Here is a 72,089-nt window from a genome sequence, read left to right on the forward strand (position 1 = left end):
TTGTAAGGGCTTTGTCCAAGTGGATTGTGGGAATACTTTCAAGGAGCATCTTGGAGCTTCCAGACCCTTGAAGTAAGTTTTGGACACTTTGAAACCCTCAAAGGAACTTCATAAAGGTGTTTTGGAAGTCTCTAGAACTTTAGACCAACTGTGAAAGAAAGCTCCATAAGTGGACCTGAGGTTCCGTGATCATTTATGCTCGTGTTTGTAACATTGTAGTAAATACATAATTTTGGTATCGGTGAACCGCAAATGATCCATTTAGTATATCCTGGTGTTTTCGCTATGCTACGAGCAAGAGCACTCCTGTTACCAACACATTTTGTGATTTACCCATGGCATCCATCTTAGATCACGGAAGCCATTTTGTATTCCTTGCCCTCACATAGTCAATGGACACGCAATGACCTCTTTTTCATTAAGGACACGTAGGCCTTAACCGGCGATTCACCTTGCTAGTGACACGTGCACCTTAGGCCAGCAACGCTGTGGCAGCATGACTCGGCAAGAACTGCCTCCCCAGCCTGAGGCCAGTCCTGCTATACTGGTTCTTGTGTTCGTTGGCCTGATCATGATTAAGCGGCCGAAGCTGGTAACCGTGCCCATTTACGACCCACAAACATTTCTTATCCTGTCTTTCTATCTTCCACACCTGGCTCTACTCCTTTCCTTCTGGGCCATTATTAGGGGGAGGTAACGAAATTTACGATGAGGCGGTCCGGGTCTTGAATGAAGAATTGACATGGGAGTATGATGGACTAGTGGGAACCCCTCATTCGTAATGTTTTGACATCAGATACTGTCGACGATTCCTGTGCAACGCCAAATATTTATTGTTTAAGACACAAATGATTAGAACTGTGGTAACATGTAAAGAATTTGCCTGAAGCCCAATATTTAGTATATAAGGAGCAATCCTCTCTGTACAAATCGAACAGGCTCCTAGATACTGCCCATGTGTAGTTTCTGTGACTTCTGTGTCCCTGCAGTAATAAACCTTTGGTCTTTGACGCCACCATCGAGAAGCCCGTGTTTCTGTTTGTTTGTGTACCAAGACAGGTTGAACTCCGGAGTCTTCGGGTGTTGTCCCTGACACCTCTGGACGGAACCAAAAAGTCCAGAACTCCATTTGGCGCCCAACTCGGGGCGACGTCATTCGGTACCGGTCCAAAAGCCTGAAGAATTCGAGGAGCTTCGTGTGAAGATTTCAGAGGGAGGCGCCCCACTTCATCGATCCCGGCATATCGCAAAAGTGGCCCCGACGTCCTCTTCCACGAGGGTTCCCGTTCAGACGGCTGCAGTGCTCCGTTGCCTTGACCGTCGCCCTGTCTTGGACCCGAGGTACAGTCCTCAGTACGGCGAAACGTGACGGGTTTCTCCTTGGTGACGTCTTCAGTGCCTCAGTTAAGTATTCAGTGGTTGCTAGTTAAATATTTTGTGAGGATTGCTCCCGTTTGGATAATCCTTTTAGTTCTCAGTTCAGTTCAGTTCTGTAAGATTATCACTGGTTATTCTGGTTACGATAATCATTCTGTTCAGTTCAGGTATCGATACATTTGTCAGTTCTGGTAGGCCTAAGTTCGCGGTTCGAGTGCGCATCTTTTTTTGTTTGTGTCTTGTTTGTCTTGTGTTCCGGATTATAAAATGGTAAGTCAGAAAAATTGTATGTTGTCTTGTTTTAGTTGCAACAGTGATTCCCGGTTGGAGGACTCATGTTTGGTTCCTCCGATTGGAACTCCCCTTTATGATCTATATTGCAAATTTGGTGTGGGCCCTATCTCTTATAATGAGGTATGGATCCGCTACACAGAGAAAGACGGTGTCCTTAGTTGGCCACTACATGGTAGTTTCGAACCTGAAATCCTCGATAATCTAGAAAGAAGGTTGTTTAAGAAGAAAGCCCGGCCGGCAATGTTTGATTCTTTCCGTTATTGGCGAAAAGAATCTAAACAGAGAGAAATTAAAAAGCTGAAGAAAGAACAGAAAGAGCAAGAGTTGACTTTAGAACAGTCTGCTAGGCAGCTGCAACTCAACGAGTCTGAGAAAGCGATGGAGATGGCCGACAGAGAGCGTAATTTAGCGATAGACAAGTGCTATCCTGCTTTGCCATCGAGTACGGCTAAGATAGTAGAGGACCCTGAAAAGGATCCCCTGTTGTCTTACTTGTTACGATCACCCCCACCGTATGCACAAGGTGCTACGGCTCCACCTATACCGAATGTTCAATTACCGGTTGCTGGACAACCTGGTGTCCCTGTTCCCGCTCCCCTGAATCTAGCTCCTGTACCTCCTGTAGTCAATATTAATGTTCCTTCGACAACCCCTCTTCTAGGGTTACCGGCTTCTTTTCCTATGCCTGTGTCTTCACAAGCTATTTTGCCTGCTACTCCTACTGTTCCTGATCTATCTGTTCCAACTGCTACTCTATTCACTGCCTCTGCTAATATTATGACTCCGCTTTCTGTTCGTCGAAGAATCACTGATTCTGTCTCTAATATTCTATCTCCCTTCTATAAAACTCTGATTAAGACTCCTACCTCTGACTCTGTGCAGAGACGTAGTCAGCTTCCCAGTACTGAGGAAAGAGGAATACTAGATTCCACTGCTCTTAGATGGGTTTCGAAAGTTGGAAGATATAATGTACAAGATGTATTAGATACATTTATGCAATGGAATGAACCGACACAACGATATGTGTTCGATGAAATGTGTTTCCTTCTACGTGAGGAATTGGAAGAGGATGACCCTGAATCAAATCTAGGAGAATTAATTAATGTTCAGAAAGAGTTTGCTACAGGTATGATAGTTGGTCAAAATATAAAAGAAGCGATGGAACTAATTTTAAGTTATAGATCCGACGCATCCCTTCTTTCACCGAGAGAGTTAGAGAAACGTAGTACGAAACGAAATCGTCAATATCCAATGAGAGAGGTTCCACCAATTTGGCGCGAAGCTGTGCAAGCTAATGCACCGCTTGGTATTGCAGCCGCTCCGGCCCAATTCCAGAGAGTCTGGATACATATTCCATGGAAGCGAGCTGAAGTATTAGCAGTGAAACAGGCCTTGCCAGATCCGCGTAAAAATCCTGCAGGGTACTACAAAGAGTTGGCTCAGACAGTTGACGCTTGTGTATTGAATCTTGCTGACATAGATCTGCTATTTGGTAACGTAGTACCGCAACCAATTTGGGCTAAAATTCGTAAAGAGAATCATCCAGTTGCCCTAGGTGGTGACTGGGCAGCTATAATTGCAGCGGATGGTCAACAAGTAGGTGGTTCCAAACCTGAACCTTTAATTGCTAATTTGCCTGGTAGAATAATCGATTTAATGAAAACCTTAATGCCTGCATTACGCGTTAACTGGGATAAATTGTCCGCGTGCAAACAAAAGAAAGACGAAAGCGTCTCCGACTTTTTCACAAGATTCGAAGAGACTTTCGTAGATCATAGTGGTCAGGATATGAGCACAGAAGGAGGCCAGAGATTATTTGTCGATAAATTTGTGCACAATCTGTTGCCAGAACTTAGTAGTAAATTAAAGAATTCTGAAAGTGCGTGGGCTGTCTCTACGACTGCGCAAATACTTGCGACTGCTCAGTACTACGAAAATAGGGATAAAGAAGAGAAGGAAAAATCAGATAAAAAGACGAAAGATTTAAAAACTAAAGTACTTTTACAGCAAGCTTATCCGCCTCGCACGAATCAAACTAATATGCAGCAAGGGTCATATCAAAGAACGGATTATAATTTTCAAAGGCCACAATATCAATGGAATCAATGTGCTTATTGCAAAAAGGAAGGTCATTACAAGAGTGATTGTCCAGTTCGGGCGCAAAATAATGATGCGGCCGCTCAGAGAGGTCGTGGTAGTTCTATGCAAAACTCTAGAGGTCGAGGACGAGGTGCTATGCCTCCACAGACAAGTGATCGCCCCTCTAATTATTTCGATCAGCGAAATGGACAATCTGCCCAACAGAATAGGTCTCCACAGTATCATGTCGAAGACTATTATGAAACTAGTGAGGAAATTCAGCAAAGTGAATACTAGGACAGCCATGGACAAAAAGAGGGAGTAGTATCAGTACCAGTAGATCAGAGTGGACCTTATGTCGCAGTAGCAACATCAGGTATAGTCGAACCGTTTCTGTTGGATACTGGTGCAGCAAAAAGTTCTATCATACATGCTAAACTCCCTGGCGCACCTTTGTCTGGCTCAACAAACGTTTCAGTAGGTTTTTCGGGCGCCCCTGTTCACAACCCTGTTTCTGGTCCTTTGTCTATTTCTGTTGGACCCCGTCAATTGAAAGCACCCCTGATTTTGACGACAGGTTGTAACGAAAATCTGCTTGGTTTAGACTTGTTAAAACGCCTGTACGCGACATTGTACTGTTCTCCAGCAGGAGTACAGCTTACGTTGGGTAAAAGAATAATCTCTCCGATGTACTTATCGATGGATGCGCTCCCACCAGAGCTGCGTTCACTCCCTGATACTCTTTGGGCGACTGGTCCTAATGATGTAGGTCTATTGGAAATTCCACCCTATGTAGTAACTTTGAAAGCAAATGTCAAACTTCCACGAATTCCACAATACAGAATCTCTAGTGAAGGTGAGCGTGCGCTCCTACTAATAGTACAAGACCTGATCAAGAAAGACGTTATAGAAGAAACTAGAGGTAATGTCTGTAATAGTCCGGTACTGCCTATTTTGAAACGAACTGACCCTACAAAGCCTCCAGTATATAGGTTCGTAATTGATCTTAGAGAGGTTAATAAAATTGTGATCCCACAGTTTCCAGTGGTACCAGACATTACTGCATTGTTAACGTTGATTCCTGCTACAGCAGCATGGTTTTCGGTTGTCGACTTGAAAAATGCCTTTTTCAGCATTCCGATAGCCGAGGAAAGCAGAGATATTTTCGGTTTTTCTCTAGGAGGACGAAGTTTTAGATTTAAACGCGCTCCACAAGGTTATTGTGAAAGCCCATCCATTTACAGTCAAGCATTAAAAAGTCAGTTAGATTCCTTCGTACTTCCTCGTGGTTCTGCTCTAGTACAGTATGTCGATGATCTTCTAGTGGCTGCCGATGACAAGGAAACTTGCAAAACAGCTACGATTTCTTTATTGCATCACTTGTCAGATTTGAATCACAAGGTGTCACCTTCAAAAATGCAATACTGCTGCCAAGAAGTGACCTACCTAGGTCATCTCTTGTCAAAGGAGGGAAGGAAGCTGACCCCAGAGAGAATAAAAGCAATTACACAGATGAATGTTCCTAGCACACAGAGAGAAGTACGTGCCTTTTTGGGTATTACCTCCTATTGTAGGCAATGGATCCCAAATTTTTCTCTTCTAGCAAAACCATTGGTAGCCTTGACTGGGAAAGGTGTTCCAAGTCCGGTACCATGGTCTGCTGAATGTCAGCAGAGTTTTTCTGAGTTACGAAATGCACTGTGTTCAGCACCTGTATTGGGTACACCCGACTACAGTAAGCCATTTACGCTCTATGTCCACGAGAGAGAAGGTTGTGCATTGAGTGTTTTGACGCAGAAATTTGGTGATAAACAACGCCCTTGTGCGTATTTTTCATCAACATTAGATCCAGTAGCTAGAGCATTGCCTAGTTGCTTGAGAGCTACAGCCGCAGCTGCAGCTTCCATTCGACAATCTGCTGGTTTAGTAATGAACAACATGCTAGTAGTCATGGTTCCCCATGCGGTGGATACACTCATGAACCGAACCAAGACGCAACACCTTACCAGTGCTAGATTATCAGGTTATGAACTGACACTATTAGCTAGTCATATTCAGATCAAAAGATGCAATGTATTGAATCCAGCAACATTGTTGCCGACTAGTCAAGAGTCGAGTGATTCCGAACCACACGACTGTTGTTTCAGAACTGAGGAAGAAACAAAAGGACGAATCGACCTAAAAGACACTCCATTGTCAGAACCAGATGGCACGTTGTATGTTGACGGGTCTTGCTTCAAATTGGAGAATGGTGATGTGACTGCTGCTTATGCAGTAACGACTTTGAGTACGATTGTGGAGACTGCAAGAGTGAGTCAGAATTCTGCCCAGGCTGCAGAATTGATCGCGCTAACAAGAGCGTGCGTTTTAGCTAAGGGAAAGAGAGTGAATGTGTTCACAGATAGTCAGTACGCGTTCGGCGTGGCCCATAGTTTTGGCCGTTTGTGGAAAGAGAGAGGTTTCATTACGTCCCATGGGACTAAGATTCAACATGGTCAGCTAGTTAATGACTTGTTGGAATCTCTAACCTTACCGACTGAAGTTGCGATTGTGAAATGCAGTGCTCATAAAGCAATCACGGATGATGTTGGTCGTGGGAATGCTTTTGCTGATGAGATTGCAAAACAGACAGCTAGAAATATGATGAGTGGAATGTATGTTGCAACGTCTGCAAGATGGATTTCTGAGTCTGGAATGTGTGAAGACACAGTGGAAAGCGTGAAGGAAATTCAGAAAGAGGCGACTGAGGAGGAAAAACGTGCATGGAGAGAGAGCACGGGTAAACTGGACTCGAGTGGATGTTGGATTGAATTGTCGGAACAACAGCGTTGGATGTTGCCTGATGCGTATGTGCTTGCAGTAGTGACGATGGCGCATGGATCAGCGCACATCAGTTCAAAAGGGATTTGTAAGATGTTGGCTCCGGTCTGGAAGAATGACGGGATTAGTAGGTGTGCAGAGAGAGTGGTGAGGAATTGTATGGTATGCTTGATGCATAATCCTGGCAAGGGAATCCCCACACCTGCAGGTCATTTCGCTCCTCCTTCCTGCCCTTTTGAAGTGATCCAGCTAGACTTCATTCACATGGACCGTTGTAATAACCTGAAATACGTCCTAGTGGTAGTTTGTGCTTTTTCCAGATGGATCGAAGCATACCCACTCAAGGACAATACTGCCTTATCCACTGCCAAAATTCTTCTTAAAGAATACTTCCCCAGATACGGAATGCCACGGATTGTATGGTCAGATAACGGAAGTGAGTTCGTAGGGAAAGTTATGCAGAGTGTGTGTGCCGGCCTAGGGATTAGGCAAAAATTCCATAGTGCAAATCATCCCCAGTCCGCGGGTTTAGTCGAGGGTTACAATGGCACCCTTAAACTGAAACTCGCTAAGATACAAGCATCCACGGGTTTGTCCTGGCCAGACGCATTGCCTTTGGCTTTGCTATCAACAAGAGCAACTGTACATTCTAGAGTAGGGCTTAGTCCCTACGAAATAGTTTTCGGTCGTCCTGCAAATGTTTGGGGGGTACCTAGACCGAAAGAATATAAGCAGCTGGAATACCCAATGTTAATTGATTACCTTTTCGACTTGACTGCTAAATTAAGTCTTATTCACCAACAGGTTTTCGATGCATTACCAAAGCCATCGGAGAGTCCAGGCCATCAACTGAAACCGGGTGATCAGGTGGTCATCCGAAATTTTGCAAGAACGAAAAATCTTCAGCCCAGATTTATTGGCCCGTTCCAAGTCCTGCTAGCAACGAGAACTGCTATTCGTGTGGCCGGAAGAAGAAATTGGATCCATACAACACACGCTAAACGTGTGCCTCTGCCACTTCCTTACGACAACTGGGTAAAGAAAGGAATCGGTACCTCTGAAACGGAACAAGTCCCCAGGTTCATACCTTTCAGCGATGCAGAACTGATCACGGATTCACCAAATTCTGACTCTCCTCCTGAAACTGCTCTTTGGAACCCTGAACACTTGTCATCCACACCCAATGAACATTTGCCATCTGCACCAAAAGAACATTTGCCATCTGCGAACGTGAACATTGCAACGTCAGCTGAAAATACATTGTTTCCAGATCAATTAGCTCCTGCAAAACTGAGATACAACTTACGTTCTCGCAATATGGACAAATAAAGCAGGAAACTGCCTATTTTCAGATTTGAATTTGCTATAACATTGCCTCCAGCCAGGAAGTTTGCTAATACTTTGTATTGTTTCTTTTTGTTTTAAAATTGCCTTGCCGTCTGGGTAGCCGTAGGGTCGTGGCTGTGTGCCTAGTTGAATCTGCGGGGGTCCGACACAAGGTCGACCTTTCTGTTAGTTCTGGGAACTCCCAGGGCTGATAGAGGCATTTTCATCTACGTACACATCATCAGTGGTCGCGAACGGTCGTAGAAGATGGAGCTTCCTGAGCTACAACGAGAAAATGTAATTTATGTTCGCAGAAATAGACTGTACAGAATACTTCACAGCAAATGCTTTCTAATACAATGTGCAGTTACATTTTTAATTGTTTTAATAACGTTGGTGGGTGGAATCATCTTTTGCATACATTTGATTTTTATGCCAGTAACTACAGTGCCTCCCCTTAATCCTGTTACTTCTACAGTTTCTTCTATGCATTCTTTTCACTCATTTCCTGAACACGAACAAGCTCGACGCTCAGAATTTATGAACAATACATTTGTACAGCTCTTGCATCAACACCAACTGATAGTTAATACTACAGACTGCTGGGTGTGTGGGTTGATACCTCACACTATGGATAAAGGCATTCCCTATCTAGTCTTGCCTTTTAGCTATAATGGATCATTTCAGGCCTTTCAGACCATTTTCTCATACGCCCTTGAGACCTATCCTCCGCGTCCACCACGGTCCACTAAATACAACTCAGCCAACAAAGCTTTAGTCCAGGGAATTATTGATATGATTAAAGACGTCAATAATACTCCATCTTATCCTAAAGATGAATTGCTGGTGTATTTGACTTGGAACTCTACAGAGTACCGCCTTAGTTTGGGAGAAAGCAAGCGTAAAAGCTCCACTTCAGTTTGGGTCGTGCCTCACCGAGGTCAGGTCTGTTTGCAAGGAAATGGGAGCAATCCGAGAGCTCAGCTAGGGAGCAGCGAGTGCGTTGAGACTTACGTATTTCCGTCTGACTCCTCCCCTGCCTTTCTGACTGCTAGGGGTACCTACTTCATTTGTCAGGACAGAGCATATACATGGCTGCCTGCTGACTTTTCAGGTTCATGTTATATTGCTCGATTGTTACCTCCGACATACACTGCTTCTTCAGATTATCACAAATCCAGAGTAGCAAGAGGTGTCTTCAGCAAGGAAGATACCGCTGGTCAAGAAGCTGGAGACTTTTTCAAAGGTTTCCTTCCGTTTTGGGGGCCTATGGCCAACAGTAGAAATCTACGCCAACTAACACGGGTAGTTGAATCTACTATTACAGAAACTGCTGGTGCCCTTAGTAACTTAACAGCTGAGCTTCAGGCGGATCGTCTCATGACGTTGCAGAACCGTATGGTTCTAGACGTAATACTTGCAGATCGAGGTGGGGTATGCAGAGTGATCCAATCGAGCTGCTGTGTCTTTATTCCTAATAATGCTCCAACAGTCTATGAAGCAATCTCTAAGTTACATAAGATTTCCGACTCTATACACATAGATAAGGGAAACTGGTCCTTCATGGAGTGGTTTTGGACTCTGGTATCAGCGTGGGGATGGAAGGTTCTAATGGTTATTGGTGTCATCCTAGTATTTCTGTTCTCGTGCTGTCTTATTATCCAGTGTGGTCCCGCTCTGTGTAGTCTCTGCGCTGCAACCTGTTTCAGGAAACCACCTGCATTAGGAGAAAAGGCACGAGGCAGGATGATGACACAACGACATATCGCTGATCTAATGAGCATAGAAATGGACTCTGACTCTGATATAGACTGAGTAATTGCCTAAGTAAGGGCAAAAGGAGGGTCTGAGGTTCCGTGATCATTTATGCTCGTGTTTGTAACATTGTCGTAAATACATAATTTTGGTATCGGTGAACCGCAAATGATCCATTTAGTATATCCTGGTGTTTTCGCTATGCTACGAGCAAGAGCACTCCTGTTACCAACACATTTTGTGATTTACCCATGGCATCCATCTTAGATCACGGAAGCCATTTTGTATTCCTTGCCCTCACATAGTCAATGGACACGCAATGACCTCTTTTTCATTAAGGACACGTAGGCCTTAACCGGCGATTCACCTTGCTAGTGACACGTGCACCTTAGGCCAGCAACGCTGTGGCAGCATGACTCGGCAAGAACTGCCTCCCCAGCCTGAGGCCAGTCCTGCTATACTGGTTCTTGTGTTCGTTGGCCTGATCATGATTAAGCGGCCGAAGCTGGTAACCGTGCCCATTTACGACCCACAAACATTTCTTATCCTGTCTTTCTATCTTCCACACCTGGCTCTACTCCTTTCCTTCTGGGCCTTTATTAGGGGGAGGTAACGAAATTTACGATGAGGCGGTCCGGGTCTTGAATGAAGAATTGACATGGGAGTATGATGGACTAGTGGGAACCCCTCATTCGTAATGTTTTGACATCAGATACTGTCGACAATTCCTGTGCAACGCCAAATATTTATTGTTTAAGACACAAATGATTAGAACTGTGGTAACATGTAAAGAATTTGCCTGAAGCCCAATATTTAGTATATAAGGAGCAATCCTCTCTGTACAAATCGAACAGGCTCCTAGATACTGCCCATGTGTAGTTTCTGTGACTTCTGTGTCCCTGCAGTAATAAACCTTTGGTCTTTGACGCCACCATCGAGAAGCCCGTGTTTCTGTTTGTTTGTGTACCAAGACAGGTTGAACTCCGGAGTCTTCGGGTGTTGTCCCTGACACCTCTGGACGGAACCAAAAAGTCCAGAACTCCATTCCGACTTGACCTAGCCAGCCAAGTTGGCAACCTTCAACCGTGAGCTGGCTTGCACTCGAGGTTTGTCCCACTGAAAAGCATTGGTGGTCCGACTTCGAGAGTTTGACCGGGAGCTAGTCGAACCACAAGCCAGAGAACGCACATAGAATCCAGCCTGGTCAAGAGCATCGAGCGACCCTAAGATAAAAAGCTGCATAAAAGTTTCTAAATTTGAATGTAGAAAAGGTGACCTGGACCAATGAAAAGAGTCAAGCCACCCATCTTCAACCGTGAACCGGCCTGGATACCTGGTTTGTTCTGTTGGAAAGCTCCAGAGGTCTGACTTCAATAGACTTGACTGGGAGCTCATTACACTGCAAGCTGGCTGACCCTCCCTGAATCCGAAATGGCTGAGAGCTTCGAGGGACCTCAGGAATAAATGCTCCAGAAACGTTTCTAAGTCACAAGGTAATAACTTTGACAGAGGCCTTCCGTGTGGGGTAGCCGCGCAGACCTCCATCGTGGCCAGCCTGAAACTTTGACTTTGTCCTGGTCAAACGCGACTAGAGGTCCCAATAAGTGCTATAGGGTTCTAGGTGCTATATAGTGCCAAATCTTTAAAACTTCCTATCTCCGGTTCCCTGTATTGAATTGTTTTCATTTTTGTGTCATTTTAAAGATTAAAAAAATCCTATTTTTATAAATTAGTGTTAGATTTTTATTGTGTCTTGCGTCTTAATTATTTACTGAATTGTTATTTTTAACACCTTTGACGCTTATGACGAGCTCAACCTGTCATGAGGCACAGTGGAGCTGTGCTCATGACGAGCTGAGCTCGTCATAACTGCCGCGGAACGCCCACGCGAGGCTAATTCCCCTCCTGTGCGGGCGTTCTACAGGAGTGGGCGGAGTCGTGATGAGCTCAGCTCATCATGAGCACACTTCCACTGTGCAGCATGACGAGCTGGGCTCGTTACGAGCACCGCGGCGCTGCACGCAGCCCCTCCCCTGCACCGCGGGGGAATTCATCCCAAGTGGAAGGGGTTAAATCAAATGCTTACATACCTATTCTGAGCCCTAGACTGTGAAAGTGGCCTTATTTCCACTTTCCAACATATACCAATCAGGAACATTTCTCAACGTTTCGGTCCTTGACCTAATTTCGGCTTAGACCATCGTAAGGGCTGTAGTGCCTACTTGCATCAATGAAGTCTCATGGCTCTATAGGCTTTATGGGATTGAATGTACCATGTTCTCTCGCGACCCTTTGGCCATGCTGTTACTAGGAAATGAGAAAAAAAGGGTAGATGGGAGAAATGCAAGGTGATGGCTGGCGTAGAAAGGAAGAGTAAGGCACACTGTAAAGAGGGTGGGATAGAATGGAGCAAGTAACAGCAAACAGAGAGGTCTGTAGCTGTAAAGTAGTCACTTATACAGTACAATGCAAGCAGGGCTTTGATGGAGGAAAGATACATCCGATGAGCCATTGGCAGCATTTGAAAGGAAAATACTCTCGAGGACTTAATCAAGATGTGATTGACACATTCTCAAGCCACTGAATACAAGAGGCTGGCCAAAAAAGGCAATGATGAGAGTGCGATGCGTCACTTTTCATAAATGAGGCCCTAAGTATATTGTAAGCAAATGTTCCATTTGGCAGTTGTGCTGTGAACACTGACCAAAAAAGGTTAATTGTAGGTTCGAAGAATGCTGCTGGAAAGCTCCTTATTTGCCATCACTTTCTTTTTTTGACAGGTGGAGATGCAGTAGATGTCTTACCAAGTGGTGGCTGGTGACATTTGACATTGATGAGGCGCAAAAGTTGTGGATGAGTTACATTGCAAATAAAGCGAGAGAGCTTGACTATCATATGGGAGGTTCAGAGAACCTTTTTGAAAAAATGAGTGGGCAAATCATTGCTTTATAATTTTTTTAGTAGAACTGCATGAGTGTGGAAATGTAATGGCTATTTCAATGAAAATGTGGTATCTGTGAATGACAGTGCGCTACTGCAGCATCCTTTTGTAATATATTTGCGACGGTGTGCCCCAAAATGCACCACCAGTTACATACTACACCCTTGCCATGCTCCTGATGAACAGATGTAGCTCATTTAGGACACTTGTGCTACCTTTTGATTTTTCCCAATCCCTATGACTTCAGTTATGCAACATTGATGGCAGCACCCCCACTCTGACATTTGTTCCGGCACCGCTGCAGGGTTCAATTATGGCACTGTACTCAGTCTTCTATGTGTACTGATCAGCGGCCGGTCCACATTCAGGTTGGTTCCAGCTCACATCAGACCTCTGTGACCTGTTACATTTAAGATAGACCAGCAAAGAGGCCACCAGCACCAAACCCTCCTGGCCAGCACAGGGACCACTGATTGTGCCCACGTCACTATCTTCTCTTGGGACTGCAGACCGGAAATGCTTGAATTGATGGTAATTATTACTCTGGCCGCATTCCATACTCATCTTTTTTTACACCATCTGTCATATATTGCCCCTGTTAATTTTTTTGGCCACATGGGAGACATTTTTAGTGTTGAGAAATTCCTTAGACTCCTAAAAACTGTTTGTGTTGTGGTACCTTCCCACCCTATTTATGAATCTACTTTGACCTCTGTTGGAGTAGATCTATGTCTGCTAATACGGTGGAAAAGGAACTGGAATGTTTGGGAATACTCACAAAATGACGACTTTTCTGGGTGTTCAACCCTAAACTTAGGACTGAGGACAAACTGACCTGCATGCAGGTTTTCTTTGGCTGTAGGTTCCCTCAGACTGAAATGCAGTTTCAGGTTTGAACTATTATTACATTTTGGGCCTTTATTGCACACGATGCAGGAATGTCCCTGTCCGCAGCTATTGGGGGTCAACTGAATGGAATTCTGATTTGCGCACCCTCGAGCCAGTGGCAACAATGCGCAGTTTGCGTGTAATTCCTGATTGGGAGTCAGAATGTAGAATCGGGCCCTGATTGGTCACCCGTTGATGACGTCATCCAGCGGAACTGTAATTAACAGGGGCGCAACCTCCTTTGAATCAGGGCCGTATGGGCGCCCACATCCAGCGTTGGATTGGTAACAGGGGCATTTGGGTAATGCCCGAGGGGCCGGTGTCCGAGTTCCAGCTGTGGGCTTCTTTTTTGAGCAGTCTGGGGGACAGATTTGGGCGGTGTGGCTGTTTGGATTCAGCCAGCGACCCAGTGGGTGTCTGAGTGGCGTTTCTGGAGGGAGATGGGTGCTCGTTAACTCCCGTTTAGCAACGGGCAGAGGTGTCACTCCCTTTCTCTCACAGGGCCGGCCCCTTAATGTATGCATACCTAGCGGGGCAGGGGGCCTGAGCCGAGGTGGCCTCACTTGTTTTCAGCTGTGTTTCACCATGCATTTCTTTTTTATGCCCACCCCCCTTTTTTTTAAATAAAATTTCGCAGAAGCAGTGTTTTGAGGAAAGACAATATGCAAATTTGGGCCACTTTTTTTAGCGTGCCCGGGCCGATTTTGAAACCCAATCCAACCCTGCCCATATCCACATACTGCAATTAATCTGAATATTCTATCTGCGACAGCAAATATATTTTGTTGGAATAAGCTTCTAATTGACAGGTCATGATGGAAGTTTTCTGCGATTTCGATGAGGTGTCATACACGTGTATAACTTTAGCAAATCACACTTCTTTATTGAAAGAATGGGTTGCCAACTTTAAAGCGTGGTTAGATAAACATTGATTTTACATTTTTTTTTATATAAAGGTCACATTGAACTTCTGTTTCATTACTATTCTGAGCATGCCAGCACAATTCTGAATCTTAACAGATTTAATTTGTGCACCCTGGCATACCACCGATAGGTCATGGCCTCTTCAGGTGGCTCCTTTTACTTGTAGAAATGTATCAGACACATTAAAAGGAATTTATATCTGTTGGCTTACCGAGGTAATAATGGCTCAGCATTCATAGCTAACAAGAGGCAGCTGAGCACAATGAAAGCCACATTACCGTTTTACTTTTACGCACAATGTTGGGAGCTCTTACAGAGAAGTCACTGCAGAGCGGGCTGTAATTTGAGGTGAGAAACACCACACAAACATTTGCAAAGATAATTTTATCCCCACACATTATACACAAGAAATCAGTTCTACCAAGCAAAGTAGTTCACACAATTCTTTATTTTTTTGAATCTTTATTTTCTTCTCTTCACAGTAGCCAACGCGTTTTGTCCTGTTAAAGGACTTCTTCAGGGCTCATCAATTATCCGTTCTGTTGCATGAGTGTTCCCGCTTCTCAAATTGAGCAGACCTTGTAGTCCTTCTTCTGTATCCCTATGGTATTAGGATCCTCAGTTCAAAAGAAGCACTTGTCTTTTTGTACAACTATGGGATACTGTTGATGAAACAGCAGCTACAGGAGCTTTGCATCCTTTGTCTGGAGCATTTAGTCAGGATAATATTATAAGGTTAGTAGACAGTGTATGGTCAATGTTGACCCATGACTCTTTAAAGATGTGTCCCCGGCAAAGCGTCTCTCTCTCTGCGTCCAACACCGCAGTGCCGGGCTACATCTTTAAAGAGTCATGGGTCAACATTGACAATACACTGTCCAAGGAACTTACTGCATATAGGTATATATATACCTGAAATAGGTAACCTTAGCTGCTAGGAACGGAGGGGAAGTCTGAGACGCAAAAACATATGTCTCAGTGCAGATACTCTTCCCTAACTGAGCTCTGGGATTCTTGCCATTACCTTGCAGACATAAGTGACCCTGATGGGGTACTATCCAAATCGGGGAAGATCTCTTAGCTTGCTGTTTCTCACTCAGAGTAACTCCATATCCGGTCATGTTCCATCCTATGTATACTAGTGTCTCATCTCTCGGGATAGTCTCATAGGAGATATCTTCCTTAATCATATCTACTATACCCTTAACTAGAGCACTATTCTTAGGATTATCTTCCACAGAACATAGGGGGTAGGTCTCATGTGCGTAGATGAACATTGTTCTGTATGCCCACACAGAACCATTGTGGCTGAAAGGCAGGACCAGATAAGGGATTCCTTTATCCGTTGTGTGAGGCATAAGACCGCACACCCAACAGTTAGTCGTGTTCATTACTAGTTGGTGTTGGTGTAAAAGCTGAACGAAGGAGTTATTAATAAACTCTAATCTCCTAGCGGATTCATGTTCAGGAAGAGGTTGAAAAGAATGTGAGGAAATAGTAGTAGGAGGAGGTATGGGCGATGAAGTGGGTGCAAATGTCACTCGAAAAGAGAATAAAACATATCCTATGAAAAACATCATTACACTGAACAACATGAAAATACACAATATCAAAAAACGTTTCTTGGTCATCATTCTGCAAATTGTAGTCTTAAAGTTCATTTGTTTGGCAGGTCTCTCCATCTCGAAAAACTCCATCCTTTCTAAAATGCTGCTCGCGATGGTAGGGTGTTCTATGCTAAAGTATGCTTCTGTCAGTCCAGGGCAACTCCCTTAGACCAACCAGAACCGTCGACCTAACGTCTTCGGCTGCACCCCAAAGACTTGGGCAACCGCGACCCTACAGCTGAACCCGGATGGTGGTTCGAAAAACAAAAATAAAAAAGTTTCTCAGATGAGAGAGCTGCACTTTCAAAATTTAGCAAAGGAAAGGAAAGTTTTATTTGTCCATAGTTCTCGGCCTCAGATTATAGCGTTGCTTTCAAGATACTGTCTGGTCTAAAAACAGGAGTTCAGGCTCTGTAGTGTCCAATCGATTTGATGGTGGCACAGCTTCTTGCAAGAGATTGTCACTTTCTATTTCAGAAATCGTTCCTTTCACACGTGCATCACTGAAAGGCAGAAATCGAGGCACAGTTTCAGTCTCTGAGTCAGCGACACCCTCCTGGACCCACCGGTCGTACGGTAGAGGCAAAGGCACCCTCCTGCAGTGTACGCCGAGGATCCAGTTCTTTTTGCCTTCCACCCGCACGGCGGATCTCGTTGACAGCAGGACTAGGTGGGGGCCGGTCCAGCGGGGCTGATTATTCTTTGTCCGCTGGAAATTTTTCACCAAAATCCACGAACCAGGATTGATGGTGTGGCCTGGATCTTCAGATACCTGAGGCAGAGAATCGTGAACCTGTTGGTGTAAAACACGCAATTTAGCCGTCAATTCATACAAATAGTCAAGCAGTACAGGGTGTTCGATCTCACTGAATTTTTTCGGCCTTGGCACTCTCCATATGTTGGCCGGACGGCCGAACAATATTTCATACGGACTAAGTCCCACTCGCGAATGCACAGTCATTCTTGTTGATAGGAGTGCCAAAGGCAGAGCGTCAGGCCATTTAAGACCAGAACTTGCTTGAATCTTGGCCAATTTTAGTTTTAATGTGCCATTGTAGCACTCTACTAGTCCAGCTGATTGGGGGTGATGTGCAGCGTGGAATTTCTATTGGATGCCTAGCCCTTCACATACTTTTTTCATCACTCGACCCACAAATTCACTCCCATTGTCACTCCAGACCATCCTCGGCATTCCAAATCTAGGGAAGAACTCTTTCACAAGGGCTTTAGCTGTAGATAAGACAGTGTTGTCCTTTAGGGGATATGCTTCTACCCATCTTGAAAAGGCACAAACAACAACGAGTACGTATTTCAAATTGTTGCACCTTTCCATGTGGATGAAATCTAGCTGCAAAACCTCGAACGGATACGTTGGAGGCGCAAAATGACCAGCTGGAGTTGGGGTTCCCCTACCAGGATTGTATTTCAGACACACCATGCAATTATTGACCACATTCTCTGCACACTTAGGAATTCCAGCATTTTGCCATACAGGAGCCAACAACTTACAAATCCCATTCACACTGATGTGAGCCATTCCATGAGCCATTGTAACAACTGCAGGCACATACGCATCGGGTAACAACCATCTCTGATGCTCTGACAATTCAACCCAACAACCATTCACATCCAATTTCCCCTTACTCTCTCTCCATGTACTCAACTCTTTCTCTGTAACTTCAGCTTGAATAGACTTTACACTCTCTATCGTGTCTTCACACATTCCAACGTCACCAATCCATCTTGCAGGGCCTGCAACATACATTCGACTCATCACATCTCTCGCTGTTTCTTTTGCAACTTCATCAGCAAATGCATTTCCACGACCAACATCATCAGTCACTTTCTTGTGTGCACTGCATTTTACAATCGCAACTTGCAATGGCAAAGTAAGTGATTCAAGGAGCTCATTCACCAATTGACCATGCTGAATCTTAGTTCCATGTGAAGTCAGGAACCCACGTTCTTTCCACAATCGTCCAAAATTGTGAGCCACACCAAATGCATACTGGCTGTCGGTATATATGTTCACTTTCATTCCTTTAGACAACACACACGCTCTTGTAAGTGCAATCAATTCTGCTGCTTGAGCTGAACTATGTGGGATACGTGCAGCTTCAACAATCGTATGCAAAGTCGTAACAGCATATGCCGCAGTCGTATCTCCATTCGGAAGCTTGAAGCATGAACCATCCACCCATAAGGTACCATCACACTTTGAAAGAGGAGTGTCACTAAGATCTATTCTCCCTTTCGTTTCTTCTTCTGTTCTGAGAAAACAATCATGCTGTTCAGAAGTATCTAACTCTGTTTCAATCGGCAGCAACGTAGCTGGATTCAACGTGTTGCATCTTTTTATGTGCACATGACTCGCTAACAATGTCAACTCGTAACCTGACAACCGAGCACTAGTTAAGTGCTGTGTCTTGGTTCTGTTTAACAACGTGTCTACTGCATGTGGAACCATCACAACCAATGTATTATTCATGACTAAACCAGCAGATTGTCGAATAGAAACGGCTGCTGCCGCTGTGGCTCTCAAGCAACTTGGCAATGCTTTAGCTACCGGGTCCAAAGTTGACGAAAAATACGCACATGGACGCTGTTTGTCTCCGAACAACTGTGTCAACACTGATAATGCACAACCTTCTTTCTCATGGACATACAATGTAAAGGGCTTACTGTAGTTGGGGGTACCCAACACAGGAGCCGAACATAATGCATTGCGCAATTCGGAAAAACATTTCTGACACTCTTCAGACCATGGAAGGGGATGCGGTGTATCTTTACAAGTTAATGCCACCAATGGTTTGGCCAACAAAGAAAAATTCGGTATCCATTGTCTGCAATATGATGTAATACCCAAGAAAGCACGCACCTCTCTCTGTGTCTTTGGCACACTCAGTTTTGCAATTGCCTGAATTCTTTCTGGGGTCAGTTTCCTTCCCTCCTTCGATAAGAGATGACCTAAGTATGTCGCTTCTTGTCGACAATATTGCAATTTGGAAAGAGACACTTTGTGATGTAAATCAGACAAGTGATGCAACAACGACAACGTGGCTTCTTTACAGATTTCCTCAGTATCTGCAGCAACAAGCAGATCATCAACATACTGAATAAGGGTAGCTCCATCAGGTAAAAGAATTGTGTCAAGCTGTGCTTTTAAAGCTTGACTATATATCGATGGACTTTCACAGTAGCCGCGGGGAGCGCGTTTGAAGCGGAAGCTTCGGCCTCCTAAACTGAAGCCAAAAATATCCCTACTCTCCTCGGCAATCGGAATGCTGAAGAACGCATTCTTCAAGTCAATCACCGAGAACCAAGTCGCGGAAGCTGGAATCATAGTCAATAGGGCAGTGATATCAGGGACAACTGCGAATTGCGGCACAACTATTTTATTCACCTCTCTAAGATCAATCACGAATCTGTAAATAGGTGGCTGAGAAGGATCGGTACGCTTCAAAACAGGCAGAACTGGACTATTGCAAACGTTGCCTCTTGTCTCTTCAATTACATCTTTTTCAATCAAGTCATAAATGATCGCTAGCAACGCTTTTTCACCTTCACTAGAGATCTTGTATTGGGGAATACGTGGCATTTTAACATTGGCTTTCAATGTCACAACATATGGCGGTATTTCCAAAAGACCCACATCATTAGGACCAGTAGCCCAAAGAACTTCAGGAAGGGACGACAACTCTGTCGGAAGTTTATCCTTCGACAAATACATTGGGGAGACTACTTTCTTACCTAGTGTAAGTTGTACTCCCGAAGGAGAACAATACAAAGTCGCATACAATCTTTTCAACAGATCTAATCCTAACAAGTTTTCACCACAACCTGTGGTTAGAATAAGGGGTGCTTCAAATTCGCAAGGTCCAACAGAAAGGGACATAGGACTAGAAACTGGGTTCCTAACCGGGGCGCCAGAAAAACCTACTGAAACATTTGTTTCGCCAGACAAAGGTGCGCCAGGGAGTTTAGAGTGCATAATAGAACTCTTTGTAGCACCAGTATCCAACAGAAAAGGCTCTGACACACCTGATGTAATCGCCTCAACATAAGGTCCACTCTGATCTACTGGAACTGAAACAACTCCCTCTCTCTGTCTATGGCTGTCCTAGCAATCATTACCTTCCATATTCTCATCTTCTGCATAGTAGTCATCAGCATAGTACTGAGCCGTCCTATTAGACGCGTTATTCTGCTGATCAAACCTATTCATTGAATTTTGAGGCGGAAGGGAACGCACGTTCTGGGGGAAATTTCCACGTCCTCTACCTCTAGGCGCTTGTGGAATACCTCGACCTCTTGCAGCAGAGGCACCATTCATACGCTGTAACAAAATAGGACAACTATACTTAAAATGACCCTCTTCTTTACAATATGAACACTGATTAGGGCCTACATGAACACGCTGTTGAGGATACTCTAACCTTTGCGAGTTCCTCTGAAACTGTTGAGGTTGCTGATAGTTACTCTGACCACCACGAGGCGGGTACGCTTGTTGTAAAAGGACCTTTGTTTTTAACTCTTTCGTTTTCTTGTCTGCCCTATCCTTTTCATCTTTATCTCGATTTTCGTAATACTGGGCAGTAGCCAATATCTGTGCTGAAGAGGAAACGGCCCACAAACTTTCTGAATCTTTTAACTTCTTACACAACTCGGGAAGCAAATTGTGCACAAACTTGTCAACGAACAACCGTTGACCACCTTCTGTACTCATATCTTGACCACTGTGGTCGATAAACGTTTCTTCGAACCTGGTGAAAAAATCAGACACTGTTTCATCTTTCTTCTGCTTACACGCAGACAATTTATCCCAATTCACTCGCATCGCAGGCATTAAAGTCTTCATGTAAGTAATTATCCTACCAGGGAGGTCTGCCACTAAAGGTTCGGGTTTAGCACCACCAACTTGTCGGTCATTTGCAGCACTAATATTAGCCCATGAGTCACCTAACTCTTGATCATGATCCGCATGACGAATCTTTCCCCATAAAGGCTGTGAAACAACATTTCCAAACAACATGTCTATATCCGCTAAATTCATAATGCAAGAGCCTGCAGTCTGTGACAATTCCTTGTAATATCCTGCAGGATTTTTACGGGGATCAGGCAATGTCTGTTTAAGGGCCAAAACCTCAGCTCGCTTCCAAGGAACTTGTACCCAGACACGTTGAAAATGTGCTGGAACAGCATCAATATGAAGAGCGGCATCGGTCTGCACTGCTTCCTTCCATACAGGAGGAACTTCTCTCAATGGGTACTGTCTCACCTTCTTTTTAACAGAGGAATCAGACTCAAACAACGACCGGGAAACACCTTCACTCCTAAACGACAACAATGTCGCAACTGCTTTCTTAACATCTGAACCCACAATTGCGCCTTTCCCAAACTCGAACCGTATACGACATAACTCAGGTGGATTGGGCTCCAAATCATTCTCCTCTAAATCCTCACTCAGGAAAGTACACATTTTCTCAAAAACGTATCTCTGTTTTGGTGCTTCCCGCTGATGGAAGACATCCATAACAGACTCTAGCTCATACCTCGTCGGTTCGGTAACCCATTTATGTGCCAAATAATTCCATGTTTCCTTCTCCCTAGAATCAGGCAGTTGGCTACGTAACTGTTTACGCTCTGAGACAGGAGTTACACCTGTTGCTCCAAAGAGAGGATATAGAAGGCTAGCAACAGTGCTAGTCATTCTCTGTCGAACAGAAGGAGATGTCGATGAAAGGACAGGCGGAAGAGCAGAGTGAGGCAAGGCAGACGCAGAGGCAGTGGCAGGAGGAATACCAGGAGTGGTAGTCGATATAGTGGTCAAAGTTGTAGAGAGTAAAGGCAGAGCAGATGTCAAAGTCGGTAGCCCTTGAGGAGGCTGCACCGGAAGAGTAGGAGTCAACTGAAGAGCAGCTGGTGGCTGTGGAAGAACTTGAGGCACAACAATCGGGGGTTGCACGACTAAAGGTTGCGGAGGTGCTGTAGCACTCTGCGCATAAGGGGGTGGCAAACTCAATAAATGCGATATTAGGGGATCTTTTTCAAGGTCTTTTGCTGCATCTTGCTGAAGAGGCGGCAAAACTGGATAACATTTATCGATTATCATTTTACGTTGCCTGTGCAACTGCTCGCTCATCTGTTCTTCTTCGTTATCTTTAAACTGCATAGCAGCTTGCATTATCGAGATGCCCTTTTCTCTTTTATTTTTCTTCTCTAATTTAATTTCTTTCTGTTTGGCTTCTTTTCGCCATAGGCGGAAAGAGTCAAACATCACCGGCCGGGCTTTCTTCTTGAAAAGTTTAACTTCTAGATTATCTAGGATTTCCGTGTCAAAGCTACCATATTGGGGCCATTTTAAAACACCATCCTTTCTGGTGTATTTGATCCACACTTCATTATATGTGATGGGGCCTACTCCATGTTTCACATAAAGTTCATAAGTTGGAGTTCCAATCGGAGGAACCGGACACGAGTCCTCCAATTGGGAATCCCTATTACAACCAAGACAAAACAAATTTCCAAGTCTGCTAAGACCAGGCATCTTCGCTCTCTAGTCTAGCTTAAAACTTCAAAGGATTATCGAATATGATAGTCTCGTGAGTACACAAGTCCCTTGGCTTTGGTACTTGCAAGTTCCAAATCAAATATCCCAAGGGGATACCCAAACTAAGAACCAACTAAGAACTGGGAGACGCTCCACTTATACTTAACTGAGATATCGATGACGTCACCAGAAGACTCGTCTATCGTTTCGCTCTACCAATCATCAAGCGTCCAAAACAGGGCGATAGTCAGGGCAGCAGTCCTTCGTAGCCGTCGGGAAGCGGGGAACCTCGCAGCAAAGACTTTCGGACCACGTCGACATGCAGGGGTCGATGAAGTGGCGGCCTTCCTCCAGAATTTTCACACGAAGCTCCTCACGAACCTCTGGCTTGGACCGGTACCGCTGATATCGCCCCACTTTGGGCGCCAACTGAAGTACTGGGTTTTTCAGAACCGGTACTGGACCGGTAACCCAGCGGTGCCAGGGACAACACCCTAAGACTTCGGGTCCTTCCTGTTTCAGACTACAGAAACACAGAGTCTTCTAGGTGAAGTCAAGGATCGAATTTATTGGCTGCAACCAAGTAACAGGTATCCTAGAAGTAAAACACAGTGTATATTCTCAGGAGACTGCTCAAACTTACAAACTTACAAAGCCAGTCTTCTCTTTTTATACAAAATATTATGCTTCAGGCAAACATTCTTTACATTACAGTTGACTATTCACATATTTTCACTACAAAGGAAAAGCAGAGTCATGATGACAATCCCACATTTCAGTTTGCTCAGCCCACAATCAATTACCCGGCAAGGCCCAGTATTTTCATCAGATATCGACGGACCCCCAATAAAAACGGGCACCTCCTCCTCGTAAAGCAAGTCATAAAGTAGGAAACAGGGACAGGTGTGTGCAAGATTAGGCGTGGTTTGTGTGCGATGAAAGGTTTATGGCATGTTGTGCCTTGATACTATCTCGTTCGGCCACTGGGAGAGGAACTGACCGAACAGGTTTGGCCTTGGGCAATGGAGTCAGCTTGCCCAGGTCGTAAAGAAGTCAGGAAAGGTGTTCGTGTCCTTCAGGATCGTGTTTGGCCTTAATCATTGGCCTATGTGAGGGCAACTCACAAAATGGCTGCCGTACACAAAATGGAACCCGAGGGTTCAGGACGAAAACTGTGATTTCAAGGTGAAATAGTCACTCGAATATGACGAAAATGTACATAGTGTACTAGCCATTCTCGGTCTTCTGATATCAAAATCGTCATGATACGATGATGTTTATAACATGGGTCCAGAATTTCAAGTACTACACTCCATAAGTGGACCGACTTGACCTAGCCAGCCATGTTGGCAACCCTCAACCGTGAACTGGCTTGCACTCGAGGTTTGTCCCACTAAAAAGCGTTGGTGGTCCGACTTCGAGAGTTTGACCGGGAGCTAGTCGAACCTCAAGCCAGAGAACACACACAGAATCCAGCCTGGTCAAGAGCATCGAGCGACCCTAAGATAAAAAGCTGCATAAAAGTTTCTAAGTTTGAATGTAAAAAAGGTGACCTGGACCAATGAAAAGAGTCAAGCTACACATCTTCAACCGTGAGCCGGCCTGGATACCTGGTTTGTTCTGTTGGAAAGCTCCAGAGGTCTGACTTCAATAGACTTGATTGGGAGCTTATTACACGGCAAGCTGGCTAACCCTCCCTGAATCTGGAATGGCTGAGAGCTTCGAGGGACCTCAGGAATGAATGCTCCAGAAACGTTTCAAAGTTACAAGGTAATAACTTTGACAGAGGCCTTCCGTGTGGGGTAGCCGCACAGACCTCCATCGTGGCCAGCCTGAAACTTTGACTTTGTCCCCGGTCAAACGCAACTAGAGGTCCCAATAAGTGCTATAGGTTTCCAGGTGCTATATAGTGCTAAATCTTTAAAAATTACTATCACTGGTTCCCTGTATTGAATTGTTTTAAATTTTGTGTCATTTTAAAGATAAAAAAAATCCTATTTTCATAAATTAGTGTTAGATTTTTATTGTGTCTTGCGTCTTAATTATTTACTGAATTGTTATTTTTTGTTAGGACACAGAACGGATAGAACGGAACGATAGCGGTGCCGGTTCGCTAACCGAACTACAACCCCCAAATCAAACACGCCCGGAACTATCCTACCCAGCATGCTTAGCGCGGAGCATGCGCAATGCACACAGGCGGAAGAGCCGGCATATAACGGACAGCGGAAGCAGATGCAGCTGTCGGATATTCCGTGTCCACAGTGGGAACCTGCGCTTCTACCTAGGTGAGACTTTGTTAGGAGGAGCGGCTCTTTGCCAAAACTGTCGTGCATGACCCCAGTCCCCGCTCGAGGGTTTCGAGCTCTTAGACCCGCGCTTAGTCACGCCACTGACCCCAGTCCCCGCTCGAGGGTTTCGAGCTATTGGACCCGCGCTTAGTCGCGCCACTGACCCCAGTCCCCTGCGCCACATTATACCTGCACCAGGTATAATGTATGCAAGGGGGGTGTATTGACGCAAGAAAGGTCGTAGAAGTGACGCAGTGAAATCTATGAGATTTCACTGCGTCACTTCTAGGACGCTGTTGCGTCAAAATCTTGCGCCTGCCTCACAGCAGGCGTAAGAGTAACGCATGCCCTTTCACATCGGGCTTGCCCCATTTGAAAAGACACATTGCTGGAGTTGTGTCACTTTTGTGACACACTCCAGCAATGCGTCATTTTTGCGCTTATAGATACATCACAAATACTGACGTATCTGTAAGTCCTTGCGCAATGATGCGTCATATTGTATATATGACGCATCATTGGGGTCGCAAGGAGGGCGCAATGAAAAGTTACGCATCGCTGTTTTTTCGCAGCGATGCGCCACTTTTCATAAATGAGGCCCTAAGTATATTGTAAGCAAATGCTCCATTTGGCAGCTGTGCTGTGAACCCTGACCAAAAAAGATGAATTGTAGGTTCGAAGAATGCTGCTGGAAAGCTCCTTATTTGCCATCACTTTCTTTTTTGGACAGGTGGAGATGCAGTAGATGTCTTAAAAAGTGGTGGCTGGTGACATTTGACATTGGTGAGGCACAAAAGTCGTGGATGAGTTACGTTGCAAGTGAAGAGAGCGAGCTTGACTATCATACGGGAGGTTCAGAGACCTTTTTTTTAAAAAAATGAGTGGGCAAATCATTGCTTTATAATTTTATTAGTGGAACTGCATGACTGTGGAAATGTAATGGCTATTTCAATGAAAACGTTCTATCTGTGAATGACAGTGCGCTACTGCAGCATCCTTTTGTAATATATTTGCGACGGTGTGCCCCAAAGTGCATCACCAGTTACGTACTACACCCTTGCCATGCTCCTGACAGATGAAGCTCATTTGTGACACTTGTGCTATCTTTTGATTTTTCACAATCCCTATGATTTCCCTTATGCAACATTGTTGGCATCACCCCCACTCTGGCAATCATGTCTTCTATGTGTACTGATCAGAGGCCTGTCCACATTCAGGGTGGTTCCAGCTCACATCAGACCTCTGTGAACTGGAACCTTTTAAGATAGACTTGCAAAGAGGCCACCAGCACCAAACCCTCCTGGCAGCACAGGGACCACTGATTGTGCCCACGTCACTATCTTCTCTTGGGACTGCAAACCGGAAATGCTTGAATTGCTGGTAATTATTACTCTGGGCGCATTCCATACTCATCTTTTTTGATCCCATCTGTCATATATTGCCCTTGTTCATTGTTTGGCCACATGGGAGACATTTCTATTTTTTTTTTGCAGAGTTTTATATAGCGCGAACTAGACCCGAACCGAATCAGGTATCAGAGCGCTTTACATAGCACCAGTTACGTTACATGAGGACACACTTTCATTTTTTTAGGCACGGGGAGATTAACAGCCAGATTCATCAAGCGAAATCTGCTCGCAAAGGGCCAGATTCTGAGAATCTGGCCCTTTGCGAGTGCAATTTTTGCATTTGGGATTCATCATCCCAAATGCAAAAATCGCTAATAAAGAATTCACAAATTTGCGAGGATTAGCATTTAAGGAATCTCTATTAGAGATTCCTTAAATGCTATTCATGAAACATTTAAAAATTGCGAATTCGCAATTTAGGACCGCTATTTACCACGAAGTAAAACCTCGTGGTAAATTGCCAAAACTTAGAAAAATGCATTTGAATGCATTTTTCTAAGTTGCATGTTACACACACACATGTCCTTTGGACATGTGTGTGCACAACATCAGTGTAAATTCACATTTCAGGGGTGCTACAGGGTCCTTTGGACACCCCTGCACCCTTGAAATCGCATCCTTATTTGCGATTAGCTAATTGCTAATCGCAAATAAGGAACATGTAGGAATCGCAATATTTTTTGCAATTCCTACATGAATCCCGTTTTGCAAGTCCTTAATAGCGATTCCTTATGAATCGCTATTAAAGACTCGCAAAACGGGTCTTTGATGAATCTAGCAGTAAGTGATTTGCCCAGAATCACAGGAGGTTTTTGGCGTCGTTACAGAGACTCGAACCCAGATCCCCAGGTCCGAGGTCGAGCGCCTTAGCCGTTAGATTTATTGTTGATAAATCCCTTAGACTCCTAGAAACTGTTGTTTGTGTTGTGGGTACCTTCCCACCCTATTTATGAATCTACTTTGACCTTTGTTGGAGTAGATATATGTGTGCTAATACGGTGGAAAAATAACTAGAATGTTTGGGAATACTCACAAAATGACGACTTTTCTGGGTGTTGTCAAATGTCAAATGTCAAAGGTTTTTATAGAGCGCACTTATCACAGCAAGGTCTCAAGGCGCTATTGAGTTCACACTAAACTTAGGACTGAGGACAAACTGACCTCCATACAGGTTTTCTTTGGCTGTAGGTTCCCTCAGACTAAAATCCAGTTTCAGGTTCTGAACTTTAATTACATTTTGCGCCCTTATTGCACACGATGCAGGGATTTCCCTGTCCGCAGCTAGTGGGGGTCAACTGAATGCAATTCTGATTTGCGCACCCTCGAGCCAGTGGCAACAATGCGCAGTTTGCGTGTAATTCCTGATTGGGAGTCAGAATGTAGAATCGGGCCCTGATTGGTCACCCGTTGATGACGTCATCCAGCGGAACTGTAATTAACAGGGGCGCAACCTCCTTTGAATCAGGGCCGTATGGGCGCCCACATCCAGCGTTGGATTGGTAACGTGGGCATTTGGGTAATGCCCGAGGGGCCAGTGTCCGAGTTCCAGCTGTGGGCTTCTTTTTTGATCAGTCTGGGAGGGGGACATCCTTTACAACGTGGATGTTACCCCGCAGTGCAGTGAAGACACGTCTTTTACAACGCAAATCGTTTCTACGACTTGCGCTGGATGGCGGTGTGGGATAAGGAATCTTGTAATTTTATATTCCAACACCTTCCCTACTGTTACGGGGACTGGTGTTGGAATATAAAATTATAAGATTCCGAAATCCGCACCCTCCAACGCAAGTCGTTGTAACAACTTGCATTGTAAAATCTGCGATGTAAAGTACCGCTTTGAAAACAACCGCGTTGTACTGACATACATCTGTCTGGGGGACAGATTTGGGCGGTGTGGCTGTTTGGATTCAGCCAGCGACCCAGTGGTTGTCTGAGTGGCGTTTCTGGAGGGAGATGGGTGCTCATTAACTCCCGTTTAGCAACGGGCAGAGGTGTCACTCCCTTTCTCTCGCAGGGCCGGCCCCTTAATGTATGCATACCTAGCGGAAGTGGCCTCACTTGTTTTCAGGTGTGTTTCACCACGCATTTCTTTTTTATACCCATCCCCCCCTTTTTTTAAATAAAATTTCGCAGAAGCAGTGTTTTGAGGAAAGACAATATGCAAATGTGGGCCAATTTTTTTTAGCGTGCCCGGGCCGATTTTGAAACTCAATCCAACCCTGCCCATATCCACATACTGCAATTAATCTGAATATTCTATCTGCAACAGCAAATATATTTTGTTGGAATAAGCTTCTAATTGACAGGTCATGATGGAAGTTTTCTGCGATTACGATGAGGTGTCATACACGTGTAAAACTTTAGCAAATCACACTTCTTTATTGAAAGAATAGATTGCCTACTTTAAAGCGTGGTTAGATAAACATTGATTTTACTTTTTTTTTTAAAATAAAGGTCACATTGAACTTCTGTTTCATTACCATTCTCAGCATGCCAGCACAATTCTGAATGTTAACACATTTATTTTGTGAACCCTGGCATACCACAGATAGGTCATGGCCTCTTCAGGCAGCTCCTTTGACTTGTAGAAATGTATCAGACACATTAAAAGGAATTTATATCTGTTGGCTTACCTTGGTAATAATGGCTCAGCATTCATAGCTAACAAGAGGCAGCTGAGCACAATGAAAGCCACATTACCGTTTTCCTTTTACGCACAATGTCGGGAGCTCTTACAGAGAAGTCACTGCAGAGCGGGCTGTAATTTGAGGTGAGAAACACCACACGAACATTTGCAAAGATAATTTTATCCACACACATTACACACAAGAAATCAGTTCTACCAAGCGAAGTAGTTCACACAATTCTTTATTCTTTGAATCTTTATTTTCTTCTCTTCACAGTAGCCAACACGTTTCGTCCTGTTAAAGGACTTCTTCAGGGCTCATCAATTATCCGTTCTGTTGCAAGAGTGTTCCCGCTTCTCAAATTGAGCAGACCTTATAGTCCTTCTTCTGTGTCCCTACAGTATTAGGATCCTCAGAAAGAAACACTTGTCTTTTTGTACCCCAATGGTATTCTATTGATGAAATAGCAGTTTCAGGAGCTTTGCATCCTTTGTCTGGAGTCTTTAGTCAGGATAATATAGTTCTTGGCAACTATCGAACATGGCAACTCTGTCTCATCAGGGATCGTGGAAACAGTGTATTACTTTTAGCTCACTCACTTGTGCTCACTTTGTCTCAGAGAGATACACAGAATAAACGGTGGGGATGTTTCTTAATAAGCATTTAGTGAACCAGCGTCATTCTAATGTAATAAGGTGTGCTGAATCACCCATTAGACAGTAACAGATATAAGTGATAATAAGCACCAACAGAGTAAAAGGATGGTAGATTTCTACCATCGTGCTAAAACAATGAATACAGGCAAGCATATAAAATACATGACAATAAAATGCGTACTCCTACGTTGCGTCACTAACTAGAAGTACCTGAATGTAGCTAGCATGTATGTGGCTGTAAGCCAAGAATCCCTCTAGGATAAAGTCAACCAAACTACCTGAAGTGAGAGACTGTGGGACCCCGTCTTGGTCTCGAGATGGACACCTCGCAAGAGATGTCAGACCACTGCGAGCTGGAGTGTCTGCGTGCAGGAGCCTCAGCGTCTCGCATCAGTGTGTCACCATGGAAGTCCTTTTCTCCTCTCTCTACCTTAGCAAGACATGACATATATATACACCCAAAGTGATACCCCCTGGGGATATATCTCGCTGTGTCATGTTGGACTGGGATGACGGAAGGAATGACCCTTATACATAGTTATTATGCAGGAGAAGGTAGGCCTGCTGTGATCCCAAGAATCCTCATGCATAATGAATGAGGCTTTCGCTTTTGGAAAAAACGCCAGGTCAACTCTGGACATTACCGTAACGTGGTACAAGGTCAGTACTAAGAATAGTTATGCAGTGTAACAGTAGAGAGAATATAGGTGAAGGGTTAGGTGACTACCTTGTGGTAAATAAATAAATAATACCTCTCTTTTTGACTAGACATATATCATAACAGATAGCTCAATAAATAAGAGTCAAGATTCGAGGTAGTAGGAGTTTTTGCAGGTTTAATACAGCATAAGGACAGGAACAGGACAACCTGCATAGGAATAGGATGACAGGGCCCAGCAGCTGCTGGGGCTGGATCTGGGATGAGCGCGCTGACTTTTAATAACAATACATGAGCATATATACATAACGCAAACACATAGCATTACATTGCAGTAGGCGTAGCAGTGGGTGGAGCAGAAGGCGTGACGCGTAGCAGTCGCGAAAGATAAGGGGGAAAAGAGGTGTAACAGGGCGTATACATAGACATGTGATGCAAACGTAACAGAATATGTCATGAATGGGGCGGAAACCATGGAGGGGGCTACCTAAGGAGCCGGGACCTCTAACCTGATGGTGCGCGCAAACTAGCAATGACGTATCACTAGGAGAAGCTGGGGCTATGAACTCTGTGCTAGGAGCAGAGACTGAAGTCTGGAGAGTCAGGGCGACATGTACCTAAACAGTATCTAGTATCTGATGTTTAGAGAACATGTTGATATAAACTAGAAGTTAGGAGGGGAAAGGCTAACTTGATTCTAAGACTGGACCATGCATTATTCTACATGTAGTGCGTGATGAAGAATATTAAATGACCATTAAATGCAGTATTTCTCTAACGTGGAGACGTGAAGGCTAGACAATGACGGAAACTATTGATGCAGTTCAGTAGCTTAGGAATGCAGAGAAGGAGGACTGAACTGATAACTGGAACTATAACATACTTTTGGCAGACTCAGAGGCAGAGCCAGGCTGGACCGGGCACTGCGAGGCAGGAAGTAAGTGAAGGGTCGAGGATACAGGTGGGGGCTGTATCGCTCCTCAGCGAGGTTTCTGGAGACAGGAGCTGAATCTAGTGTCCAGGCCCTTTTGAGGCCTAGAAACGGGGACTTTATAATAGAATAACGTGCACACTGAGAAACGTGGCAACGTAGCTTTACATAGGCCTGATATTCGTAGTATTCACGAGGACTGGAAACTGGCATACTAGAGGTGGACACAACTGTAATTGCGTCATTAATCGGACATGGGGAGTACATATGCATATTTAATCATGCACACATAACATATGATGGATGACACGTAGGGACACAGAACATGGCAAAATTTACTTTTCCACATTCCCTCCTTGTCACTACGTTTCCATCAGGAAACATCAATTTTCATGATACCGTCTATCATTTCATACAGTATCATTTGCTCGTCTCGAATTATCCTGGAACGGGATTTAGAACGGGGCTTGGGACTAGGAATACAAGAGGTAGCACAAATGCCGCAAATCGCAGGGCCACATTGTATACAGAGACAGCAGCTGAATATGATCGCTACTGCAATACCTAGAAAGGACAATATTTTCCATCCCCATGCGGAAATTATATTCCAGAACCAACCGGACCATGTCCAGGTGCCTGGATCTTGGTGTATCATATGGGCAATTTTATGGAGTCTGGTTATAGCAGAATAAACAGACGGCGCGTTATTTGGAATGAAAATGCAGCAACTAGATCCGATGACTCTACAGGCCCCGCCCCTATCGGCCAGTATGACGTCAAGGACGAGACGATTCTGTAAAACGACAAATCTCATAGCAGATTGTTCTTCGGTTAAGTTACCTAGACCAGAGGCAGTCTCATTTACTACAGCTTCGAGGGTTCTGGTTAACCTACGGATTAGCTTACTATTCTGGATAGGTCCTATAAAGAAAAAGAAACCTCTGTTGAAATCTGTATACTGTTCTAGAGCAGTTTCAGTATAATCGACAATTGGGGACTCCCTTCTATGTCTAATGTGTACTAGATGTGTGTTTCTATGATAATCAGGTGGGGCTAAAAAAACAGGTGGCAGTAGGAAGGCAATGTAACAGGTTCCCTCCCAATCGAGGGGCAGACGAACATATGCGGTTTGACCACAAATAAAATAAGAATGACGTGAAGCTTTAAAGATAGATTTCCCACTGTCACTATACTTGACAATAGTAGTACATTCACTATGTCCTACGTGTACAGAACCCTTATTTCGGACACATAATTCGCCTTTGACTGGTAGTACTGAAATAGCAGGTAAGTCTGGAGTAGTATCAGACTGAACATTCAGGACCATAAAATTCGAAGAATAATTACCTAAATTATACACTTCACTTTCTAGATCTAACCCTGTTCTGTGGGGGAGACCTTGCTTGTCTGGAAAACATGTACTGTTAAGAAAAGACATATCTGTTAAGGATGACGTTAACGTGGACCATGCTCCACACGAACCATTATGTGAAAATGGATAAGGAAAAAGTGGCAGAACTCCCTTCGGTGTCTGGAAAAGGGGGAGTCGACCACACACCCAACAATTAGTGGCATTGCTGGTCTGGTGTGAGTAATGTAACATGCGGATAAATGAGTTATTTCGCATAGCGAGGCGGTAAGAGAGTTCATGAGGGGGCAGATCACTAAACGTGTGCTCTACTGTAGCATTAGCAGACTTATTTACATGAAGAACTGGAAGATATAGGTAAAATGCATAACTGGTGCAGGAAATCATAAGGCTGAAAAACAATATGAAACATAGAAAAACGATACATCGGATTGAGTTTTGACTAACTCTCTCACTATGGGGGTCTATTTTATACATGTCAGAAACAGTCTAACCGTTTCACCTAGGGGAGGACTTAGACAATCAAACTGGCTGACTTAATTTACTAGACCGTAGTTTTAGCTTATACTCCTGCTGCGGAGTTTTCTCTAACAGGGGAGGGGTTGTAACAATGTCTTTTGCGGGACAGTCCTTGAGAACAATATTCTGGCAATCCTTTGAATCCTGGGAAATGTTCTTTAAGGCGGATTTCAGTCCATTAAAAAGTTTAATATGAGAAAGGTGCACCCAGCCTTTGCGTCCTTCCAACTTCACGGCTGTACGGGTGGTGAGGAGGACCTGTCGGGGCTCTTTCCAACGAGGCTCCAGCGGGCTTGATCTGTCAAAGTTGCGGACCATCACCATGGATCCTGGAACGATTTCATGCGGTGCCACCTCGGTATTGTCTGGAAATGCGGCGGCAACCTGTGAACGACATGAGTTGAGGGCAGACATCAAGGAAGCTAGGTAATCTGTCAGCATATTACTTGAAACATCGGTAATACTTCGGGGTCTAGGAGTACCCCACATATTAGGGGGGCGGCCGAATACGACCTCGTACGGGGACAGACCTGATCTGGAATGTGCAACCATGCGCATATAAAATAAAGCGACTGGCAGAGCTACTAGCCAGTCCACACCTTTTTCTTTACACACTTTGGCAATTCGGATTTTCAGGGTCTGGTTATGTCTCTCTACGAGACCGGCTGCTTCAGGATGGCGTACACAATGAAACTTCCACTGGTACCCTAACAAAAGGGAAACATGCTTCATGAGTTCAGATGAGAATGGCTGGCCGTTGTCAGAATATACGACTCTAGGGAGTCCATAACGAGGGAAGAACTCACGAACCAACTGCTTGGCAGTGGTCGCGGCTGTGTAATCTGGGACTGGATATGCTTCTGTCCACCTGGACAAAGCGCATACAACTACAAGGACATACTTGAAACCTCGACATCGCTCCATCTGAATATAATCCATCTGGAGGACTTCAAAAGGGTGGTCAGGGGGCTGGAATCCACCTTGTTCCACCGGGACACTTTTACCTGGATTAAACTGGCAACATATCATACAGGTACGGACTTTCTGCTTGGCTGCAGCTCGTAAATGCTTGTTGAACCAAATGTTCTGGATACTGTCTAACATAGCTTTTTCTCCTAAATGTGCTGGACTATGTGCGGTATTAATAATGACTTGAACCATAGAGTCGGGGAGAAACCATGTGGCTCTACCCTTCGTTAACCATCCTTGATCTGTCTGGACCCCTCCTTGTTCGGACCATTTCTTGATTTCTTCGGGAGTAGCATGTAACTGGATATCTATGACATCTTGTGTAGGGTCCTTAACTGTCATGCATGTAATCGGATCTGGAGTATGTGTCATGTTAACTGGAATGTCTGGAGTCTGTGCTGTAAGCTTGGCTGTGCGATCTGCTAGATCATTACCTTGGGAAATAATGTCAGTAACTTTCGTATGTGCTTTGCACTTCATGATAGCGATAGATGTCGGTAAGTGTATGGCATCTAACAGGGCTTGAATAAGGAGACCATGCTGAATCTTGGTTCCATGAGAAGTCATGAAACCTCTCTCCTGCCAGAGCACTCCGAAGTCGTGTACAACTCCAAATGCGTAACGTGAATCTGTGTAAACATTAACTTTCAAGTTCTTGGCGTGTATGCAGGCTTGTGTCAGAGCAACTAGCTCTGCTGCTTGAGCGGACAGGGTATCAATACGGTGTGTCTCAATAACTTCAGTGTCAGTAGTCACTGCATACGCGGCTACTAGTTCTCCTGTACTAGTTCTTAGGCATGAACCATCCACATAAAGTGTCAGGTCGGGATCTGGTAACGGAGTATCTGTCAGATCTTGTCTTGGCTTTGTCGTAATGTTAACTACTTCCACGCAATCATGTGTGGCTGGATTTGAATTAACTGATGGTAACAGTGTAGCAGGATTCAGGATGTTGCAGCGTCTGATTTCTATGTGTGGCTGGAACAGTGTCAATTCATAACCTGTTAAACGTGCAATTGTCAAGTGCTGAGTTTGTGTTCGGTTTAAAAGAACTTCCACGGAATGTGGAACTTGTACTGTCAAGGTATGTCCTAAAACTATGGAATCACTTTGTCTGATAGCTAGTGCTGTGGCTGCAACTGACTTGAGGCACGCAGGCAGAGCCTGGGCTACAGGATCTAATGTGCTCGAAAAATAAGCACAGGGCTTGTATTGTCCTGCTTGATCTTGTGTGAGAACAGATAATGCTGTACCTTCACGTTCAGTAACGAAAAGTGTAAAAGGCTTACTGTAGTTCGGTGTAGCTAGAACAGGAGCTTGGCATAAAGCTTTCTTTAACTCATTGAAACTAAGTGTATGTTCAGATGTCCAAGGGAGGACAGTCGATACGGCTGCCTCCTGTGTCGTTAACTGTATCAGTGGCTTGGCTAGAAATGCATACTGAGGAATCCATTGTCTACAGTAAGAAGTAAGGCCGATAAAAGCACGTACCTCCTTCTGGGTCTTGGGCTGAGGAAGACTCGCTATTAACTGGATACGGTCTGGTGTCAACTGCCTACCCCTCTTGGACAGTAAGTGTCCTAAGTAGACCACTTGCTGGACACAGAATTGAAGCTTAGAAGGGGACACCTTGTGCCCCATCTCGGCTAGAAAATACAAGACTGTAAGGGATGCTCGCTCGCAAGCACGTTCAGAACGGGCTGTGATCAGTAGATCATCGACATACTGGAGCAGGGCAGTGTCAGTTGGCATGTGAATGTTGTCTAGTTGTCTCTTGAGTGCTTGACTGTAAATACTAGGACTTTCTGTGAAACCTTGAGGAGCTCGTGTAAACATATAGCTCCTTCCATTTAAACAAAATCCGAAAAGGAACTGGCTGTCTGGATGAATAGGAACACTGAAAAATGCGTTCTTGAGGTCTATGACAGTGAAGAACGTGGCTTCGGAATCAATGGCCGTTAATAGGGAAGAGATATCTGGGACAACTGGGTACTGAGGAATAATACATTTATTAAGCTCTCGTAGGTCAATCACTAATCGATATACTGGGGGTGCATTTGGATCAGTACGTTTCATGACTGGAATGATCGGAGAATTACATACATTGGAGTCAGTTTCTACAACCACTCCTTGAGCAATAAGCTCGTCAATAATTTTGGATAAGGCTGCTGCAGCCTCAGGTGGCAATCTGTACTGTCTGATTCGTGGTAACACTACACCTGGCTTGAGAGTCACACGATAGGGTGTGATTTGCATATAACCTACATCAGTTGGACCTTGCGCCCATAAGTGCTGCGGAACATTAGACAGTCTTGAATCAAAATCTCGTAATACATAGTGACCCTTGAAGTCTCGTAGGAACAATCGTATTCCCTCTGGGGAACAGCATATGACTGCACCTAACTCTTTCAGTGTCTTAATGCCTAATAGGTTTTCTGGACATGACTTAGTAAGTAACAGATCAGTAGTGCGGGACAATGGACCTACTTCTAGAGTAACTGGCTTTGAAATCTCATTTACGATAGGTTTTCCTGAAAATCCAAGGGAAACATTTCTTGAGCCTGAGAGCGGAGCCCCTGGAACTTCGGCGTGACTAATTGTGGTCCTACTTGCCCCTGTATCAATCAAAAACTTTCTGTCTTTCCCTAATACTTGACTGTGAACATAGGGACCTTCTTGATCTACAGGTATCTCGATGAGAGGCAAGCCTACCTCCCTCTCTAGGCTGTTTCATGAATACTGCTGGTACTCTGGATACTCAGACTGTGCATACTGGTACATCTGCGATGTAACATGCTGTGTTGCAGCGATAGGCTGCGGTGCTGTAACTGTCTGTGGTGCATTCTGTGGCTGAGGAATCTGTGAAACTTGTTCTTGTCTAGGCGGACGTGGTCTTTCTTTAGTCTTACCAGTAGCTATGTTGTGTTTCAGAACTGCACACTCATTTATGAAATGACCTGGCTGTTTACAATAATTGCAGTTCCCTTTAACGGGAGCTGCAGGATGACTGGCTTGATTCGGACCCCTCTTCTGACTGTCTTGAGGAACAGATTGTGCAACTAGTACTTTCATTTTCGTGTCTTTCATACGTTTTCTCTCGTGTTCTTGCTCTTCTCTGATTCTATTCTGATGGTATTGGAGCATCTGCAACATCTGGGACGGGGTATTAGCTTGCCAGGTACTTTCGACTTTCAAAACTCGATTTTTAATTTGTGGGCTTGAATTCTCGACTAATTTAGTAACAAAAAGGTGAGGGTATGACTCACTACTTGTCTTGAGGCCACTGTTGATACTGAAACATTTTTCAAATCTAGAATAAAAATCACTAATATCCTCATCTTGCTTTTGTTTACAGGCTGAGATTGCATCCCAGTCTTCTTTTCTCGTTGTCAATAATCTGGGTAAAACTTGTATTAATAATTCTGGTAATTCTTTACATTTATCTCCAAGACCGGTACCTGGTACTCGTGCCTTATCTTCAGCTTCTAGAACTGCCCAATCGATCTTTTTCTCTCCCACCTCCCATTCTTTTTCCTTGAGCTTTTCATACACCCCTGCGGGCAGCAGAACCTTTAACATTTTAATTATATCTGGATATGTGTATTCTCCCATACGGAGCATGTCTTTTAATTCTCTATGGAACCCTGCTGGATCTTTGTCATGACAGGGAATTAATTTCTTCATCTCGAGGAGTTCCATCTTTGTAATTGGAGTGTAAACAAACACTCGCTGCATTTCGCCACCCGTTCCTTTAACTGGGTGGACTTCTCGTAACGGATTCTGTCTCTCCATGTAAAAGGGTTTACTTTCTGGGGGTGAGTCATGAACAAAATGCGGGTTCAGAAACGTTCTATATTTGTGGCGCTGTTCTAGAATGACACTAATTAAGTCGGTACCTAGACCTTTCCATCTATACTGGAGTAACTCGTTCAGGATATCGTGTAACGGACCTGGATCAGAATGCTGACCCTCATACAGAGTAATGAGGTGCTGGATCATATACATACCCGCCAGTCGTTGCTCGGCTGGGGGCATTTTCAGAAACATTTGTGCCACTATTTCGTCTGGAAAAGTGGTAGAATCAGTAATCCATCGGACTGCTGATCGGACTAGTTCTTGTTCATGCATGGTACTTAACTCACTGTAACCGATTCGTGATTTCAGAATGTGATCGGTAGCTTGAAACACTTGTTCTAGTGAACCTTGTTCTGGTGCTGGAGAATGAAAAATAGACTTGTGTTCTAGGCGTAAATGACGATCTGGAAATCTAGATTTTCCTACATACGCTATTCTGGCGGGATTCTCGTCCTCTACCTCTTCAGTATCAGAGTTACTTTCTTTCTCGCTTACTTGTGCTGCTTTACGCTGTTCGTGTAATTTTATTATTTCTCTACGGATTTTCTTGTACATACTCTCCATAGCACCGACGGTCTTGTGCTTACCCTCGGCTATATTATCACTCCACCTTGTCAGGATTTTCATTTCGGCCGGATCTTTAGACGGGTAATCTTGTTCTCTTATTAGACAATTGATCAGAAACTTTAATATCATGAGCTGGATCTCGGCTTTCCTTTGAGACATGGCCTCGCTAATGCTTTCTGGATCATCCCCTGTACGGATGAAACGATATATTCTGTCTAGATCTTCTTTCATATTCGGTAAGGTGACTAGATACTCGGCCACCTTTCTTACGCGGAATGAATATAAAACCATATTATCCTCGCCTGGGACTGGATCATAGCCGCATTCGGCAAGGGATTTTCTTATTTCTGCTACAGTCTGATGTCTAGGCGTACGCTGTGACGCTTGCGCATGTAATTCGGCTGTCGTTAAACGCTTGTGTGGCGGCGGGGTTTGAGGAGTACCTCCCCCTGCGGCCCCTAAACTGGAGTCTAGGTCTACTGAGGCTCTTCGTCCTGGCAGAGTGGGAAATGGAAATGCAGGCTGGACTTGTATGGCGGGCTGGACCGGGGGTACCGTAACAGGTACTCCGGTGTCTGGAGAAGCGGGAAGTGCCTGATTTACAGGGACTGGCGGAGCGCGAACAGGATTTGCATATTCTGGGACTGTGTCGTCCAAATAGGACGAAATAAAAATATCAGCTGCGGTCTGTTTGTGACGTAGCTTGGTCGGAACTAATGGTGGCGGGAAATTACTGGATGCCTCTGGGGTCGCTTTTGGCAAGCCCTCGGCAAGGAGAGGATACATACCCCTAATAAGGGCATGCCTCTGTCTGTCTGACTGTTCGACTTTGACTTGTTCACCTATCTCGATTAGTTCTTTTTCTTGTGCTCGTTCTAAGGATTCTCTACTTAATTCTGACTTTCTGATTTCTTTTTCAGTTCTTTTATGAGCTTCTTTGCGCCATAACTCAATGGCATCTTTCTGTGACTGTCTGGCTTTCTTTTTCCATAATGCTTCTTCTACTCGCATGATGCACTCGGCATCCCATGTACCCGATACGGGCCATCTATACTTTTCTTCTAACTGTTTGGTATACTCTACCCATAAATCTAGATACAATATGGCGCTTATGCCATGCTTCTGATACATAAAGTGACCTGGACTGTCCCTCGGCGGAACAGGAACTGCTTCTTCTAACAAACCCTTTCTAGTTTTTAACTGACGTAATCTCGAAAAGAGAGACATTGTAAACTTGAATCGGAACACAATACAATACACGAGGAACAATAACAATTGGGAGAACAATTCAGGCATACCACGACATTGGAAATACATTGAACAACATCATAACATAACAGTTCGGACAGAATATTACCTGGAATACTGAAAACAGAAACACAAGAATTTCTCGAGAACGGAACAGACTAGAGTTACTGGATGCACTGCTGAAACAGTACGGAACATACCGGTCCCATAAAGGGACGCATCAAGACCCGTATCCACCTAGGTGAACACTTCGTTTGTGAGTCTGTGTACCACCAACCCACGGACCAGAGTCAATTTAGATTGACCCTGTCTAGATACTACCCCAGTAATGGTACTCACCGGGCAGCAAGAACGGAAAGCCTCGGACTGGACTGGACTGCTACGACGACGGACGACGAACTTCGGACTTCAGTTACGGGTGGGCCTCCGGATACCTCGGACCTTGGACTCTTGGCTTGGGTTCTGGTCGGGACTCGCCGCGTTCCTCCACCGTCTCGTTTGGATGCTGGACCGCCTCCTCCGTCTCCTCCGTGGGCCTGAGGGATACTTGGAGCAGAAATATCTGCCGGTGCACAGAAGAGTTCCGTCACGACTGCAGAGGGTCAGGGGGTCGGCGTGGCTTCACCGACGCGTGGGGAAAGGGCAAGTCCCTATTCGGGCGCCATTATGTGGTAAATAAATAAATAATACCTCTCTTTTTGACTAGACATATATCATAACAGATAGCTCAATAAATAAGAGTCAAGATTCGAGGTAGTAGGAGTTTTTGCAGGTTTAATACAGCATAAGGACAGGAACAGGACAACCTGCATAGGAATAGGATGACAGGGCCCAGCAGCTGCTGGGGCTGGATCTGGGATGAGCGCGCTGACTTTTAATAACAATACATGAGCATATATACATAACGCAAACACATAGCATTACATTGCAGTAGGCGTAGCAGTGGGTGGAGCAGAAGGCGTGACGCGTAGCAGTCGCGAAAGATAAGGGGGAAAAGAGGTGTAACAGGGCGTATACATAGACATGTGATGCAAACGTAACAGAATATGTCATGAATGGGGCGGAAACCATGGAGGGGGCTACCTAAGGAGCCGGGACCTCTAACCTGATGGTGCGCGCAAACTAGCAATGACGTATCACTAGGAGAAGCTGGGGCTATGAACTCTGTGCTAGGAGCAGAGACTGAAGTCTGGAGAGTCAGGGCGACATGTACCTAAACAGTATCTAGTATCTGATGTTTAGAGAACATGTTGATATAAACTAGAAGTTAGGAGGGGAAAGGCTAACTTGATTCTAAGACTGGACCATGCATTATTCTACATGTAGTGCGTGATGAAGAATATTAAATGACCATTAAATGCAGTATTTCTCTAACGTGGAGACGTGAAGGCTAGACAATGACGGAAACTATTGATGCAGTTCAGTAGCTTAGGAATGCAGAGAAGGAGGACTGAACTGATAACTGGAACTATAACATACTTTTGGCAGACTCAGAGGCAGAGCCAGGCTGGACCGGGCACTGCGAGGCAGGAAGTAAGTGAAGGGTCGAGGATACAGGTGGGGGCTGTATCGCTCCTCAGCGAGGTTTCTGGAGACAGGAGCTGAATCTAGTGTCCAGGCCCTTTTGAGGCCTAGAAACGGGGACTTTATAATAGAATAACGTGCACACTGAGAAACGTGGCAACGTAGCTTTACATAGGCCTGATATTCGTAGTATTCACGAGGACTGGAAACTGGCATACTAGAGGTGGACACAACTGTAATTGCGTCATTAATCGGACATGGGGAGTACATATGCATATTTAATCATGCACACATAACATATGATGGATGACACGTAGGGACACAGAACATGGCAAAATTTACTTTTCCACAACCTGAACCTATATTAAGGTACCTATATGGAACATAACAAGAGCGCTGCAGCTCTCGATGGCAACAGCCCCTCCCCACTCCCTTCGTGACCGCACAATATAGGAATAGCATGAACCCATCCTGCCTTAGTATCCACCATATGGCAGTGCAGGCCATATTATCAAGAACTGCGATAACATTATTGCCACTTTAGTGGCAGATAATGGGCTTGATAATATGCCCTTGTGAATTACCCATAGAAGCCCATGTTCACACCAGAACCTGGGCTTCTACGGGAATTCACAGGGCATATTATCAAGCCCATTATCGCCGCTTTAGCTGCAGTTTCCTGTTGCTAAAGCAGCGATAATGTTATCGCAGTTCTTGATAATATGGCCCTGAGTTATTATCAACGCCACCCTGAATTCACACTGTTCAGTGGAGCAGATAAAAGCAGTGGGGCAACCCCCCTTCTGCGCCGTAAGAGGAGCCGCTGCTGGTCCTAACCATGGAGGCTGGATCTCCAACCCAAACGAAGGCTTGGAATTATGTTTAGTTCTGAGTTTCTGATGTATTCCTCCCCTCAAGTCAGACTTGTCACTATAGTCTAAATCCATTTTGCAGTAAAATCACTAGTCATTGGTAATCTGTGGTCTACAGGGACACCATCAAACACAGATTGTTATTTCACACATTAGATGGCTGGTAGCGGCCGCACTGTCCCTCGGTCACACTTTCCCGCCTTTAGTGTGTTCTTTAATTGTGCCATTTATCAGGCTTTGTAAAGAAAACCGCTCGTCCAGGCCTCTCCATGAACACTGCTCCCCTGGGGCACCTTCCACTCTCATTCACTCTCATATAAAAGTGACTGCTCTTCAGCGCGAGCTCCAGCGAACTATTATCCAGGGGACCAGAAATGACCCTAGGGACCAGAAGCTACAGAGACCTGTGTGATGATGCTGTGGGCTAATATATCATGGCCAGAACATTGTTTATTCAGAGCACAGTAATCTCCTTTGATATGCTGTCTTTTTCAGCAAGTTTATCACAAAAACACATAAACTAGTCAGTATCGTTGCTGGCATGCACAGCCAATCGAAAAGTGCAGTGTTAAATATTTATATCTAGGCATATTGTTCAACCTGCAATCATCTGGAAATCTATAACTTTGGAGGGAAGTAATGGGAATTAGAGGCCCTGTCCAGGTTGGTGGGCATAAAAAGGACATGATTGACTTGTTGAACAAGTTGATTACCTTCAGTATTGCTTTTTCTAGTAAAAGCTCTATCCAAGTGCAGACTCTTCCCCTTGTCCATTTATCCAGGCACCAGCCTGGGTTGGGAGAGTTTTGATCGAGATTCCCCGTATGTTGATAGGTGGCGTGGTGCGGCTCTGTATCATATCTCAGATGTGTCATTGAGGCCAGAAAAGGCATTACTGAAGGTAAGTGACTTGTTCTTCTGATAAAGACTTCTAACTGCAGAGTGCTCACCTCTTGAATAGATACCAAAGCAGTACCAACCAATGGGGTGGGTCTGAGCAATGGCTCATACCAGGAAATCCTGTAGGACAGATCAGGCGAAATGCCCAACCCACTGCACCTGGCTGTCCAGGCACTAGTGCTTCATGAACACATGGAAAGATTCCCCTATAGCAGCCAGGAAGATATTTTAGACTGGAGCACTACAAGCAGAGCAGATCCTAATACAAAGCAAAATACAACAAGAGATGGTTCTCATTTGAACTGCTCTCCTTTGTTTTTTTTTTAAATACAGATACCAGCGGGGGGGACATCTTTTACAACGCAACTTTTACCCCGCACTACCATTACAACGCAACCATTACAACGCAAGTCATTACAACGACTTGCGCTGGAGGGCACTGTAGGATAGGGAATAGCTTAATTGTCTATCCAACACCTTCCCTACTATCCACGGGGACTGGAATTGGAATAGAAAATTAAACTATTCCACTATCCAGCGCTCCCCAACGCAAGTCGTTGTAACGACTTGCGTTGTAAAAACTGCGTTGTAATGGCATGCGTGGTAAAAGCATGCGTTGTGATGTCATACAACCCCAGGGGGCGTAGTGTGGCCATGAGCGAAGATGGCCGTGCTCTACTGAGCTCCATAGTCAGCGGGAACGAATCCTGCCATCTGACCCAAAATCCGACGGAACTCCGATAAACTAAAACTGGCTGAAAGATCCCTAAGTTGCAGTTTTCCGCAGGAGCTGGAAATATTCGAGTGGGAGGCGCGTCTTGGTGGTGAGCGGCGGAGTCAGGAAGACGAGCCATGCGTCACAAGGCCGTGCCCTGAGAAGTGAGTCGGAGCTCTCGCTGATCCCGGGTCTGGAGTATCTGCCTGCAATCCGTTTGGAGACGGAAGGTATCCGGCGGACAGGAGGTGTGGGACCTGGGCCCGGCTGATGTGCCCGTGAAATAAGGTCAGAGCACAAAGGAGCCTGGACCCCATAGACAGCGGCGTGAATACCCCAAGGTAAGTGGCAGAGTGAGTGCAACATGTGTGGGAGGACCCTGGGGCCTTGCCTGGTAGCTGAGAAGTGGCCGAGTGTGATAGAGTGCCACGGCCTGAAGATCCGAGCCGAGGGTGGGTATGATCCGAATGCGCCATGCCCGTTGCCGGGTGCCGGTGCCTCAGATCTACATGAGTCTATTCTTTACAGGCAGTGCAATTGGAATTTGAAATTCATTGTCACCGGCTTTATGTGCCTCGCCTGTCTTGCAACTCTGGTCGTGATACTAACTCTATTGTGCACGCAGGAACTATAGCTTTACTGCATCCTGGTGTCCTACGGGGGTTGCAACGGCACACCGGATGACTGTCCCGTCACCTAACAACCGTCTCCATTACTTTCAGAAATAAAGTAATTTCCCTGAGTTTAACATTAAGATCTGCAAAAATGTAGTGGCTTTCAAATGCACGAGAATGGAATATGAGAGCATTCGCGGCAGAGACACTTTCTGGTCATCCGGCCACGGATTACTGGGGCAGCATATCAAGACTAGGTTTCGATATTAGTATTATTCCTATAACGCTTCACTGGCTCCTCATTGAAGAAAGAGCATACTTTAAGACTACACACGTCATTAACAAAGTTTTACAGACTTTTACTCCCTGGAATACAGCTTAGGCATTGAAAATCTCAGTAAGTCAACAAAGGTTGATTAATGCATAATCCCTTCTCCTTCAGACTCTTACATTCAGAAGTATGCAGTGGCTTGGACAGGGGTCTTTCTTGACACAGCAGTAAACAGAGTGGAGGACATATAACTCCCCCCCCCTTCCAGGCAGCAGCAGCGTTGGACCCTTGGGCACGAGGGGCAATCGCAGGAGGGCAGCAGGGGAGATCTCAATTGCCCGAGGGGAGGGGCAAGAACATTTACAGATGGGGAAAAAGAAGCTCACTATTCTGCCCCACAGTTTAATCCGTGCAGATTTATCAAAATTCAGGGAGAAAATCACAACCACCAAAATGCAAATAGCTCAATTATAAGCAGTGTCAAAACAACTGGAGGGGCAAGTGCAGAAACTGGCCCACCATACCACGACAATGGAGGCCAAACTAGAAGATCAGGAGGGCAGGGCGGGGAGGAACAACATCAGAGTGGTGGGAGTACGGTAGGGCACGGAGGGCCCCAGCGTAGAGCTATTCATGGAAGACTTTATTATAAACACACTGATATCAAAGAGGTTGTCCAAATTGTTCTCCATTGAAAGGGCGCACCGGGTAACGGTGCCGCCGCCTAGGACTGGGGCTCCTCCAAGGACAATAATCGCCTGACTTTTCATTTACTGTGATCGAGATGTCATCCTTCAGGCGGCCAGGGCGGCTGAAAAAAAAAGAGCCTGTAAATGCTCAAATCAGAATTTTTCCAGATTTCACTTTGTTGGTGCAGAAACAACGCAGGAGCTTTGAGGAGGCAAAGAGGAAACTACGCAAGAAGGGTATTAAATATATGATGCTCCTGCCAGCCAAACTTAAAATCATCAGCGACGGGAAGACATGGTAATTCACCAACGCAGAGGAAGTATGGGACTGGCTGGAGAGGCAATATTCGGGATTCTGTACGGCCCTCGACAGAATCAAAAGGACCCTGACGGAGTACAAAACCTCAAAGACCGGTCAAGATCAATGGAGGGTGGGGAGAGGGACAATAGAATCCTGAATGAAGCGGGAGCTGCTGCAAATTGAGTCGGATTGAGGCCACGCGGTGGAGGAACCCGAATAAGGGACTCAATGCAGGACCACTGTGGTAAAGTACTTGGGGATTGAAAGACTGCCGACCACAAGAACACAAGTATGGCAGACAGAGACTAATACATGTAGTAACAAGGATTGTCATAAAGCTTGTGTGGAGTGGTGCATGCTTGAGGTTGAGACACCCCCATCAGTGTGTTGAAACAGTTCCGTTTTAGGGCGACAGTTGGTTTTCGGGTTGACAAGTTGGGAAGGTACAACCTATTTAGCAGGGTGGCAGGGTGGGAGCCGGAGGGTGGTTATTTCCTTCCAGGGATAATGGTTGATATTAGTTTAATAGTTCAGGTTCAAGCTCACAGAGTAATTGCATCAATAGACAGACTGACACTTTTGTCGTCATGCCTCACTCCGAGACACGAGAAGGGTGGGGGGAACCTGAATTCAGACCTAGTGGATGGCGTCCAGGAAACAATTGGAGGACAGACAAAGATCTGGTCCTCGAAAGTCAATGGCCTAAACGGGGGACTGAAGTGAATGATGGTGTTTCAGTTCATCAAGTGACATGCCCTAGACATTATCCTGATTCAAGAATGCCACCTCTTCAGCAGTCAATGGAAAGCGCTAAATAGATTCGGGGATACCTAGCTTCCCACACAGGCTATACCACAGGATCCAGGAGGTGGGAATAATGTGCAAAGTATCGTTTCCATACATTGTGACGGCGCAGTTGTCAGAGCCGCTGGGCAGATATACGGCAGTGAGTAGCTGATGGGATGGTAAGATCCTAAACCTACGTTCGGTGTACGCCCACTGGGTCTACAGGGGGCTACACTCGACTTACTTGGTTCGGTGCTGCTCCCAGAGGGCCGACTGATACTTGGGGGTGACATGAATGGTGTGGTCTCCGGGGATATGGACACCTTGAGAAGGGCGGTGGGGGGGAGATGACTGGGGCCGTTGGGAGACTTCCTCCGAACACAAGGACTTTGTGACATTTGGCGACACCTACACCCAGGGGTTAAACAATACACACATGTCTCAGCATTGCACGGGAGCCTCGCTCAGCTAGACTACATTCTCACACCGGCTGTTAGCCTGGGGGACTTTAGCAGGGCTTCCCATGTGGCTCGGGAATTGTCTGACCACTCCCCTGTAGAGGTGATTCTGGAGGGCCTGCAGAGGGACCATACCCTACCCCTCCAGAATTGATCAGTAGTATCTCAAAGACCCCAAATTTAAGAAGGCGTCAAGGAAGGGAACTCCACACTAGTTTAGTAAAAACGTGGGGTCCGTGGCTTCGAAAATAACACTCTGGGAAGCGTTTAACCCCTTAACCGCAGGGCAAATTCTCCCGTGCGGGAGAATTAAAGAGTGGGCGGGGCTGTGTCAGCCAATGGATGTGCGCAGCACCAGCAAGGTAGTACTTGCGTCGGCCGTTGGCCGACACAAGCACCGAATGGGTTAAAACGGTCATGAGAGGGCAGGAACAGGTGCACATTGGAAGCACAACTTGGTAAAGGGGAGGCAGATGATGCCAGCACATGACGTAAGTTACAATTAAAGCAAAAGGAGTTGAGGGACTTAATAGACAACAGTGCTAAAACCTTGGTCCGGGCCACAGAGCATAGACTCTTTGATATAGGGGATAAGGCAAGCAAGCTGTTGGCTTGGCTCGATAAGAAAATAATGGAACTTAACTGGGTTCCCAGAATAATACACAAGACTGGCACTGCAATAGCAGAGGCGTTTGCTACATACTACGAGTCATTATATTTAGCCCCTCCTCAAAATCTGAAATGGAATGTAAGGAATTTCTAAATGACATCCGAATGCTGCTTCTTTCCGAGGCTGACAGGAAGATGCTCGAAGGTGATCTCACAGTAGAGGAACTCAAGGCATCCACACAAGCGCTACAATCTGGGATGGTGGCGGGACCGAACGGTCTGCCACTTGAACTATCAAAGTACTGCTAGATAAAACAGTGGAGCACCTCCTTCCATACGAGGAGGCCAAAATGGTGGGGAATCTCCCCCTGACCAGAGGCTAGAGACAATAGTTGTAATCCCAAAGGAAGGAAAACCCCCTGAAAAATGTGAATTATATAGACCAATTTCCCTGATAAATTACGAGGCAAAGGTCCTGGCCAAGGCCTTGGCGACACAACTGTTGAAACTAATTACATCCCTCATACATCCGGATCAGTCAGGGTTTATGCTACACAGAAGCACACAACTTAATCTACAGAGATTGTTCGGGGTCCTCCATATAACATCCACAGCGGATTCACAGCCTGCAGCCTTGTTGACCCTCAATGCCAAAATGGCCTTTGATAACATTGAGTGGAATTACCTGTTTGCAGTACTGGACCATTTGGGCTTTGAACTCAATTTTTTTCCAATGGGTGAAGCTTCTATATAGCCAGCCCATAGCGTGTGTGAGGGTTAAGTCATGGGTAGCCTGAGCATTCATGTTGCAGAAGGGAACAATACAGGGGTGCCCCCTTTCCCCACTCCTATTTGCCTGGGCCCTTGAGCCTCGAGTGGCATGGATTCGCTGTGACCCACTGATCTGAGGGATACCCATTGAAGAGGAATGGAGGGAGCGCATATCGTTGTATGCTGACGATGTTCTACTGTATGCAAGGAAACCCAGGCAATCAATAGATAGGCTGTTCCAAATTCTACGTATATACAGCAATTATGCTGGCTATCGCATAAATTGGGACAAATCTTTGCTCTTCCCGCTGGCGGGTGGCACCCCAATCCTCACAAGTTGATGTGTGATCCCCATTGAAACTGAAGGCTTCAAATATCTTGGTATTTATATTACCAGGAATCCACAGGACTTTTATCAGAGAAACATCAAACGGCCGTTGACCTGCTTCAAAACAGATGTGGAACGCTGGAAAAAATTGCCCCTCACAATAATGGGCAGCGCAGCCCTTTTCAAAATGTCGCCGATCCCACGACTCCTCCACGTCATACAAAACACCCCTTTTGAGGTTCCTAGCGCATTCTTTACTCGGGTGGAGGCTGAGCTGAGAGCCCTAATTTGGAATGGTGATCCACCACGCATAGCTCTGCAGAAATTACAGATGGCGGGTTAGTGGGGCCAAACATTAGGCTATACTATTGGGCTTCACAGTTAGTAGGCATTACCGATTAGTTATTTGGAGACAGGGAGGACCCGGCCTAACATGTTGACAGAGATAGTATGGGAGAGGCAGCTTACCCACGCCTCCTTTAAAACCCAGGGAAAGTCGAAGTTCTGTCATTGCATACACTCACAGTTATAAAGGCATGGAATGCGGCCCACAAACACTTAGGGTGGAAAGGGATACTAACGGAAATGACGCCACTCTGGGAAAGTAAGCAACTCGAGGGGTCGGGCAACCTGCAAAGCTTTCATAAATGGAGGTTACTGGGCTTACTGGGGATGCTTGTAGAGGCAGAGCCTACATAACATTCACAGAACTGCAAAAAGACAGAGGCCGATATGTATCATTGAAATTCGCATTCGCAAAGGCTGAAATTCGCAGAATTTCAGCCTTTGCGAATGCTAATTCTCAATATGGAATGTATGAAACAAATGTGGTTCAAAATAAGGAATCGCACAATTTGCTATTCCTTATTTTGCGATTGCATTTAAAGAATCGCAAAATTTGCGATTCCTTAAATGCAATGCACAATGCAAAAAAATATTGCTAATTGTCCCTAAGAAATCTCAAATTACCACCAACTTCAAGTTGGTGGTAAGTTGCGAATTCCTTTACAAAAGCATTTTTAAAAAAAAACAAAAGGTGCCATGTGACGCTCATACATGCCCTTAGGGCATGTATGTGCGCCATATGCGCACACATGTCATTTTCAGGGGTGCAGCAGGGTGTCCTTTGGACACCCCTGCACCCTTGAAAATTATCTCAATTTGCGATTAGCTAATTGCTAATCGCACATTTCCCCTTCATTCCTATGGGCCTCCTGGCCCATAGAAATGAGTGGGAAATTATTCCTTAATTGCGATTAGCAATTTGCTAATCGCAATTAAGGAATTTTAAGAAATCGCTAAAAAGAAGCTGATTTCTACATACATACCATTTTGCGATTTCTAAATAGCGATTCCTTAAAAATCGCTATTTAGGAATCGCAAAACGGAATGTTGATACATATCGCCCTAAGACCTAAATCAGGGAGAAAGGCTGAGGTATCTCTAGTTGGGACATGCCCTAAAAGCATATATACAGGATGGGACCGCCTTACCAGCGCCGTCTCCATTGGAAGACAGGCTGCTGACAGATCCATTGACCAGTAAAGCCATATCATGTATATACAGAAAGCTCATCAACAACTCCCCTGACCCTTTGGTGACATTGAACACTCAATGGGAGGTGGACCTAGGGCGGATAGATGAGGGAGAATGGAGGGACGTGGTACAGGGGCCACGAGAAGTTGCAATTCGTTCTCGCTTCCGACTCATCCAATTAAAAATGCTGCATAGGGTGTATTACTCCAGTGAGGCAATGTACTGCATGGGACATATAAAGAATAATCAATGTCAGAGGCGATGCAGGCAGGTGGGGTCTTATTTTCATATGTTGTGGGATTGTCCAGCGCTACAAATGTACTGGAAGAAAGTAGTGGACGTTAAGACAGAAGTGATGGGGTCGGAGGGCTTACTAGATGGTTCCTGCTGCTCATTCCCAATGACCAGTCGTGTCCCAGAAACACAGAAGAATGCTTAAAATTGGCGGCAATCATTGCAAAAGGGAACATTGCTAAGCACTGGGGGGCGGCGGCCACACTGGAGGTGTCACAATGGATTGCGGACCTTGATTGGTGTCAACAAGCAGAGCACATGGTTTATTTGAGCAGGGGGTGCCTGAAGAATTGGGAAAGAATCTGGGAACAATGGTGTGCATTTCGGGACGGGGGATGACTGACACATGTACTAAGGATGGATGGGTGGGGGGGATGGCACTGAGGTCGTTTGTTGAAACGAATATTTATTACAATTTGTAAACAAAGACATGTAACTTATTCTGTGCTACAATATAACTTAAGTGAACTCCCAAATACTGAGCATGTTAATAAAAAAACATTAAAAAAATAAATAAACACAGATGCCCACAAACAGTCAATCATTCAAACAATGGTCTCCAGTCAGATCAATAAAAAACTGTGGGGCATATTTACAAGCTCCTATTGCCACGACAACGTCACTTTCATTGACAATGTGATGGTGATAGGGGCTTTGCCTTATTTACCAGGCAGTGTCAAGCCACTTAACATGGCTTAACGCTGATTTGGAAATAAGGCACCCTTTCATGCTTCACTAAGGGGCCGATTCCGATGTCGTACGGATCTGAGTCCTTCGGACATCTGACAGGAGTAGTAACCAACCGACCTGCTGTCGTCGGTTCCGGCCCTGCTAGTACAATGCAACCGAGCAGGGTTCGGTCACATTCATACACTTTACAGTGCAAGCATGCATTCCGAGTGGAATGCATGCCTGCATTGTTGAAAGCAGGGGTGCAGTTCATCCCTGCACCCTGTGGCCAGCACCCCAAGGTGCCTGCCACTGGGTGCAGGGATCAACGGAGGGGCACCATAGGTGCCCCCAAGCCGCCATCCGGCAGCCTCACACCCATGGGGGACCTGCTGGGGGCCCCTAGAGACAGTTTCTGACACCGGCACGAAAAGGCAGTGAAAAGCTGCCATCGTACTCCCTCGGTCGTAAAGAGGCGGCCGGGGGAGTACTGAGGGATTTCCAGACTGTGGACAGGCTCTCCGAGCCTGTCGTCCGCAATCCGGAAATCCAGAGCCCATCAGAATGGCTCGGTCAGAAAGGAATCCGTGCGACGCGTTCCGGGTCGGTCGGAAGGGCTCCGACCATCATTCGGAGCCCTTCTGACCGAAATCGGATTCAACCCCTGAGTGTGAAAGGGGCGGGCAATGTGTGTTGCGGTGGTGTGGCGGTTGCAGATTTTGATGCTGCCCGTTGTTTACAAGAGCAGCATAAATAGGAGGAGGTGCCAAAATTAAGACCAGGGAAAACCTCTGCGTTTTACTGTTTCCATGTGTGCTGCCTTGCACAGCACATAGGGAAACAGCTAAACGCTAATGATTGTTTATGTGCACAAAAAAATCATTAAAAAAAATGCTGTTTTGCAAATTCTAAGTGCGCTGCATTAAAAAGCACACATAGAAGTTACAACATGTCATTTAATGATTGTTTATGTGCAGGAAGGGACACCGACGAGCACATAAACAATCTTCCCCTCAATCACAGGCACCCTTACACTATTGTGTAAGGGTGCCCGCATTGGTGATAGGCAGCTTTAATTTGGCACCAGCACAGGGGGAAACACAGGCCTGTACCATATTTTGGTAAATATGGTGCAGCCCTACATTTCTAAAGTGGTGAAGCGGGCTGTTAGCCTTCTTGGCTTAGCGACACACTTCACCACTGTATTGTAAATATGCCCCCAATGGTTCTCTTATGGTTGAGACACTGGAGGCGTTCCTCTTCCTTAGAGGGGTGAGGTGGAGCGCAGAAGGCCAGCAAGATGATGGATTGCCCAATGTGGGCTGGCGTAACTATTTTCAGCAGCAATTTTGCTTTTGTCCTGAGGACCAGTTCATCAGGAATCAATGCTGTGTATGGCTGTTGGATGGACTGGCACGGGAGTTCACTCACTCGCCTTGCATATGGAACGGCGATGAGGAACACTGTCTTGTTGGTCAACAGGTGTGGAGGGCAGCTCTGCATGGATTCAAAGGGCCTGCACATAAGTGCCAGGACACCCTAAAGGTGATAAGCTGTGCTTTACAAATCCAGCTAAGATAACATGACATGACATGGCATAACACAATATAACATTGAGGAACAAATGAATGTCCCATAGCGGCATCACAAAAGGTGTTGGCTGGAACATGTGAGTCTGCCCTTTCAAGAAGCACATTACAACAGGTGATTTGAAAAATGATGGCTGGACTAACCAATGTAAAAAAGGTCTGAAGGGCCAAAAGATAACCTTTAACTGTTGCGACAGCAAGGCCTTGTTGGGCTAAAGACAGATAAAACAACATGATGTCAGAGATCTGGGTGTTTTGGGTTGGATGTTGTGGGGGGAGCAGGCAAATACAAACCCACTAACTGCGACTGTTCAATCTCCATACCTGAAGCTGCAAGTTGAGCAGGCTTGGATGCAAGACACTGCCCTACTGTAGCAACAGGAGGTTATCCTGAAGGGGAAGCCTGATTGGAGGATTCTCATGGGCAGAAGTTCCAGATTCAGGTACCACACTTTCCTCTCCCAGTCCAGAGTGACCAGGATGACTTGGGCGTAGTCTTTCTTGAACTTTTTCCGCACTCTGGGCAGCAGAGGCAGGGGTGGAAAGGCATAAAGGAGTCCCAAGTCTGAGTTGAAATGGAAAGCATCTTCAAGAGACGACAGCCCTGGTAACTCCAACGTGCAAAAGCTTCTGCACTGTGTGTTCTGTGGTGACTAGATTGAGCTTGGGTGCTCCCCTTTGCTGGGAGATGCCCTATGCCACTTTTGAGTGCTGCTAACATTCGTGATCCATTAGGCGATGGCAGCTCAATTTGGATTCTGTGTTCTTCATGGATCCTGCCAGGTGCTCGACAATTAGGGAAATGCCCAGAATGTACAGTCACTTCCAGAGACGTAGCGCCTCCTGGTGCAGGACCCACTACCCAGCAGTGCCCTGTATGTTGCTATATCACATGGTGGGTGTGTTGTCCATGGGAACCTACATTCGTTTCCCCTTGATGGTTGGGGGTAATGCTTTTAGAGCCGACTGAATCACTTGCAACTCCAATATGCTGCTGAAGAGGTCAGTCTCTGCCAGAGACCAGAGTCTGCTGAATCTCCACCTCTCCCAGATGGCCTCCTCAACCCAGCAGAGATTCTTCTGTAACCACCATCAGTTCTCATCGAGGGCCAAAAGCTATTCTGAACAGAATATGGCACTTTGGAAAGGGTGCAGCATAGAAACTCTATTTTGCCTCCTTTAAATGTTTATGTATTCCTCCTGAGCATGTTTGCCATCTCCCTAATACAGCAGTTTAGTCTTTCAGAAGGCCGTGCTGTTATTGTCTAGGGACAGCATTAACTGGGTGTCATTGACATAATTTATAAATCACATCCAAAAGATTTATTCAGATTTAGCAGTGGGCACAGATAAACATTAAAAAGGATAAGGCCGATCCTTGGGATACCCAATGTGCAATTCCATAAACTCAGACTGGAAGGGAGCAAGGGAGAGTCCTTGATATCTACCAGCAAGTATGACCTGACCCAATTCAGAAAGGTGCCTTCCACCCCTGTCTCTTTCAGTCTGCTGAGTAGTATTTGGTGGTTGACAGTATCAAATGCAGCTAATAGAGCTAGTGATATCAGAACTGCAACCTGACCTTTGTCAACCATCATCCTCAGCTCATCCATTGCCAGGATTAACGCTGTTTCCGTACCATGGGTTGGTGTAAAGCCCTGAAGAATTTCAATAGAAACTCATGTTCACACCAGAACATGGACTTCTATTGGAATTCTCAAGGGCATATTATCAAGCCCATTATCGCCGCTTTAGCAGCAGTTTTCTGCAGCTATACCAGCGATAATTTTTAACGCCATCCTTGATAATATGCCCCAGAGTTTTCTAACTAGCTAGATAATAGTTTACTAACATATTTCTCAACGATCTTTAACGTGTAATGGAGCTGAGAAATTGGGCAGCAGTTACCAGGGTCATTAACATCTGCCAGTGGCTTCTCCAGTAAAGAGGTGGCTAAAGCTTTTTTCTAAACAGGCGGTATCTTGCCCGTAGACACAGATTTATTATAACATTTTAACAGGTCAGGGTAAAGTTCGTCTGCTCTATCTTTCCTTAGCATGGGACGAATTGGATCTAACAGGGAGCCTGATGAGATTGACATAGCCAATGTTTTGAACTCTTCTTCTTTTGAAATTTGCATATTATCTGATTTACTGCAGATTCCTTCCAGTTCTGCATTTCCAATGGACGGTGAGGTGATACTAGTTGGTTCACCATCACTTCGAGGGTCATTTCCAAACTGTAGATTACTGTCCTTTGTTGTATCGTATATATTGTGCATGCAGAAACTATAGCTTTACTGCATCCGTGTGCCCAAAGGGGGTTGTAACAGCACACCGGATTACTGTCCCGTCACCTAACAACCGTCTCCATTACTTTCAGAAATAAAGTAATTTCCCTGGGTTCAAAATTAAGATCTGCAAAAATGAACTGGCTTTCAAATGCATGGGAATGGAATAGGAGAGCGTGTGCAACAGAGACACTTCCTGGTCAGACGGCCACCGGATTACTGGGGCAGCATATCTAGACTAGTTTTGGATATTAGTCCTGTTCCTATAATGCTTAACTGGCTCCTTATTGAAGAAAGAGCATACTTTAAGACTACACACGTCATTGACAAAGGTTTACAGACTTTTACTCCCTGGAATGTACCTTAGTCATTGAAAATCTCAGTAAGTTAAAAATAGTTGCTTATTGCAGAATCCCTTCTCCTTCAGACTCTTTCATTCAAAAGTATGACCCACCGCAAACCAGGGGTGCAGTGGCTTGGGCAGGGTTTTTTTTTTTGCGGAGTACCCGGTGCACTGCAGTAAATAGAGTGGAGGACACCCCTCTCCTGGCGTCAGCAGCGCTGGAACTTGGGCGTGAGGGGCAATCAGAGGAGGGCTGCAGGGGAAATCTTAATTGCCCAATGTCGAGGGAGGGGCAACAACATCAACAGACGGGGAGAAAGAAGCTAACTATTCTGCCCCACAAGCGGCTCGTAATGGTAAAACCAAAAGGACAGGCTAGGGCAGATTCTAACAAAATGGACAGCTATACCGTCCCAAGGCACCAGCCTGTGGAGGGAGGTGAGGAAGGTGCAGAACCCTCCCTGAATACTATTAAGGCAGCCATACAAGACGTAAAAACCACCCTGGAGCCAAAGATAGATACAGTGACTCTGGAAGTAAATTTAATCCGTGCAGATTTATCCAAACTCAGGGAGAAAGTCACAACCACCGAAACGCAAATAGCTCAATTACAAGAAGTGTCAAAAAAACTGGTGGATCAAGTGAAAACTGACCCACCAAACCATGACCGCCAAACTTGAAGACCAGGAGGGCAGGGTGAGGCGCAACAACATCAAAGTGGTGGGAGATCCGGAGGGCACGGAGGGCCCCAGCATGGAGCTATTAATGGAAGACTTTATTATGAAAACACTGAAACCAAAGAGGTTGTCCAATGTTTTTTCTCCATCGAAAGGGCGCAATGGGGCCACAGTACTGACGCCTAGGCCTGGGGCTCCTCCAAGGACTGGGGCGACAATAAGGACAATAATTGCCCGACTTTTCAATTACTGTGATCGAGATGTCATCCTTCAGGTGGCCAGGGCGGCTGGTGAAATACAGCTTGGAAATGCTCAAATTCGAATTTTTCCAGATTTCACTCTGTTAGTGCCAAAACAATGCAGGAGCTTTGAGGAGGCAAAGAGAAAACTACGCGAGAAGGGTATTAAATATATGATGCTCTTTCCAGCCTAACTTAAAATCATCAGCGACGGTAAGACATGGTACTTCACCCACCAGGAGGAAGCATGGGACTGGGTGGAGAGGCAATATCCGAGATTCCATACCCAAGGAAGCGGCCCACGACAGAATCAAATGGAGCCTGAATGAATCGGGAGCTGCTGCAACTTGAGTCGGACTGAGGCCACGTGGTGGAGGAACCCGAAGAAGGGACTCACAGCAGGACAACTGTGGTAAAGTACTTGGGGATTGAAAGTACTTCAGGATTGAAAGACTGCCGACCACAAGAACAGGCAGTATGGCAGACAGAGACTAATACATATTGTAACAAGGATTGTCATAAAGCTTGAGTGGAGTGGTGCGCGCTTGAGGCTGAGACACCCCTCACCGTTGTGTTGAAATAGTTCAGTTATAGGGCAACAGGCGCTCTGCGGGTTGATAAGTTGGGATGGGACAACCTATTTAGCAGGGTAGCAGGGTGGTGGGTGGGGGTGGTTATTTCCTTCTAGTGATCATGGTTGATATTAGTTTAATAGTTCAGGTTCAAGCTCAGGCAAAGACACAGATTAGTTGCATCACTAAACAGACTGACACTTTAGTCATCATTTCTTACACCGAGACACGAGAAGGGTGGGGGAGCCTGACTTCAGACTAAGTGGATGGGGTCCCAGGAACATTTTGGAGGACAGATAAAGATCTGGTCCTGGAATGTCAATGGTCTGAACGGGGGACTGAGCGAACAATGGTGCTTCAGTTCATCACGCGACATGCTCCGGACATTACCCTTATCCAAGAATCCCACCTCATCGGCAGTCAATGTTTAGTGCTTAATAGATTTAGGTGCACCTTGCTGGCCCACGCAGGCTACACCACAGGATCAAAGGGGGTGGGAATATTGTGCAAAGTATTGTTTCCATACATTGTGAAGGGGCAGTGGTCAGACTCCCTGGGCAGATATACCGCAGTGAGTGGCTGATGGGACGGTAAGATCTTAAACCTTAGCTCGGTGTACGCCCCCCTGGGTCTACAGGGGGCTACACTTGACTCACTTGCTTCGGTGCTGCAGGCGCTCCCAGAGGGCCGACTGATACTTGGGGGCGACATAAATTATGTGGTCTCCGGGGACCTGGACACCTTGAGAGGGCCGGTGGGCTGGAGACATCTGGGGCCGTTGGGAGACTTCCTCTGAACACATGGACTTAGTGACATTTGGTGACACCTACACCCAGGTGTTAAACAATACACACATGTCTTGGCATCGCACAGGAGCCTCGCTTGGCTGGACTACATTCTCAGACCGGCTGCCACCCCGGAAGACTTTAGCAGTGCTTCCCATGTGGCTCGGTGAGTGTCTGACCACTCCCCAGTAGAGGTGATTTTGAAGGGTCTGCGGAGAGACCATACCCTACCCGCCCGAAGAATTTATCTGTGGTATCTCAAAGACCCCAAATTTAAGAAAGGGTTAAGAAAGGGAGCTCAACACTATTTTAGCGAAAACGTGTGATCCATGGCTTTGAAAATAATGCTCTGGGAAGCATTTAAAATGATCTTGAGAGGGCAGGCACATGCGCACATTGGTGTGACCAAGAAAGACAAGATTCAGAAATGCCAGGCCCTAGAGCGTGAGGTGGCGGGCGTCGAGGCACAACTGGGTAAATGGTAGGCAGATGACGCTAGCACACAATGCAAGTTACAATTAAAGCAAAAGGAGATGAGGTACTTAATGGACAACAGTGCTAGAACCTTGGTCCGGGCCACACAGCAAAGGCTCCATGTATAGGGGATAAGGCAAGCAAGCTGTTAGCTTGGCTCAATAAGAAAAGAATGGAAAGTAACTGGGTTCCCAGAATAATAGAAGAGAGAGGGTACCTACACAAGATTGGGACCGCAATAGCAGAGGTGTTTGCTACATTCTATGAGTCATTATATTTATCCCCCTCCTCAAAATCTGAAATGGAATGTAGGGAATTTCTAAAAAACATCCGAATGCCGCTTCTTTTGGAGGCTGACAGGTAGATGCTAGAAGGTGATCTCACAGTAGAGGAACTCAAGGCATCCACATGAGCGCTACAATTTGAGAAGGTGCCGGGACGAACGGTCTGCCACTTGAACTATTTAAAGTACTGCTAGATTTATTTATTTATTTATTTTATAAAGTTTTATATAGCGCAAACTTAATCCCGAAGGATATCAGAGCGCTTTACACTTGAGGTAATGGCAGGGACTCTCCCTCCTGACCAGAGGCTGGCGACAATAGTCGTAATCCCACAGGAAGGTTAACCCCCTGAAAAATGTGAATCATATAGACCAATTTCCCTGATAAATTACGAGGCTAAGGTCCTGGCCAAGGCCATGGTGACACGACTGTTGAAGCTAATTACGTCCCTCATACATCCGGATCAGTCAGGGTTTATGCCACACAGAAGCACAAGACAATCTACGGAGATTGCTCGTGGTCCTCCATATAACATCCACAGAGGATTCACAGCCAGTAGCCTTACTGTCCCTTGATGCCAAAATGGTCTTTGATAACATAGAGTGGAATTACCTGTTTGCAGTACTGGACCTTTTGGGCTTTGGACCCAATTTTGTCCAATGGGTGAAGCTTCTATATAGCCAGCCCATAGCGCGAGTGAGGGTTAACTCATTGGTATCCCGAGCATTCACATTGCAGAAGGGAACTAGACAGAGGTGCCCCCTTTCCCCACTCCTATTTGCTTTGGCCCTCATGTGTCCATGTCTCCATCATAAATAAAGCATCCAAATCATGGGATTCCAGTACCAACTGAATCTCCACGCAGTATTTAGGCAAAGATCTTACATTTAGTAGCCCACATGTGAGGGTATTCGGTTTCTCAAAATCTGACTTGGGGGCCTCGGTCTCCTCAAACTTGACCTCTCCCATCCCCCTTCCATTCTCACCAATATTTCGAAGTTCAATATTTGTGTAACTTAGAAGGTGGCATCTTTTATTATTTCCCACAAATGGCCCCAACTGGGCAGCATGGCTGGCGCTGTGTGCGGTCGGTGTGCGGCCCGGCACAGACGGACTTGCCTTTGGCGTGCCAGCGGTGAGCCCGTTGCTCGTCCACGCCAGTGTGTCCTTTAGTAGGGTTAGGCAAGAAAAGGTTACAACACTAAACTCAAGATGGCAGGTCCGCTCTAACGGACGGACACCAAGAGGTTAGGAATCGGGAGAAATGACTGACAGTTTTAAAAAACAATGTGCAAAAAACGCAATGAGCAATAGCAACAACAAGCCCTATACAAGCACACAGCCAATCAGTGCACCATATGTTTACATGCCAGCATGTCCTTTTGTAGGGTTAGGCGAGAAAAGGTTACAACGCTGACCTCAAGATGGCGGGTCTGCTCTAACGGACGGATACCGCAAGGTTACTAATCAGGAGAAATGAATATCTGATGGCAGGTAAAAACAATCCTTGCTCTGAGAACAGGTCTATTTAAAAATTAAGTACAATGTGTAAATTCCTGACAGTTTTAAAAAACACAATGTGCAAAAAATGCAATGTGCAGTAGCAGCAACAAGCCCCATACAAGCACACAGCCAACACGCTGCGCGTCCCCGCCAGCGTCTCCTTTTGTAGGGTTAGGCGAGAAAAGGCTACAACGCTAACCTCAAGATGGCGGGTCCGCTCTAACGGACGGACAACGCAAGGTTAGGAATCGAGAGAAATGAATGTCTGATGGCAGGTAAAAACAATCCTTGCTCTAGGAAAAGGTCTATTTAAAATTAACAGAAATGAAGCCACACTGGGAAAGTAAGCAACTCGAGGGGTTGGGAAACCTGCAAGGCTTTCACAAATTGAGGTTACTGGGCTTAGAACGACTGGGGGATGTGTGGAGGGGCAGAGCCTACTTAACATTCACGGATCTGCATAAAGACTATGACCTAAATCAGGTAGTATGGTCGAGGTATCTCCTCCAGTTGGAACATGCCCTAAGAGCGTATATACAGGATGGGACCGCCTTACCAGCGCCGTCTCCATTGGAAGACAGGCTGCTGACAGAGCCATTGACCAGTAAAGCCATATCATGTATATACAGAAAGCTCATCAACAACTCTCCAGACCCTTTGGTGACATTGAAAGCTCAATGGAGGTGGACCTAGTGCAGATAGATGAGGGAGAATGGAGGGACGTGGTACAGGGGCCACGAGAAGTTGCAATCCGTTCTCACTTCCGACTCATCCAATACAAAATCCCGCATAGGGTGTACTACTCCAGTGAGGCAATGTACTGCATGGGACATATAAAGAATAATCAATGTCAGAGGCGATGCAGGCAGGTGGGGTCTTATTTTCATATGTTGTGGGATTGTCCAGCGCTACAAATGTACTGGAAGAAAGTAGTGGACGTTATGAAAGAAGTGATGGGGTCGGAGGTCTTACTAGACCCAAGATGGTTCCTGCTGCTTATTCCCAATGACCAGTCGTGTCCCAGAAACACAGAAGAATGTTTAAAATTGGCGGCAATCATTGCAAAATGGAACATTGCTAAGCACTGGGGGGCGGCGGCCACACAGGAGGTGTCACAATGGATTGCGGACCTTGATTGGTGTCAACAAGCAGAGCACATGGTATATTTGAGCAGGGGGTGCCCGAAGAATTGGGAAAGAATCTGGAAACATTGGTGTGCATATCGGGAAGGGGGGTGACTGACACATGTACTAAGGATGGGTGGGTGGGATGGCACTGAGGTCATTTGTAACGTATATTTATCACAATTTGAAAAAAAAGACATGTAACTTATTCTGTGCTACAATGTAACTTAAGTGAACTCCTGAATGCTGAGCATGTCAATAAAAAACATTTTAAAAAATAAATAAATACAGATGCCCAAAAAACAGTCAATCATTCAAACAATGGTCTTCAGTCAGATCGATAGGAAAACTGACGGACATATTTACAAGCTCCTATTGCCACCACATCGTCACTTTCAGTGACATTGTGATGGCGATAGGGGCTTTGCCTTATTTACCAGGCAGTATGCAGTCACTTAATGTGGCTTAACACTGACTTGTGAATAAGGCCCCCTTTCATGAAACACTTAGGGGCCGATTATGATGGCGGATGGACCTGAGTCCGTCCGCCACCATAGAGTAGGAGGGAACCTCCGCATGGCCTGCGGTGTTCCCTCCTGTGCAATTAGGGCGGGTGCTGCTTCAAGCTGCATCCGCCGCAATGGTAAAAATGCATACATTGCATTTGTATGCAGAAAGCGGCAGGCACCGTGCGGTGCCTGCAGATTTCTGCATACAAATGCAGGGGGGTACCATAGGTACCCCCCATGTGCACCCCCCACCCCTCCTTCACCCAGTGGGCCCGCAACGGGCCCCCGCAGTGAAGTTACACATGCTTTTCCGCGGCACATGCTTTTCCACGGCGGAAAAACCGCAGCGGAAAAGCATTTTTCACAGCCCATCCTAATATGGCTGACGGTGTCTGAGAGACACCGTCACCATATTAGAGCTTTTCCGTCGCAGTTGTAAGCCAACCACGGCGGAAAAGCTGCGGACAGAAACCAGGACCCACCAGCCATCCTAATGTGGCGGTGGGTCTTTGGTGGGTCCGCGGTGGCTTCCGCCGGCCCGGAGGATGCGGAAAATCCTCCATCGTAATAGGCCCCTTAGTGTGAAAGGGGCAGGCAATGGTGTTGTGGTGGTTTGGTGGGCGCAGATTTTGATCCTGACACCTGTTCACAAGAGCAGTGTAAATAGGAGGCAGATGGAAAATTAAGACCAGGGAAAATCTTAAACAGGCGAAATGAGAGGAAATGCTTTATTTCTCCACGCTTTTACTGCTTCCATGTGTGCTGTCTTGGGCAGCACACACAGAAACAGCAAAACGTCAATGATTGTTTATGTGGACATTAAACATCATTTAAAAAAATGCTGTTTTGCAAATTCTAAATGTGCTGCATTAAAAAGCACACATAGAAGTTACAAAATGACATTTAATTATTGTTTATGTGCAGGAAGGGACACCTATGGGCACATAAACAATCTTACCCTCAAATACAGGCACCATTTCACTATTGTGCAAGGGTGCCTGCGTTGGTGCTAGGCAGCTTTAATTTGGCACCTGCACAGGGGGAAACGCAGGCCTGTACCATGTTTTAGTAAATATTGTGCAACCCTGCATTTCTAAAGTGGTGAAGCGTGCTGCTAGCCTTCTTGGCTTAGTGACACACTTCGCCACTGTATTGTAAATATGCCCCCAATGGTTCTCTTATGGTTGCGACACTGGAGGTATTCCTCTTCCTTAGAGAGGTGAGGTGGAGCGCAGAAGGCCAGCAAGGTGATGGATTGCCCAATGTGGGTGGGCATAACTATTTTCAGCAGCAATGTCGCTTTTGTCCTGAAGACCAATTTATCAGGCAACAAAGCTGTGTATGGCTGTTGGATGGACCGTCACTGGAGTTCACCTTGCATATGGAATGGTGATGAGGAACACTGTCTTGTTGGTCAACAGGTGTGGAGGGCAGCTCTGCATGGATTCAAAGGGCCTGCACATAAGTGCCAGGGCACCCTAAAGGTGATAAGCTGTGCTTTACAAATCCAGATAACATAAGATGACATGGCATAACATAATATAACACTGAGGAATTAATTAAGGTCCCATTGCAGCATCACAAAGGGGTTGGCGGGAACGTGTGAGTCTGCCCTTTCAAGAAGCACATCACAACAGGTAATTTGTAAAAGTATGGCTGGACTAACAAATGTAAAAAAGGTCTAAAGGGCCAAAAGATAACCTTTAACTGTTGCCACAGCAAGGCCTTGTTGGGCTAAAGACTTATAAAACAACATGATGTCAGGCATCTGGGTGTTTTTGGGTTGGATGTTGTGGGGGGGAGCAGGCAAATACAAACCCACTAACTGCCACTGTTCAATCTCCATACCTGAAGGTGCACGTTGAGCAGGCTTGGATGCAAGACACTGCCCTACTGCTGCGACAGGAGGTTATCCTGAAGGGAAGCCTGATTGGAGGATTCTCATGGCCAGAAGGTTTGGGTTCAGGTACCACTTTTTCCTCTCCCAGTCCAGAGTGACCAGGTTGACCCGGGCGGAGTATTTCTTGAACTTTTTCAGCACTCTGGGCACCAGAGGCAGGGGTGGAAAGGCATACAGCAGTCTGAGTTGAAATGGAAAGCTTCTTCAATAGAGAACTGCCTTGTTAACTCCAGCGTGCAAAAGCTTCTGCACTGTGTGTTCTGTGGTGACTAGATTGAGCTTGGGTGCTCCCCTTTGATGGGAGATGCCCTATGCCACTTTTAAGTGCAGCTAACATTCGTGATCCATTGGGCGATGGCAGCTCAATTTGGATTCTGTGTTCTTCATGGATCCTGCCAGGTGCTTGACAATTAGGGAAATGCCCAGAGTGTCCAGTCACTTCCAGAGACGTAGCGCCTCCTGGTGCAGGACCCACTACCCCGCACTGCCCTGTTTGTTGCAATATCACATGGTGGATGTGTTGTCCATGAGAACCTACATGTGTTTCCTCTTGATGGTTGGGTTAATGCTTTTAGAGCCAACTGAATCACTTGCAACTTCAATATGCTGCTGTAGAGGTGAGTCTCTGCCAGAGACCAGAGTCTGCTGAATCTCCACCTCTCCCAGATGGCCTCCTCAACCCAGCAGAGATTCTTCTGTCACCACCATCAGTTCTCGTCGAGGGCCAAAAGATATTCTGAACAGAATATGGCACTTTGGAAAGGGTGCTGCATAGAAACTCTGTTTTGCCTCCTTTAAATGTTTATGTATTCCTCCTGAGCATGTTTGCCATCTCCCTAATACAGCAAGTTAGTCTGTCAGAAGGCCGTGCTGTTATTGTCTAGGGACGGCATTAACTGGGTGTCATTGACATAATTTATAAATCACATCCCAAAAGATTTATTCAGATTTAGCAGTGGGCGTAGATAAACATTAAAAAGGATAGGGCTCAAGGCCGATCCTTGGGATACCCAATGTGCAATTCCATAAACTCAGACTGGAAGGGAGCAAGGGAGAGTCCTTGATATCTACCAGCAAGTATGACCTGACCCAATTCAGAAAGGTGCCTTCCACCCCTATCTGTTTCAGTCTGCTAATTAGTATTTGGTGGTTGACAGTATCAAATGCAGCTGATAAAGGTAGTAATAACAGAACTGCAACGTGACCTCTGTCAATCATCATTCTCAGCTCATCCATTGCCAGGATTAACACTATTTCCGTACCATGGGCTGGTGTAAAGCCCATTTGCACGGATTCTAGAAGAACATGGTTTTCTAACGAGATAGATAATATTTTACTAGCATATTTCTCAAAGATCTTTAGCGGGTAAGGGGCTGAGAAATTGGGCAACAGTTACTAGGGTCATTAACATCTGCCAGTGGCTTTTCCAGTAAAGGGGTGACTAAAGCTTTTTTCTAAGCGGGTGGTATTTTGCCGTAGACACGGATTGATTTTCAACTTTTAACATATCTGGGCAAAGTTCGTCCGCTCTATCTTTCCTTAGCATGGGAGGAATTGGATCTGATGAGATTGACAAAGCCAAAGTTCTGAACTCTTCTTCTTTTGAAATTAGCATATTATCTAGTTTATTGCAGATCCCCTCCAGTTTTGCATTTCCACTGGACGATATGGTGATACTAGTTGGTTTAACATCACTTCGAGGGTCATTTCCGAACTGTGGATTACTGTCCTTTTTTATATCACTTATGATCAAATCAATTTTATTATTAAAAACTCCATAATTTATTGCACAGTTCTTGTGACGGTTCTAGCATTTATTTTAGACAATCGGTGTTCACCAGCTCTTTCACTATATCAAAAACTGTTTTGATCTGTTAGCAGTCACAGTGCTGGTCCTGTTTCTTTAGCTTTCCTAATTTCCTTTTTATATTTGTTTAGGGCGGTTTTTTACTGCAGCTTATATTTTTCAGAAGAGGTCCAGGACCATTGCCTCTCCAACTTCCTACAGTTGTTTTTTCTTTCCTTCGAGGTTCCTATAAATGAGGGCACTAAATGTCTTAATTCCCGTGTCAGTGTATTCACAGGTAATATTTTATCTAATATTTCTATAATTGACTTTTATAAATGCTCATAGTTTACTTCCACTGCATCGTCCTCACGATAACAGTTTGAGGTGTCAAAGACCTTCCCCCTTTCATCTTCTTTAGTTTAGCCCATGCTCCTCCGTGTACTGTGTTCTTTGATTCTTTTCCATCTACCTGTAATTTGGGTCTAACTAGTTCGAAGGTCACTAGTGAGTGATCAGACCAGCTTACTGGGATCAGATCCCTGACTATCTGGTGGTGCAAGTATTATACCAAGGGTGTGACCTCCTTGATGTGTTGTACCCTTAATCTGTTGTGGCAATCCTAAAATCTCACATGAGTTTAAGAAGTCTGTGCTTTGATTGTATGAACTCTCCTCAGCCCAGATGTTAAAATCTCCTAATACTAAACAATGAGTGTGGGCCAGAGACAAATTTGAAACCAATTTATAAAATGGTTGGGTAAAATCCTGTAAAGTCCCTGGAGGCCTGTAGCTTAGAATTCCCAATAGGGCAATCCCACTTATTTCCTTTAGGGAGAAGCCAAGCAGTTCTGTCCACTAAAGTTGATCAACTTGGAGAGTCAAAAGTTCCCACTTTTCCTTGAAAATATGAGCCACTCTCCTCCTCTGAACCATGTTCTGGATGAGTGTATTGCTAGATATCGCAGCGGGCATGTGAAGCCCAAGTCTACTATGGATTCCGGGGATCTAAGTTTCTGTTACAAAAATAATATCCCACTCTTTGGAATCCAACATGAGGTTTAGTTCCAGTGCATGTTTCACCAGAGAGCCTACATTAAATATCCCACACTTGTGTGGTTCGGCTCCAGTCCTCCCCTCCTTATCATCCTCCTTGGAAGGGATCAGACCAAACGCTAGTTTTTCTTCCTGGTTCTCTGTTCCACCACTTTCGTAAGTTAACTTGGGCCTAAGCTTCAAAAGTTCCTTTCTGGAATAAGCTAGTCAGGGGGCTAGCTGCTGACTTGCTAAATCAAAACTGGCAGCATGTCTAGTGCTGGCCACTTCCTGGATGCTGACAGGTGCAGACAGGCTTGCCCATGGTGTGCCTTTGGAGTGCCAACGGTGCACCCGCTGCTTGCGCCCTCTGCGCAGTCATGCCAGGTTGCTATTTAAGTAGTCCTCCTTGCCACCAGCAAAAGAACTACACCGCTCACTTTCTGTACCTGAAATGACAGTGGTCACGCGGATTTAAAAAAATCTGAGATGGCAGTGTTTTCCAAAGTATTTTAAAAAACACTTTGTGAACATTAAAACGATTTACATACACAGGAAAACAATTCCACAGTTTAAAAAATGGCTTTCGCAAAAACTCTGCCAATTGTCTTGATTCTTGGTGTTACTGCCAGGTGGTGCGCGGTCATGCCTGGTTGATGTTTAAATAGCCCTCCCTGCCCCCAGCAAAAGAATTAGACTGCTCACTTTCTGCGCCTGAAACAGCGGCCGTCAAGCAGTTAAAAAAACAGAGATGGCAGTGGTTTCCAAAGTTTTTAAAAAACACTCAGTGAACAGTAAAAAGATGTGTATACACAGCAAAACAATCCCCCCACTTTTACAAACAAGCTCCCCCAAAAACTCTGTGCAGATTAAATAGATTCTTAACAGTATTGGCAGGTCGTCATAGTCATAGGTCAGCATAGTTTAAAGTGCTCATTTTTCTTTGGCCAGCTGTCTTGTGATGCCCAGCTATAAAGGTGCATTTTGAACCTTTCTAACCCATCTGTCTTAAACAGCTGCGTTAGAGAAAGCACAGGCTTCCAGTGCTCCTAAGAGTGCTGCGAAAGGCGTCTCCCTCCAATCCTGCTTCTTCTTTCATGCTGGTTACCAGCATGGGAGCAGAGCTAGAATTGGATAAGGGAGTTTTTGAGGGTCCTGCACTGGAGGCAGAGCCAAGAAGAAGGAAACTGGATTGAGGATATGGTCATGCTGGAAGGTAAGTGCCTATTTCTTGTCTTTAGTTGGTGTGTGTATGTTTATTGTTGTAAAGATGCTTCTTGACACAGGAGAAAGGTAGGAACAACCTTTATTTCAGGAAACACAGTCACCTCACAACAACGGTCCGCCAATGGTGCTCCAGGCACCTGCAGATAGGAGTGACAGGGTCCCGCTGATACAGACACTCCAGAATGACCACCCCTCAGGAGTTCAAGCGCTGGCACAACAGATGTATCACCACAGCGCCAATGGTCAGTCACTCCATAAGGGGCCCCCAGTCCAACAAGGGCAAGGCTGTACTCACAATTCCTCTGTCTCAATTCGCTAGAAGTGGTATCCCCTGTTCCACTTCTCTTTTCTCCATCCGCTTCCAAACAGCACTGTATAACTGAAGAACTTGACAGCAACCGTTCACCACTGTCATCTCAAGGAGAAGGACACATCCGTCTTCAAGTATTTCACGATTTCACCTTTTACTTCATCGCCTGGGGAGGGTTAGAATGTGGTGAAAGTGAAACGTTGTGGATGGAATCCACAATAGGGTTCCTTGTGCTGCAGCTGCTGCTGAACAGAGGCTCCCTGCGGTTATACATGACATAAACTCATGCATACCTCACCTGCCTGGTATCGTTCCAGTGGTGACAAGCACTGGTGTCTCCTGGTACCTGTTTGCGTAGCTGTCGACACTCCATGTCCCAGAGATCTTCACCTTAAAGTCATTACTTCTGCTGGAGGCTGCCCCCCATTGCTGCCGGAAGAAGGGTCTAGACTTATGAATTTGAGCCGATTCAGGGAGGCAGGTATTTTACACTTGCAGCACACGAGCAGTTCGTGCTCAAATACGTTTTTTTTTCGTTTTCAATTTATTTAGCATGTGGAAACCACACAAGGCCTATCGCCTATAAATAACACATGCACAGCCTGTGTTTGACCTCATGGACTAAGGTTCAAATCCTGGCGGGTCCACTCAGCCTTTTATCCATGTGAGGTCGATAAAATGGGTAACAATAAACATCTGATATTCAGCGCCAAGAGACCCCATTGGGGTGGACGTGTGCTTTACAAATACACATGTTATGTTTACAAATACACATGTTATGTTATGTTGTTTATTCTCCCGATTTCCTGGTTTACAAGCACCTAAATCATTTGGGATTAAAACAGTGAATGCAACTTATGTGCACACATCATTTAAATGTGCAATATTTATACACCTGTTTCTGTTGTGTATTTGTGTGCCAGCAAAGGCCCATGTTTTGAGCTAAATTTGGAAAAAACAGCAGCACCATCTCCAATTCTTAAGCTGTCAGGCCCCCCTCCCCTCAACTGGGAACCATGGCACGAAGCATTTGAAACATACCTCGAGGCCACTGTCACTCTCACCTAAAAAAAGAAAAAAGCTCTTTTAGTTTACAATTTAGGATCTGAAGGCAGGAATATTTTAAAAACACTTCCATTAGGAGTGGTCAATGTACACATTAGAGGAAGTGAATACTGAATGAATATGCGTCTATCATCAAGACACTGGATAAAAGATTCAATCCGAGGAAACATTGTGTATGAATGCCATCAGTTCCTTCAACGGCCTCAGCTTCCTAGTGAATCAATAGATGACTTTGTAGCTGTATTAAGATGGTGGCGATTACCTGCAATTATTGCAAATTTGAAGGACAAGATAATTTGCGACCAATTAATGAAAGAGCAAACAACAAAAAGATTCAGAAAAGGTGATTGTGAATTGAAGACCCTATTTTGAGTCTACATCATGTGTTGCATGTGTCATAGGACACTCTCAAGGGTGCTTGAGGGCAATTAACACAAGCATGAAGTCTAGTGAGGTGCAGCTTTTACCAAGCAGCCTGAAAAATGGATACCAAAACCAGAATCTGAGAAACCTAGAAGTGCAAAGTCTCAGAGTAATAGTGAGAAAAGTGAACAAGTGTGTTACTGCTGTGCCAATAAGACTCATTTGGGGAATGCCAAATTTTGTGTTGCTCTGAACCAGATTTATTTTAAGTGTGGAAAAAATGAGTATTTTGCAAGGTTGTGCCAAGCTTCCTTGAGTCCAAAGTTGTGATCTGCCCCAATTGTTAAAGCCATTGAAGAATGTATCTCTGAAGACAATGACAATGTTGTGCTGGTGTTGTCCTCCCAAGTTATGATGAGCAAGGAGTGTTTGAATCAGCAACAGTTGAGAGTGTGGTGAGGAGGAATCCACACTATTGCATTATATCCATCAACTATAGAGACATCAAAGGCATGGCAGATTCTGATTCCCCATTCAAATTAATCAATGAATGTGAATTACCACGTCTCAAGGGAGTGCAATTACGTGACTCTCACGTCAAACTCTTTGCTTATGGTATTGAAAGAATAGAAATCGTTGGGAAATTTGAAGCTAGGTTATGTTTTGATAATTGTGTTACCACTGCATAGGTTTATATTGTTAAGAATGGATCGAATTTGTTGGGGGTGGAATTGATAGAGCGCGCGAGGCCACCCGACCAATAGTTTTCGCCGTTTCCGGCTTCAGGGCCCATATACTTTTCAAATCACCATATACATTGATCAGGTGACTCCACGAGCTCTACCAATTTGGTGTGTGTGTGTTCCCTGCTACCCAATTTCGGTGCACCCGACTTACCATCCACCGATGCGGGTGCCTAATGACCACAATGAATCAGGGAGCTAGCTGTAAAGGAAAGGCAGCAAAATACAAACCCAACCAATAACATTCAAATACTGTTTAAATGACCACGGACAACTGGAAGTTTTAAAATGTTTATCTAAAGTTCAATATTTTCTTGCATGAGATACAGTAAAATAAGGCAATCAATAACCAAGATAATGTAAATCACATATGCATAAAGAAATAAATGGCAGAGTAATCATCAAAGTACTAATAAAATGTAACGAGAAAAGATACTATGCAAGTCAGTATTATCTAAAACAGTGATAGACTAAGTGTGTGTGATTATAGAAGAACTTATAATGAATAACACGCTTCACTTAAGGTGAAAGGGCCTTTGAACAACCTAGGCAACGAAGTTCTAGACCATATCAGGAAATGACACACTGCTATGCAAAATATAATTTCTAACAAATGAGAAGACATAGGAATAACTTTGCAAAATTTTAAATGACTTTCAATAGTTGCGGAAAGGCATGGAAAATATCACATATGCAATGTTGAACTTTATTGAAGCAAAAGTTAGAAATTCAGAAGGTGCAAGAATTTCAAGAGATTTCAGAGCAATATTTACCTAGAAAGGTGTGGAAACCAAACCCTGGCCACGGGTCAGTTAAGGACGGGAAACCCTCAAGGAAGGATACCCCTCAAAGGACAGCAGGTGCAGAATGGACACCCAGGACAGGACAGGATACCCTCGGAATAAGAATCAGGACAGGACCTCAGGACAGGACAGCAAACCCTCAGGACAGGACCCTCTTCAGGACAGGACCGGAACCCACAGTTAGGAAGCAACGCCTGCGCTCCACCCGCTCTGCAGATATCGATCAAGACCCCGATTGGGTCAGCGAACTCCCAGCTAAGTGCCTTGCCAGCACTTTAAGGTTCAGTAAAACCTTAGTCTATGGTCAAATTCGGACAGAGTGCACTGCAGCGCTCTGTATCTTCAGTCACCTATTGAGTGCGTTGGGTCAGTGACAGGTCAGCTAAACCAGACAAGTCGGACGGTTCACTAGGTGAACCCAGGGTAGATATACAGTTTTGGGACAGTGTACCACCCCCCAATGTTGCAAAGTGTCAGAATCCCTCAATTTCGATTGGTCCTAAGGTAGGATTTGGGTAACACACCAATCACAATATACGATTTGAAGCCTTCATTTACATATTTTGGTACCGCCTAGCATGTTTGGGGTTCCCATGAGCTAACAGTAGCGCATCAATACAATGTAACATATAAGAAGCCACATTCGCTGTTCTCGCAGGGCAGAGGTGACTTTCTCAGGAGCATCTCGCCCATCACTGCCAGCTGGCTATGTTCCATCAGCCAAGGTCCCTCGTGCTGCCGAATGTCGCACAGGCGCAGAAGGGACCTCCAATATGGCTCTCCTCTCACTCAGACCCCCATTGCCCGCGGTACATGAAAAGTAAGCGAAAACAAATTAATACATAATAATGTCATTATGAAAACACATCACAGGGTTTGTACTTTTAACTCATCATCAAGAAATAAACTTATGCAATTTAAATGTTAGCTACATTGACACGATCACAAGAGCAGTGGCACGAGCAGTACCACATGATAAGCACAGCTATGAATTACGCATGCGCATAACTTTCCCTCCACTTCTGCAGACACGTCAGGACACGTGAGTGTGGCTGACGCATGCGCAGTAACTAAAATACAAGCGGCGGCCATTTTAGAGGACATGGATTAATTTCATTAGAAATACACATAGGCAAGCGTCTTAAACTTTACTCAATCTTAATATAAACGTTAGTAAAACATACACGGGTTACCTTATTACACATAAATGAGGTTCTTGATTTCGGCAAGCCGCAAAATATGCGAAGCTTTGCTTCATCAATCCCCTCTTTGATGATATTTACTATCATCACAAATTATAATGGAACCAGATGCCAACTTTCTTTCACACTTTATATTGTTCTATTTCTTCCAGCAATCGCTCTAACTTTTCTCTTTCAGTTTTAGCAGGGTGAGAAGTCTTCACCTTTTTATATATCTGATCATTCACTTCCTCTAATTCAATCTCATCCACACTTCGTTTCACCCCTCTT

This window comes from Lissotriton helveticus, chromosome 11 (assembly GCF_964261635.1).
Source record: "Lissotriton helveticus chromosome 11, aLisHel1.1, whole genome shotgun sequence".
Lineage (NCBI taxonomy): Eukaryota > Metazoa > Chordata > Amphibia > Caudata > Salamandridae > Lissotriton > Lissotriton helveticus.